Below are 72,089 nucleotides of genomic sequence, written 5' to 3'. Positions count from 1 at the left end.
TTCACATTCTCAAAGAAAAATGTGCACAACAAACACCTCTTAGAATAGCAAAAGTATAAATGTGGCATTACTTTAATGCAAATTTCATGTTGAAATGGATTATGTAGAGTTTTTAAACAAAATGAACACTAGTTTGACTAAAAGTAAGTTATTTCCTCAAATATTTAGAAAGGTAGTTAGGTGCACAAATTAATCAAAAGTATGCATAAAACTCGGAGAAAAATCAAAGGTTCGTTCAAAAATTTCTCTAAGGTTCGTATTCAATCAAACTTGCATGAAAGTTATAGCAATAATAGAAGGAGTCAAACTCTATTTAGAAAAGAAAAATCCGAGGTAAAAATTTCGTAAATACACTTCTATCAAAAGCAGGGTTCCGCGTATACTGATGAGCGGATAATTTATACGCTTTTTGGCATTGTTTTTATATAGTTTTTAGTAAGTTTAAGCTACTTTTAGGGATGTTTTCATTAGTTTTTATGTTAAATTCACATTTCTGGACTTTACTATGAGTTTGTGTGTTTTTCTGTGATTTCAGGTAAATTCTGACTGAAATTGAGGGATTTGAGCTAAACTCTGAAGAAGGCTGACAAAAGGACTGCTGATGCTGTTGGAATCTGACCTCCCTGCACTCGAAATGGATTTTCTGGAGCTACAGAACTCCAATTGGCGCGCTCTCAACGGCGTTGGAAAGTAGACATCCAGGGCTTTCCAGCAATATATAATAGTCCATACTTTATTCGAAGAATGACGACGTAACTTGGCGTTAAACGCCAAGTACACGCTGCTGTCTGGAGTTAAACGCCAGAAAAACGTCATGATCCGGAGTTGAACGCCCAAAACACGTCATAACCTGGAGTTTGACGCCAAGAAATGCCTTAGCTCGTGGAATGATCAAGCTCAGCCCAAGCATACACCAAGTGGGCCCCGGAAGTGGATTTATGCATCAATTACTTACTCATGTAAACCCTAGTAGCTAGTCTAGTATATATAGGACATTTATCTATTGTATTAGAAATCTTTGGTCTCATCTTTGATCTCAGTTTTGTTTTATTCTTCATCTTAGGAGATCATTGATCACGTTAGAGAGGGCTGGCCATTCGGCCATGCCTGAACTCTTTGCTTATGTATTTTCAACGGTGGAGTTTCTGCACACCATAGATTAAGGGTGTGGAGCTCTGCTGTACCTCAAGTATTAATGAAGTTCTATTTTCTTTTATTCAAATCTCTCTTGTTCTTATTCCAAGATATTCATTCGTACCCAAGAACATGATGAATGTGATGAGTCAAATTACCCTCATTATCATTCTCACTTATGAATGTGCGTGATTGACAACCATGTCCGTTCTACATGCAACAGAGCTTGAATGCGTATCTCTTAGATTCCCCAACAGAATCTTCGTGGTATAAGCTAGATAGATGGCGGCATTTATGAGGGTCCGGAAAGTCTCACCTTGTCTGTGGTATTCCGAGTAGGATCCTGGGAATCCGGAAAGTCCAACCTTGTCTGTGGTGTTCCGAGTAGGATTCCGGTAATGAATGATCGTGACGTGCTTCAAACTTTAACCTGCTGGGCGTTAGTGACAAACGCAAAAGAGGGATTCTATTCCAGTAGGAGCGGGAACCAACCGGTGATTAGCCGTACTGTGACAGAGTGCGTTAGCATAGTTTTCACTGCGAGGATGGGATGTAGCCATCAGCCATGGGTGATGCCTCCAGACTGGTTAGCTGTGCGAGTGACAGCCGCACAGGTTATTTCCCCGTGAGGAATGAAAGTAGCCACAGTTGATAGTGAACCCCTATACAAAGCTTGCCATGGAAAGGAGTAAGAAGGACTGAGTAGAAGGAGTAGGAGAGCAGGCGTCCAAGAGCTCTACAGCATCTCCATCCGCTTATCTGAAATTCCCACCAATGAATCTGCATAAGTGTTCTATCCCTTTTATTATTTCTTCTTTTTATTATTAATTATTCGAAAACCCATAAACCATTTTTAATCTGCCTAACTGAGATTTGCAAGGTGACCATAGCTTGCTTCATACCAACAATCTCTGTGGATTCGACCCTTACTCACGTAAGGTTTATTACTTGGACGACCCAGTACACTTGCTGGTTAGTTGAACGGAGTTGTGTCCACTCATGCCAATTTCTTAAATTCCATAATTTTACAATGATACCAAAAGGCACAAAATAGGGATCACAATTTCGTCCACCAAGTTTTTGGCGCCGTTGCCGGGGATTGTTCGAGTATGGACAACTGACGGTTCATCTTGTTGCTCAGATTAGGTACTTTTCTTTTCAAAAATCTTTTTCAAAAATTTTCTTTTATTTTTCGTTTTTACAAACCTTATTTTCGAAAAATTAATAAAAATACAAAAAAATCATAAAATCATAAAAATAAAAAAATATTTTGTGTTTCTTGTTTGAGTCTTGTGTTAATTTTTAAGTTTGGTGTCAATTGCATGCTTTTAAATTTTTCTTGCATTTTTCGAAAATCTCATGCATTCATAGTGTTCTTCATGATCTTCAAGTTGTTCTTGACAAGTCTTCTTGTTTGATCTTGATGATTTCTTGTTTTGTGTCTTTTGTTGTTTTTCATGTGCATTTTTGCATTCATATTTTTCATGCATTAAAGATTTCTAAGTTTGGTGTCTTGCATGTTTTCTTTGCATAAAAAATTTTTCAAAATTATGTTCTTGATGTTCATCATGATCTTCATAGTGTTCTTGGTGTTCATCTTGACATTCATAGCATTCTTGCATGCATCTTGTGTCTTGATCCAAAATTTTCATGTTTTGGGTCATTTTTGTGTTTTTCTTTAAAAATTTAAAATTCAAAAATATCTTTCCTTATTTCCCTCCAAATTTTCGAAATTTTGGGTTGACTTGGTCAAAAATTTTTAAAATTAGTTGTTTCTTACAAGTCAAAGTCAAAATTTCAAATTTAAAAATCTTATCTTTTCAATTCTTTTTCAAAAATCATATCTTTTTCATTTTTTATATAATTTTCGAAAATTTCAAAATTATTTTTCAAAATATTTTCAAAATCTTTTTCTTATCTTTTATCTAATTTTCGAAAATTAACTAACAAGTAATGTGATTGGTTCAAAAATTTGAAGTTTGTTACTTTCTTGTTAAGAAAGGTTCAATCTTTAAGTTCTAGAATCTTATCTTGTAGTTTCTTGTTAGTTAAGTAATTTTAAAATTTAAATCTTTTTCAAAATATCTTTTTTATTATATCTTTTTATCTTTTATCTTATCTTTTTCAAAAAAAAAAAATTTATCTTTTTCAAAATTTAATTTCAAAATATCTTATCTAACTTCTTATCTTCTTATCTTTTTCAAAATTGGATTTCAAATCTTTTTCAATCAACTAACTAACTTTTTGTTTGTTTCTTATCTTTTTCAAAACCACCTAACTACTTTTCCCTCTCTAATTTTCGAAAATTCTCCCTCTCTTTTTCAAAAAATTCTTTTTGTTTTAAATTTTAATTTTAATTATACTTTGTCTTTGATTTTCGAAAATTACTAACCCCTTTTTTTCAAAATTATTTTCGAAAATCCCTTCCCTCTCTTCTCTTCTTCTATTTAATTAATTAATTACTAACACTTCTCTTCACCTCTCTTCATCCACAAATCCGAATCTCCCTCTTCATTCTTCTACCCCTTTCTTCTTCTACTAACATAAGGGAATCTCTATACTGTGACATAGAGGATTCCTCTTTCTTTTCTTGTTTTCTTCTCTCTTTCTTATGAGCAGGAACAAGGATAAAGGCACTCTTGTTGAAGCTGATCCAGAACCTGAAAGGACTCTGAAGAAAAAATTAAGAGAAGCTAAATTACAACAATCCAGAAACAACCTTTCAGAAATTTTCGAACAGGAGAAGGACATGGCAGCCGAAAATAATAATAATAATAATGCAAGGAGAATGCTTGGTGACTTCACAAAGCCAACGTCCAAGTTTGATGGAAGAAGCATCTCCATTCCTGCCATTGGAGCCAATAACTTTGAGCTTAAGCCTCAACTAGTTGCTTTAATGCAACAAAACTGCAAGTTTTATGGACTTCCATCTGAAGATCCTTATCAGTTCTTAACTGAGTTCTTGCAGGTCTGTGATACTGTAAAGACGAATGGAATTAATCCTGAAGTCTACAGACTTATGCTTTTCCCTTTTGCTGTAAGAGACAGAGCTAGAATATGGTTGGATTCACAACCTAAGGATAGCCTGGACTCCTGGGATAAGCTGGTCACTGCCTTCTTAGATAAATTCTTTCCTCCTCAAAAGCTGAGCAAGCTGAGAGTGGATGTTCAAACCTTCAAACAAAAAGATGGTGAATCCCTCTATGAAGCTTGGGAAAGATACAAGCAGCTGACCAAGAGATGTCCATCTGACATGTTTTCAGAATGGACCCTATTAGATATATTCTATTATGGTCTCTCTGAATTTTCGAAAATGTCACTGGACCATTCTGCAGGTGGATCTATTCACCTGAAGAAAACGCCTGAAGAGGCTCAAGAACTCATTGACATGGTTGCTAACAACCAGTTCATGTATACCTCTGAGAGGAATTCTGTGAATAATGGGATATCTCAGAAGAAAGGAGTTCTTGAAATTGATGCTCTGAATGCCATATTGGCTCAGAACAAAATGTTGACTCAACAGGTCAACATAATCTCTCAAAATCTGAATGGATTGCAACATGCATCCAACAATACTAGAGAGGCAGCTTCTGAAGAAGCTTATGATCCTGAGAACCCTGCCATGGCAGAGGTTAATTATTTGGGTGAACCTTATGGAAACACTTATAACCCATCATGGAGAAATCACCCAAATTTCTCCTGGAAGGATCAACAAAAGCCTCAACAAGGCTTTAACAATGGTGGACGCAATAGGCTGAATAATAGTAAGCCATATCCATCATCTTCTCAGCAACAGACAGAGAACTCTGAACAAAATAATTCTAATTTAGCTAATATAGTCTCTGATCTGTCAAAGGCCACATTCAGTTTCATGAATGAAACCAGATCCTCCATTAGAAATTTGGAGGCACAAGTAGGCCAGCTGAGTAAGAAAGTTATTGAAACTCCTCCCAGTACTCTCCCAAGCAATACAGAAGAAAATCCAAAAGGAGAATGCAAAGCCATTGACTTAGTCAACATGGCCGAATGCACTATGGAGGAGGAGGACGAAAATCCCAGTGAGGAAGACCTCCTGGGACGTCCTCCAAGCAAGAAGGAGCTTCCTATTAAGGATCCTGAGGAATCTGAGGCTCATACAGAGACCATAGAGATTCCATTAAATCTCCTTCTGCCATTCATGAGCTCTGACTATTATTCATCCTCTGAAGAGGATGAAGATGTGACTGGTGAGCAAGTTGCTCAATATCTAGGAGCTATCATGAAACTGAATGCCAAGCTATTTGGTAATGAGACTTGGGACAGTGAACCCCCCTTGCTCATTAGTGATCTGGATACTTGGATTCAGGAAACTCTACCTCAAAAGGGACAAGATCCTGGCAAGTTCGTAATACCTTGCACCATTGGCACTCTGAGCTTTGAAAAAGCTCTATGTGATCTTGGGTCAGAAATAAACCTTATGCCACTCTCTGTAATGGAGAAGCTAGGGATCATTGAGGTACAACCTGCCTTGTTCTCATTACAATTGGCAGATAAATCCATAAGACAAGCTTATGGAATGGTAGAGGACATGCTAGTGAAAGTTGAAGACTTTTACATCCCTGCTGACTTCATAATCCTAGATACTAGGAAGGAAAATGATGAATGCATCATCCTAGGAAGACCTTTCCTAGCCACAGCAGAAGCTGTGATAGATGTCAACAGAGGAGAGTTAGTCCTTCAATTGAATGGAGAATACCTTGTGTTTCAAGCACATGGAAATCCCTCTGTGACAAAAGAGAGCAAGCATGAAGAGCTTCTCTCAGTTCAGAGTCAAGAAGAGCCCACACAGTCAAACTCTAAGTTTGGTGTTGTGAGGCCACAACCAAACTCTAAGTTTGGTGTTCAAACTCCATATCCAAACTCTAAGTTTGGTGTGGAGACAACATTGACTTGATCACTCTGTGGCTCCATGAGAGCCACTGTCAAGCTATTGACATTAAAAAAGCGCTTGTTGGGAGGCAACCCAATTTTATTTATCTAATTTTATTTTATTTTGTTTTGGTGTTATTTTTGTGTTGAATTAGGTACATGATCATGAGGAGTCACGAAAAAAAATCAAAAAAATTAAAAACAGAGTCAAAAACAGAAGAAAAAAATTTTCACCCTGGAGGACGCACGGGCCGGCGTTCAACGCCCAGCAGATGCATCTGGCTGGCGTTCAACGCCAGAACAGAGCATCTTTCTGGCGCTGAACGCCCAAAACAAGCTACATCCTGGCGTTTAACGCCAGGATGCGCACACAGAGGACAATCTGGCGCTGAACGCCAGAAACAAGCTTGAAACTGGCGTTCAACGCCAGAAACAAGCATCACATGGGCGTTTAACGCCCAGAACATGCACCAATGGGCGTTTGAACGCCAGAATGGTGCATGAAGGCAATTTACACGCCTATAGGGTGAAGGAATGGTATTTCTTTTCACCACAGGATCTGTGGACCCCACAGGATCCCCACCTCAGGATCTGTGGACCCCACAGGATCCCCACCTACCCTATTCTCACCTTCCCTCTTAATCCTATTTTTGTGATTTGAATATCCATGTCACAATTCCCTATACCCTTCACCAATCACCTCAATTCCTCTTCCCAATTACCCCATGCACCATTCACATCAACCTCCTCTTCCCCATAAACCCCACCTACCCCCACTACATTCAAATTCAATTTCCCACCCTTTCCCACCCAAAATGGCCGAAACCTAACCCTCCCCCCTCCCTATAAATACTTCTCCTTTCTTCTTCATTTTCACACAACACTACCCATTCTTCTCTCATATAGCCGAACCCACTTCTCTCCCTCTCTTCCAATTTCTCTTCTTCTTCTTCTTCTACTCTTTTTTTCTTTTTGCTCGAGGACGAGCAAATTTTAAGTTTGGTGTGGTAAAAAGCCTAGCTTTTTATTTTTCATTCACCATCAATGGCACCCAAGACCGGAGTTTCCTCAAGAAAAGGAAAAGGGAAGGCAAAAGCTTCCACTTCCGAATCATGGGAAAAGGAGAGATTCATCTCCAAGAGCCACCAAGACCACTTCTATGATGTTGTGGCAAAGAAAAGGGTGATCCCTGAGGTCCCCTTCAAGCTCAAAAAGAATGAGTATCCGGAAATCCGACATGAGATCCAAAGAAGAGGGTGGGAAGTCATAACCAACCCCATGCAACAAGTCGGAATATTGATGGTTCAAGAGTTCTATGCTAATGCATGGATCACAAGGAACCATGATCAAAGTATGAACCCGAATCCGAAGAACTACCTCACAATGGTTCGGGGGAAATACTTAGATTTCAGTCCGGAAAATGTGAGATTGGCGTTTCATCTACCCATGATGCAAGGTGATGAACGCCCCTACACAAGGAGGGTCAACTTCAACCAAAGGTTGGACCAAGTCCTAATGGACATTTGTGTGGAAGGCGCCCAATGGAGAGTAGACTCCAAAGGCAAACCAGTCCAACTAAGAAGACTGGACCTCAAGCCTGTAGCTAGAGGATGGTTGGAATTCATCCAAAGATCCATCATCCCTACAAGCAACCGATCCGAAGTTACTGTGGATCGGGCCATCATGATTCATAGCATCATGATTGGAGAGGAAGTAGAGGTTCATGAAGTCATCTCTAATGAACTCTACAAAATAGCTGACAAGCCTTCATACTTGGCACGGCTAGCCTTCCCCCACCTCATATGCCATTTATGCTACTCAGCTGGAGTTATCATAAATGGAGATGTCTCCATTGAAGAAGACAAGTCCATCACCAAGAAAAGGATGGAGCAAACAAGGGAAGTTCCTCACGGCCCCCAAGGAGAACATGAGGAAGTTCATCATCAACAAATGCCTCATGGAATGCACTTTCCTCCCAACAACTATTGGGAGCAACTCAGTACCTCCTTAGAAGACTTGAGCCATAATATGGAACAACTAAGGGTGGAACATCATGAACACGCCCTCACTCTCCAAGAAATAAGGGAAGATCAAAGAGCAATGAGGGAGGAGCAACAAAGGCAAGGAAGGGACATAGAAGAGTTGAAGAACATCATTGGTCCTTCAAGAAGAAGACGCCACTAAGAGGTGGATTCATTCCTTGTTCTTTATTTTCTTTCTGTTTTCTGTTTTTAAGTATTATGTTTGTCTATGTTTTTGTGTTTCTACTTCATGATCATTAGTGTGTAAACCATGCCTTAAAGCTATGAATAAAATCCATTAGTCCTTCACCTCTCTTAAAAGAAAAAATATTTTAATTCAAAAGAACAAGAAGTACATGAATTTTCGAAATTATTATTGAATTTAATTTAATTATATTGATGTGGTGGCAATACTTTTTGTTTTCTGAATGAATGCTTGAACAGTGCATATTTTTTATCTTGTTGTTTATGAGTGTTAAAATTGTTGGCTCTTGAAAGAATGATGAACAAAGAGAAATGTTATTGATGAACTGAAAAATTCATGAATTGATTCTTGAAGCAAGAGAAAGCAGTGAAAAAGTAAGCTTGCGAAAAAAAAAAGTGGCGAAAAAAAAAATAGAAAAAAAAGAAGGAGCAATAGAAAAAGCCAATAGCCCTTAAAACCAAAAGGCAAAGGTAAAAAGGATCCAAGGCTTTGAGCATCAATGGATAGGAGGGCCCAAGGAAATTAAATCCAGGCCTAAGCGGCTAAATCAAGCTGTCCCTAACCATGTGCTTGTGTCATGAAGGTCCACGTGAAAAGCTTGAGACTAAGTGGTTAAAGTCGTGATCCAAGGCAAAAGAGTGTGCTTAAGAGCTCTGGACACCACTAACTGGGGACTTTAGCAAAGCTGAGTCACAATCTGAAAAGGTTCACCCAGTTATGTGTCTGTGGCATTTGTGTATCCGGTGGTAATACTGGAAGACAAAGTGCTTAGGGCCAAGGCCAAGACTCATAAAGTAGCTGTGTTCAAGAATCAACATGCTTAACTAGGAAAGTCAATAACACTATCCGAAATTCTAAGTTCCTAGAGATACCAATCACTCTAAACTACAAAGGAAAAAGTGAGATGCCAAAACTGTTCAGAAGCAAAAAGCTACAAGTCCCGCTCATCTAATTAAATTAATATTCATTGATATTTTGGACTTTATAGTATATTCTCTTCTTTTTATCCTAATTGATTTTCAGTTGCTTGGGGACAAGCAACAATTTAAGTTTGGTGTTGTGATGAGCGGATAATTTATACGCTTTTTGGCATTGTTTTTATATAGTTTTTAGAGTTTAAGCTACTTTTAGGGATGTTTTCATTAGTTTTTATGTTAAATTCACATTTCTGGACTTTACTATGAGTTTGTGTGTTTTTCTGTGATTTCAGGTAAATTCTGACTGAAATTGAGGGATTTGAGCTAAACTCTGAAGAAGGCTGACAAAAGGACTGCTGATGCTGTTGGAATCTGACCTCCCTGCACTCGAAATGGATTTTCTGGAGCTACAGAACTCCAATTGGCGCGCTCTCAACGGCGTTGGAAAGTAGACATCCAGGGCTTTCCAGCAATATATAATAGTCCATACTTTATTCGAAGAATGACGACGTAACTTGGCGTTAAACGCCAAGTACACGCTGCTGTCTGGAGTTAAACGCCAGAAAAACGTCATGATCCGGAGTTGAACGCCCAAAACACGTCATAACCTGGAGTTTGACGCCAAGAAATGCCTTAGCTCGTGGAATGATCAAGATCAGCCCAAGCATACACCAAGTGGGCCCCGGAAGTGGATTTATGCATCAATTACTTACTCATGTAAACCCTAGTAGCTAGTCTAGTATATATAGGACATTTATCTATTGTATTAGACATCTTTGGTCTCATCTTTGATCTCAGTTTTGTTTTATTCTTCATCTTAGGAGATCATTGATCACGTTAGAGAGGGCTGGCCATTCGGCCATGCCTGAACTCTTTGCTTATGTATTTTCAACGGTGGAGTTTCTGCACACCATAGATTAAGGGTGTGGAGCTCTGCTGTACCTCAAGTATTAATGAAGTTCTATTTTCTTTTATTCAAATCTCTCTTGTTCTTATTCCAAGATATTCATTCGTACCCAAGAACATGATGAATGTGATGAGTCAAATTACCCTCATTATCATTCTCACTTATGAATGTGCGTGATTGACAACCATGTCCGTTCTACATGCAACAGAGCTTGAATGCGTATCTCTTAGATTCCCCAACAGAATCTTCGTGGTATAAGCTAGATAGATGGCGGCATTTATGAGGGTCCGGAAAGTCTCACCTTGTCTGTGGTATTCCGAGTAGGATCCTGGGAATCCGGAAAGTCCAACCTTGTCTGTGGTGTTCCGAGTAGGATTCCGGTAATGAATGATCGTGACGTGCTTCAAACTTTAACCTGCTGGGCGTTAGTGACAAACGCAAAAGAGGGATTCTATTCCAGTAGGAGCGGGAACCAACCGGTGATTAGCCGTACTGTGACAGAGTGCGTTAGCATAGTTTTCACTGCGAGGATGGGATGTAGCCATCAGCCATGGGTGATGCCTTCAGACTGGTTAGCTGTGCGAGTGACAGCCGCACAGGTTATTTCCCCGTGAGGAATGAAAGTAGCCACAGTTGATAGTGAACCCCTATACAAAGCTTGCCATGGAAAGGAGTAAGAAGGACTGAGTAGAAGGAGTAGGAGAGCAGGCGTCCAAGAGCTCTACAGCATCTCCATCCGCTTATCTGAAATTCCCACCAATGAATCTGCATAAGTGTTCTATCCCTTTTATTATTTCTTCTTTTTATTATTAATTATTCGAAAACCCATAAACCATTTTTAATCTGCCTAACTGAGATTTGCAAGGTGACCATAGCTTGCTTCATACCAACAATCTCTGTGGATTCGACCCTTACTCACGTAAGGTTTATTACTTGGACGACCCAGTACACTTGCTGGTTAGTTGAACAGAGTTGTGTCCACTCATGCCAATTTCTTAAATTCCATAATTTTACAATGATACCAAAAGGCACAAAATAGGGATCACAATTTCGTCCACCATATACACGATAAGGTTTTTAGAATTTCACGTAAAGAAGTGTACGCTAAGTCAAAACAACCTTATCAAAATTTAATAAATGGTTTTCAGTTACAATCAAGCAATAAAAACTGAGTTTGAAACTTCTTAAAAAAAATTTAAAACTTCTTCAAAATAGTTTAAAACAAAATTCTAAAAGTATACTTGAAATTACCACCTTCACAAGAATATCCAAGAGATTAAGGTGCACTTAAAAGGAAATCAGCCCATATGAGAAAGGATCTTTAAATCAAAGGAATTCAAACAAAATTCACTAGGCTTGGAATATCAAACAAGTTTTCAAATGATCCAAAGGAATAAAAAATGCGCAAGGAAAGACAATTGAATCAATAGAAAATTCTCAAGAAAGAACCTTTGACTAAAGAAAGACAATTAAGAGGGTAAACAGTGCATTAGATGGAAATAAAGTCAAGCTGACTCGGATGAGTGTGAGATTCATAAGAGAAGGAAAATTAAGACTAACGGTGACATTCACAAAAGTAAGAGAGTAATTAAATACAGAGTCAAATATGACATTCATAGAAGTGAAAGGCTCAAAAAGGAATTGGTCCGTTCTTGAAAGGGAAGATATGAATCCAACAATTTCAAAAGAGCAAAGAATGCTTAATTAACGTGTTATGCTAAACCAAATTCAAATTAAAAATAGACCAGGTGAAGTTTATTAAACGAAAATCAATTAGAAAGAGACAAAAATCTTCCTTGTATCTAAATACATAATCAAGCAAAAATATTCATAAAAAATTGTAATATAGTTGTTAGAAAATCAAGTTGTATACATATATTTTTGAATAAGTATATTTTCATAAACCAGTAAAAGAACTGGCGAGGTATTAAGAGTAAATAGTTTCTAAACTGCATAAAGAAATTTCAAAGTCCCATTTAGGGAAGGTTATTCCGAATCAAAAACGATTTTATAAAGGCTTTAAGAATAATGGATGTAGATATAGTCAAGTAAGAGAAATGTTAAATCACAATTTCTTTAAAAAGAACTTGGAATAGGAGATTAAAGGAATACACTGCCTCAACAAGACCAAAGTTGTACCAAAGAATATATAGATCAAGAAAATAGTTTAAACAAAGGAAGGCAAACACACCAAGGACGTTAGGCAAACATATGCGGTTGGAATCAAAGGAGAAAGCATATGAGCAGAGGAAGAGGGTTGGAACAATCAAACTACTTTCCAAAAGAAAAATAGCAAACAAGAAATTCAAGGTAAACCATGAAAGAACACGTCACATGACTTCAGCACAAAACCAGACACATAGCCGAGTAACCTTGAAAATTAATTTCTAACGTTCCCAAAACCCGCGATTCGCATTATCTATAACTTGTATATTGTCTGTGATAACCCATTAGTGCTTTCATATACATAATTCACTAGTGTTAAGCAGGTCAAACTTAATACAAGGAATTATGAAATGCGAGACTAATGGCATTAATCAATAGACCGTCATGTACATAAAGCTCTAATTCTCATTACTAGAACAAGACCTATTACATGACAGACGCTCAGAGTATGCAATTGAAGCATAGTCGGTCCATTCCTCAAGCTCTACAGGAAGGACCGCTCTGATACCATAATGTAACACCCTAACTATCAGAATATCATGCTTCCGACTACGCCACTATGATAGCTCAGGTATTACGACGACTCTTAATTTATTTAATACTAAAATATGAGCCTGTCTAAAACTAAAACCGTATTTTTCAAAACATACATCTATACTTACAAAGAATACATATATATATATATATACATATTATTACTTTACAAGCGTTACATAATACAAGATCCTATCCCTCATACAAAATGTGAAAGGTCAAAGGCGAGGGAAAACATCACAAAAACAATACAAAAATATTGTGTAAACGCAAAAGTAAAACTCTTCCAAACTTCGTCGTCCATATCCTGAAAAAGAAAAGACCTGTAGGGGAGTGAGAACATTGTCCTCGCTGTTTCTCACTATGGGATTAGAGAATTGCTATAATAAGATACGTAGAAATAAAACTGTCTTTAAAGTACAGTGATTAATAGACGCTTTATGAATCTTTTTAAAACCAAATACTATGTTCCAAAAACCCGAAATCCTTTTTAAAAGAGAAATCCGTCAATTCTTCAAAAAAATCCAAAACTTCTTTAAAGGTTTTTCCTAGACAACATGAATGACCAAGCTTTTCTAAGCATAGGTTCATTAAGTCTATGCTGAACCAGCATAGTTTTTCATACTTTACTAAACCAGAAACACAAACCAAACACGGCCTCCAGCCCATCATATAATCAATCACGGCCCTAGGCCCAAACAAATCAACCAACAACCAACTCACCATAATCCAATAAATTTCAGTCACAAACACAAATAAAAAGATTCAAACACAAACAAGTAGTTAAGTCAAGTAGAGCAATTAGCAGTTAAACATGTTTATTCACATAGACAAACCAATTACAATATGCACACCCAAACAATGTCACAAAAATGCATATGATGAATGCCTGCCCTATGGCTAATGATATCATTTGTCGGTTATATAGCCAACCCGACACGTCCTGGTAGTTAACCATGGACTGAAACACCCATGCAGAGCCAGTGGGTTTGAGCTACAACCCCCTCACTACTACTCGCTTAACCCAAAACCAGTGGAATAACCACTACTGCGGCTACTACCCAAGCGGGTATTTGAAAGCTCATCCTGGAGCAAGCAGGACGAACCACCATCCTTGCTACTACCCAGGAATCTCAAACATATATTTATTCATTCCATCTCATTCATAACCATTCATAATCATTTTCACACTTTCTGAACAATCCACATCAAGTAAATCATCATTCATGCCATATATTACTTTTTCCTCAAATCACTTTTCTTTGAAAACAACAATCAAACTCATTTTTGTCTCGATTTCAAAATTATTCTCATATCTCAAGCTATGTCAAGCTTCCAAGCCACTTTTTCCTCAAACTCAATTCCCTTTTTTAAAAGAAATCTACTTTATGTAACATTTTCTCAAAACTTACAAAAATTTCCAAAATCATATCAAATGGAAGTTTTCTTTGAAAGACTTAAAATCCTCCTCTTTGAAACCATCCTTTTAACTATTTTTAAACAGAGTTATTAATTAATTATTCCGGCAAGGTCTCAAGTCTTTAAGGGAGAACAACCAAACCCCTTTTCTTAAATTTATTAAAATTCTTGAAAAATCATGTTTTCGTGGTTTGAATTAAATCAAGCAAAATCCAAATAAAACCAAATCATTTAGAATCGAAAATCCATTCATTTGAACCAAAATAATTTTAAATTTTATTCCTTAAAACCAATTCCTTAATTTTTCCAAAACATTACAAGCGGAGTCAGTCGATTAAAGTCCATTTACAAATTTACTGAAGCTCTTCCGAATGAAATCCTTAAGTCAAATTAAAAAATATAAACCCTTCTCACAATTAAAATAGCCTCAAAACATAAGTCTTCTCTAAATGGTTTGCACTCAAAATGTAATCCTTTTCTTAAGAAGCAAAGCTCCACCACAATTCTCTTTGCAATAATTCAATTCAAGACGTAATTCATCACTTTCTTAAATAGTTCAAATAAAATGATATAAATCTTAAGTCCAGATTTTCTGAATAACTTTTCAAATAAAGTCTTGGATTTTATAGAAATTTTGGTAGCACCTCCCCCTAAGACTTGGACCTTGCCACCCTTTCCGGGTTCCAACAAAAAATTCTGCAACCATTTCCAACTAGGACCTTGCCACCCTTTCCGGGTTCCAACCAAAAATTCTGCAACCATTTCCAACGGGTTCAAAACCAAACTTGTTTCCAATAAAACAAAATCCAAACATCCAAACTTTAAAAATCACATCAAACCAAACCAATTCAGAAATCTCCAATTTTAACAAATCAATTAATAATTCAATCAATACACAACCGTATTCATCCAAAACAAGCCAGGCGATTCATAAGACTTGCATAACCACTAAAAATACATTTTTGCACATCCATATCAATTTATAACAATTCCAATTACAAAATTAAGTTTTTAAAAAAGTCCCTACCTCCATTAGTCGCAAGTTGCATAATTAAACCCATTAAATCCTTATTCTCATGTTAATCAGCAGCAACCGCAGAAATTCTGACAACCACATATCTGTATAATTTAGAATTAACACGGAATGGATATTGAGCGATATTAGAACATAATTGATAATAAAGTATTGTGATAAACAAGAACATAACCGAATAATCTCACCACGATAAATAGAAGAGAATGACACAGTAGCAGCTTCCAAATTGACCGGACAACAGCTGTGATAGCGGCCGGAAGCTTTGATGGTTCAGCAGCAATCTTAATTTTGACATGCAATCACCAGAACCGAATCCCTAAGGTATCAACAACTCAGAATCTCTAACAACCTATATTGAAATACTAATTTTCAAAGATTTCGGAAATAAAAATGCTCACCAAGAAGGCAAAGGCTCGATGGCAGTTTCTGATAGTCAGAACGGCGGCAATTCACAACGATGACATGACTCCGCCAGCAACGGGATCCTCGGCGGTAGTGAACAGAACGGCGACAGCATGAACGACGCACAGGCAGTGGTGAGAGTGAGCTGGGAGCAACCTAACATAGTGGCTCTTCACCCTCTTCGTGTCGGGTTCTCCTTCTCCCAGTGACCCAGCTGTGGCGGTGACGAAGGAACGGCAACTGGACACGGCGGCCGGACTGGTTGTGGTCCTCTCTTCCCCACGCGTCTTCCTCTCCTCGTAGTTCTGTTGCTCAACAGCGGCTCAAGGATGGTTCAGCGTCGTGGTCTTCCTCCAAGGTCCGATGACGGCGACGCGTGGAGTAGCGACGACGCAGCTTCTCTTCCTTTCCCTCTCTCGGATCTCTTTCTGTTAACAGCAGCGGCGAGGGTGGCAGTGACACCCACCGCGCCACCTTCCCTTCTCCCTCCTCTCTTTCCTTCTTCGGTCCCCTTCCCTCTTCCCTTTTCTTTTATTTTTCTTTCTTCCTTTTGGGGGTGTGGGTATCTGTGTGTGTGAGGGTGAGCCGTGGGTGAAGGGTGGGGTGTGGGTGCTTTTTGTGTGTTAGAGAGTTAGGGTAAAAATTAGGTTTAGATAAAATTAGGATTAGGTCAGGGTTTTAATTTAGGTATTTTTTATTAAAAATAGGGATAGTAGTGTAATTTTATGAAATAAATAGAAGGTAAGATAATAGTAAACATTAAATTAAATATAACATATCCATCTTTAAAAATATCTTTTAATTAATACTCTTTAAATAATTTTAAGTTAAATACCAATTTAATAAAAATTGGAGATAAGTAAATTAATTCTTCTTTATTTATAAAATAAGGTTAAAAAATTATATATTAAAATTAAGACATACAAAATACTAATTATTTCTCAATTATAAGAACTCTAAATAATAAATAAGAGTTTACTCAACTTTTATATAAAAATCTCTAAAATAGTCTTAAATAAATATAATACATCATAAATAATTTATTGATAACTTTTAAAAATTAGGGGTCTTACAGAATAGATATTGGGTACGATTTAAATACTTGTAGAATTAATGATTACTCAATAAGGAATCCGTCAACTCTCGGTAAAGAGTTTTAGCTCTATGATTATAATGACTGAGATGAATAAAACCTTGGTAAAGGAAATTGAATGAATGAAGAAATGAGGTTCTTAGGTCATTCACTTTTCATTATAATAATGGTAACAAGTTAGAGTTTGACAGTTAAACCATGCTCTAAGGGTTAACCAAGAGCTGGAAAGATGGAAAGAATTATACGTTGTTCTTCTAAGGTTCTTAGTAAAAATATATTACTTCATACTATCGGGTCGTTGAGGAGTGTTGCTAGACGCCAACCTTGATTAGTAAATTTAGTATGACTAATTTACTATACGCTTAGTATTGAGCCTATTGGGTTACACACTAACGAGTGTTCTAATCTTTGCTATAGAATTATTTAATTATTAATTTGATTTGATCAAATAAATAATTATATTAATTCAAATAGAATATTATTATATTTTTTGCTAGTACCAAGAATATAATAATAATATGATAATTGAGAATATTAAATAAGATTTGAGAATAATTAGTTATTCTATTTCTAAATTTGAATTCTAAATTTGTATGAGATCTTACTGATTCTGTTTCAAATTGAGTTATGATATGATTCATAAATTTGAAGGATTTAGATTTAGAATTTTAAGATATAATTTAAATTTGAACTAAGATTCAAATTTAAAATCAATAACAAATCTCATACTATATATATGTATGCCAAGAGTAAAGGAAGGTGACGGAGATGAGAATAAAAAATAAGAGTTTTATTATTTTACCTCTACACACATAAATATATGTGAGCCTAATTCTTGGAGAAGAATTTTATGGTGTGCAAAAAGTTACAAAGAGGTTCTCAATTTAGATCAGATATCCATTGATCAAAGAGTTGATAGCAAAGGTTGGTCTCGATGTGGATACGCATAGCGATTTCATACCATCGAAGGAGAAAAAGATTTTTACTAGCGTACTCATGTATTTAGATCTGATTTACTATATATTTATTATTGGAATAAAGTTTAAGCACAAAATAGATCTTTAGGAGTATTTTCTTTTCTTCACCTGCGTGTTATGAACACATAGTAATCCCTCAGTGGTATCAGAGCTTTAGCATTTTGTGTTTAAATTTCATTCCCAATTTTTTTAAATTTATGAATTAATAGGATTAATTCAAAAAATATTTTTAAGCATGCAATGCAGTTATTTCCATTGGGATAATTTTTTAATAAATTAATAGTTAATTTATTTCAATGTTAATTATTTAATTGTGATTAAATTATTATTTTTTTAATATAAAAGTTATATTTATAATTAAATATTTTGTTTAATTTTATTTATTTATTAAATTTTAGTGTGATTTTGATCACAATAAAAAGAATAAGATGCACAATATCTTTTGTTTGTTTCTTATATATATAAGTGTATATATAAAGGTCAAATTTGATTTATGATAATTTTTAAGGCTAAACATTAGTACATAAAAAATCAAATTTTGATTTGATTGATGTGTTTTGAACCTATAAGTTTAAAAATTAGTTTTTTCTAATGTTCTTGATTATAAATAAAGGCCTAACAACCATGAATTTTATTTTTCAGATAATAACCAGTGTATACATTTGATGTATTAAGGATTTAATTTTATATTTTTACCTAGACTACTTGGGAGTATAAAATTTAATCTATAAATATTGGTAGAAATTCTCTAACAACTGAGATAAATCCTAAAAGTTAGGAGTTTACCAAAAAATAAATGTATCTCTTGTTTACAAGGAGCAAACCTGACAACCAGGAGACTTGTACTCAAAAACAGAATTTATTTATTCATATGATGATGTATAAGGAGAATTAATTTTATACTTAAACCTAGACAATCTAGGGGTATAAAATATAATTCGGTTAAATAATTGTCTGACAACCAGATAATTATTTAGGATTATAATTGTATGTGATACAATTTAATCATATTTATTTGGAATAGGTATGAGTAACAACTTGACAACCAAGATATTCATTCATGATTTTAAATAATTTTTAACAGAAATATAGATTTCTTAATTTACTTTCATTTTAAACATGTCCACCTTTTGTGTGGCATACTTGAAAGTAATATATTAAATACAATTTGAGAATTGTATTTTCAAAAGGTTATCATTGAGATGACAATTCTACTGAAATAATATTCTCCAATAAATTTGGTTATGGAATGGTTAGAAGTTGTGAAAAATTTAGAATATTGCTTTATTGCAATATGGGTTGTTTTGACAATCATGAGTTCCAATTTCAAAAATAACCTACTATTTATTATTAAATATCTTGAGAAGATATATGATGCCCAAAGCAAGATAATATAACTATCAAAGATTTTATTTAAACTAGTGGGAGTATTGGGCAATATATTTTGAATTAAATAACTTTAGAAGTTGGAATGTCATTAGGCAAATAACTTTTGCGAGAATTGTTCTTGCAAGCATTTTTGGAGATTTATTTTGTTACAAATAATTTATAATTGGCCTTAATATGATTAATGTTTGTAATCATTTTAGAAAAACTCAATATACGTATTAAGGATGCCAATCAAAATTGCTCTTACGGGTTGGTTTGACCAATAATAAAGATATTGAGTATTTTTATTAAAAAGTTTAAAGTAAAATCTCTAATATCTAATTAATATTCTATTGAATAGAGAATGAGATTCTCTCAATGCACAAATACTAAAACTCTATGTACTCCATCATGTTTAAAGAAACATGAAATTTGATTTAGTTGAGTATTATTGTTTGTTAAATATTTGGACTACATTTTAAAAATATTGCTAAATTAACAAATTTCTCATTAAATTAATTTTTTTACCCATATGAAATATGAAAAAGGCATAAGATGAAACTCAAGAACATTAGAGTTTGGAGATGTCTTATATGTGTTAAGAAATTACACAATAATAAATTGATGTTAGATCTGATAAATGAGATTTATTGGGTACTCTAAAGAAATAATGAGTATTATTTCTATCATCTTTTTTAAGACAAAGTGTTTGTGATGAGAGATTGAACTCTTTTTTTTTTTAGAAAAAAGGAATTTCCTCTCAAAGAAAGATAAGGTGAACAAATAAATCTTAATAAAGTCAAGACAATCGAAAATTTTAATTTATAAAATGTTAAGAGAAACTTTGTATTTACAAAGAAAAAGTGAGAGTACAATTACTTTTATTAAAATTGTTTACCACTCAATGAAGGATATAATTTCAGTATTCTAAAAGTATAAAAAATTTGATTGTCAAACTAAATTTTTGAAAAGTAGCCTATTTGTATAATGATACAATTCTATAAAGATAGATCTAATGGTTACTTAGATTTTTTATAATCATGTTCAATAAGGATTATCCTTAAAATAAAATTATGCACTATTGTAGTGGAAGATTTCATGTTTTGAGAAAACGTGATATTCATTAGGCAGTAGGCGTATTTTGCAAAAGGTCAAGCACATGTACTCAAAAAGTAAGGTGTTTAAGGTTAAAAGAGTTTTGATAAACATAAATGTGCATTGAAAAATTATACACGTGATTGATTGGTTCCCGTGCAAGTGGGAGATTATTGAGTTAATAGTATGTCCATGGATCTATCATGATTGGCTCTCGTACAAGTGAGAGACTGTTGGGAATAAGGAGTATGACCACAATCCAATCAATCATGTGTCAAATAATTTGTTATTGTTATTGTTATTATATTAAAATGTTAATATAATAAGGTCTCTTTTATTAAATTATATATATATATATAGAACTGGCTCAATTTGAGAATTTTTAATGGTTATAATTACCGCATATTTGTCAATAGGATATTCTCAAGATGAACATAGTAATAAAGTTTCTTTTGACCTGCGACTATCATAGTAATTAATAATGTATTTATTATACTTTGATATCGGACACCTAATACCCTAGGGTGCTAGTTGAATGGATATTGGGTATGATCTAAATATTTGTAGAATTAATGATTAGTCAATAAGGAATCCGTCAACTCTCGGTAAAGAGTTTGAGCTCTATGATTATAATGACTAAGATGAATAAAACCTTGGCCAAGGGGATTGAATGAATGAAGAAATGAGTTTCTTAGGTCATTCACAGTTCATTATAATAATGGTAACAAGTTAGAGTTTGACAATTAAACCATACTCTAAGGGTTAACCAAGAGCTGGAAAGATGGAATGAATTATACTTTATTCTTCTAAGGTTCTTAGTAAAAATATATTACTTCATACTTTCGGGTCATTGAGGAGTGTTGTTAAACGCCAAACTTGATTAGTAAATTTAATATGACTAATTTACTACCCGCTTAGTATTGAACTTATGGGGTCACACAATAACGAGTGTTCTAATATTTGCTATAGACTTATTTAATTATTAATTTGATTTGATCAAATAAATAATTATATCAATTCAAATGGAATATTATTATATTTTTTGCTAGCACCAAGAATAGAATAATAATATGATAATTGAGAATATTAAATGAGATTTGAGAATAATTAGTTATTTTATTTCAAAATTTAAATTCTAAATTTGGATGAGATCCTACTGATTCTGTTTCAAATTGAGTTATGATATGATTCATAAATTTGAAGGATTCAGATTTAAAATTTTAAGATATAATTTAAATTTGAATTAAGATTCAAATTTAAAATTAATAACAAATCTCATATTATATATATGTATGCCAAGCGTAAAGAAAGGAGACGGAGATAAGAATAACAAGAGTTTTATTCTTTTACTTTTACACACATAAATGTATGTGAGCCTAATTCTTAGAAGAATTTTATAGTGTGCAAAAAGTTGCAAAGAGATTCTCAATTTAGATCAGATATCCAGTGGTCAAAGAGTTGACAGCAAAGATTGGCCTCGGTGTGGATACGCATAGCGCCTTTGTACAATCGAAGAAAAAAAAGATTTTTACTAGCATACTCAAGTATTTAAATCTGATCTACTATATATTTATTATTAAAATAAAATTTAAATACAAAATAAATTTTTAAGATTACTTTCTTTTTTTATTACGTGTTATGAGTACACAGTAATCCTTCGATATGAATTTGTGATTTTATGTCATTAAACTTGCAAAATCAAGTAGAACGTGTATATGGAATTTATTTATGTTTTTAACATGAGATGACGTAAATAAAAACGGTCTAATCTAAGCACATGCAAACAAAGCAACACTATTGCTATATATTAAACGATACACACAATACAATTATTTTCTGTTGTATGTTATCTTTATCGCTTAATAACACACTTATCATAAACACGGTAATTTAAATTATGGTCTAATAATATAATTTGATGTCTCATTTTTACTTTTTTTAGTATTCATTGTCTGTGTGAGATCAAATTAAACCATTTGTATTAAAATTTTAAGTATTTCTGAGAGTATATCGGTTAACGATAATGTTAGAAAAATAAAAAAAACAGTCAAAAATTATTTTATTTAACATTTATATTATTACAATAATTAATAAATATTAAATAAAATAAATTATGATTATTTTTAGCTAATTTTTTTTAAATACCAAAGATTTTCGATTAGCTAAATAGTACAACAAAATATACTTTAATACAAAAATATAATAGATCATTATTTAAGTGGTATTTACAAATATAAACATGGAAAATATCATCATTTTTAGACTTCCATAAAGAAAAGAATGAATCTTTATAATAGATTTTTTTAGATTTTCATATAGGGTGAACATGGATCGGATTGGATATGGCCAAAATTTCGATCCGATCCGCACTAAAATCATCGGATCGGATCGAATCCAATATCTGCAATTTTTAAGGTTGGATCCGATCCAATCCGATCCGCACATTTGCGGATCGGATCGGATCGGATATATCCACAAAACATAAAAATATTTTTAAAAGCTTATTTTTATTAAAAAATGTCAATAAAATTCATTTTTTCTATTCTTTTAAATATAGTTACTCTTAAAATAATATTAAACATACTTTTCTTAAATAATAAATTAAAATAATATAATATATATGATAATTATTAGTTGAAATAAAACAAAAAAAGAGTATTTATTTATTAATTTTTTTATTTTTGCGGATACGTGGATATGCGGATTAGATATGCGGATAGCAACACAAAATCCGCAATCCGATCCGATCCGAAAGCCTTGCGGATCGGATCCATATCCGCAATTTTCAGATCGGATTCGGATAAACACCGCGAATATGCGGATCGGATCCGATCCATGAACACCCCTATTTTTATATACGAGATTCTTTCCTATTTAAAAATAACATTTGATTCGTGCCTAACACAGATCTTACACTAGTTAATATTACAAACATGTTGGCTTCACCTCAACTATAGTGATAAGAAAGATAGATAAAGGGAGTTTTCCTATTAAACCTCTAAGAAACCTGTTCTTAACAACCTAAATCACCGGAAGGATTTTTCCTATTAGACTTTCAAAGAATCTGTACTTGACAACCTAGATCAAAAGGACGAAAATTGAATTACTCAATTTTCTCCATGCTACAAGCGAAGCGAATCACTCACCTCACTTCTCACACAATAAAACCTGCATAAAGCACTAAGGAAGTTTTAATTTATCAAAAAGTTTTCCAAATTGTCTCACCAAAGGTGTTTAAATAGGTTTCTAACAAACTAACAAAAAGATAAGGTAAGATTTTAAAATTTAAATCAGATTTGATCTTAATGAATTAGATCAGATTTAATTTAAAATTTAACATTCCTAAAAATACTACTAAATAAATCAAAACTAAAACAAATCTTCTAACAAATTTTAACCGCAAAACAAACTAAAATAAAGGCTTATAAAATTTGAATTTTTTTATGATAAATTATGCCTTCCATTGAATTTAAAAAATATTATTGAGTTTTTTACTGTCTTGACTTAGCCTAATAAACTTTATGAGCTGTCGCTATTCCAACATCACTATTTTTGAGACGAACTCTTAATCTTCTTTATATCCAAAATTAACCTGGCATAATTTTGTTAGTATTCCAATATTTGAATACGATAAAGATTACTATTCTGAACACATCATATAGTTTTCCATGGTGCATAACTGCATATGTTAGTAAACAATCAGCCTAGACCCACCCAGCACACAGTGACGCCATCCCGAACCATTTAAACTTTAAAGTTTTAAAGCCAATAATCAAAGCCTGATAAATTAAACAATAAAACAATTAACTACGACACTTAAATCTTGTTAAATTACACAAAGCTCTGTATTAACTTTGGCTCTAATGACATTTCTCCCTCTCCCTATCTCAAAAGTCTAGGATTCAAACCTTAGAGAATGCAATTGAAAAAAAAATATGATAAAATATGTGAAGAGTATGTGGGTGTGTTGTGTACTTAGGATTGGGGTTGTACTCTACTGTTTCATTGTAGTAATGGTCACCTGCGGTATCACTATTCTCTCTTTATATTATTGCATGAGAGGTCGACATCTGTCTTCTACACATATAGAACGAATTTTCGTTCTACACAGTAGTAATGACCTCATTTCAGATACATAATTGTTTGATTGAAAAGATAGTAATTGACTAATGGATACAAAAATTTCATACTATCTATCTATAAAAGAACGACTCAAACAGGGAAAAAGGTATGTTGAAAACTCTACATAAGTAAAAAAATACAAGAAACTTAAGCATCCAAATATCTTTTATATGTATCCATGCGTCGTGTTTTTTATCAACTGAAATATATCTCATCCACCTTAGAAAGATTGAAGAGCTCAAACTAAGATTGGACAAGTTATACCACAAAAAGATCAACTAAATAAGAACATTTGGTGTCTATAGTGGAGTAAAAATTTTAAATTTTCTTTTTCTACTTTGCTCAGTGCTTGACAATTGATGCCAGGGCATTTTGGCCAGTTTCATTGACCATTTCTTTACTGTTTTTAGGTAATTTCATGCATTTTCTTAGTAAATAAGTTTGTTTTGGGCAAATATTCACTCAGACCATGATTCAAGCATACATTGTGCATTTTACATTATTTCATGAGAATTTTGCATGATTTTAATGACAAAATTGTATATTGCATTACCCATGACTTGGACTAGAACTTTGATGCACTCTATTGCTTGATTTCAGGACCAAAAGGAAGCAAGGAATGGGAGGTAACTTACAAAGTTAAGGAGAAAAGTAATTGCCAAAAACACTCTCAAAAGCCATCAACACCCACGTTAAAGAGTCACGTTAACTAAGTTAACGTGAACTCTAACGTGGAGAAGAGAAGTTGAGCCAACGTTAGTGACACTTAACATTGTCACTAACGTTGGCAATTACTCACAAATGGCCACGTTAGAAGCCACGTTAGGTTAACGTGGCCTCTAACGTTAAAGGGGGAAGAGAAGCCAACGTTAGTGACACTCAACATTGTCACTAACGTTGGCCTAAGGTGCAAAGAGCCACGTTAACTCTCACGTTAACTTGGTTAACGTGGGAGCTAACGTAAGAGATGGAGAGTTGTCGACAACGTTAGTGACACTCAATATTGTCACTAACGTTGGAGCAACCACACAACCCCCAAGAGCCACGTTAACCTTCACGTTAACTTGGTTAACATGGAAGCTAACGATGAGGAATGAAGAATGAGCCAACGTTAGTGACACTCAACATTGTCACTAACGTTGGGATGGCTAAGAATGGCCACGTTAGAAGCCACGTTAACCTAGTTAACGTGGACTCTAACGTGAGACCTAGGGGCACACTTGAACGTTAGTGACAATGTTGAGTGTCACTAACGTTCTCGAAGGATGGCAAAAGCCACGTTAACCTAGTTAACGTGAGCTTTAACCTGAATAAGAAGGGGCACATTTGAACGTTAGTGCAATGTTGAGTGTCACTAACGTTCTCGAAGGATAACAAGGCAACGTTAAAAGCCACGTTAACCCAGTTAACGTGGGCTTTAACGTGAGGCAAAGGGGTGCATGGCAACGTTAGTGACAATGTTAAGTGTCACTAACGTTCTCGAACTTGTATTTTCACTAACTGTTAAACACCCCTAACGTCTCGAGCTAAAGTCTCTGCCCACTTCACACTTTCTCTCTGCAAGTAAGCCAAGCCCAATTGAAGAAAGGAACTTCTTCAAAGATCCAGAGGCCCAAGACTTGGAGAGCTAACTAGAAGCTGAGAAGAGTAGTATATATAGGAGTAGTTTTGAAATAGAGAGGAGCTTTTTTGGGAGGAGCTAGGAGAGAGAACTACTCTTGTATTTTTACTTTCTCTGCACTTCTAACTTTATCATGTATTCTCCATCTTTGATTTTGATTTCTAGAGCTATGAACAACTAAACCCCTTTCATTGGGTTAGGGAGCTCTGTTGTAATTTGATGGATCAATACTAATTTTTTTCTTCTTCTTCTATCTTTTCTTTTGATTTTACTTGAAAGCTTTCGATCTTCATCCAATTGAATAGTTATCTTGGAAAAGAAGCTATTCAAACATGGATCTCTTCGGATCCTTGAAAGAGGAATGAAGAGATTAGCTAGAAATGCTTTCTCATGCTGGACCAAATTGAGTGTGGATGGGTATGTGACTATAACCCTCTAAGCATTTGATTTGGAAAGTGCATGTGGTATAATCAGTGACCACACTTCATCTCTTCTCATGAGCAATTGACTAAGGAATTGGCTATTGATCAAGATTTGAGAGATTGAATTGCAAGAAATTGTGATTCAATCACTTAAGATTGCCAAGGAGATCAATGAGTGCATTGATTGAGGAAGAGATGAAAATGAAATTGATCCGGAGAATGCAACATCTCCTAAGCCCAATGAACTCCCCATTTCTGATCTTACCCATTCTCTTTATTTTCTGCAATTTACTTTTATGAGCAATTCCCCCATTCCCATTTACAATTCTGCTATTTACTTTCAGTCATTTACTTTCCTGCCATTTTAATTTCTGCAATTATCAACTCTATTCATGGATTCGCTCAACTAGATCATTCCTCTAATTAAAGTTGTTTGATCAATCAATCCCTGTGGGATTCGACCTCACTCTATTGTGAGTTTTTACTTGACGACAAATTCGGTACACTTGCCGAATGGAAATTTGTTGAGAGACAAGTTTTACCCCGATCAAGTTTATGGTGCCGTTGTCGGGGATTGATTGTGCATCGACAATGATTACATTAGAGGATCACTAGATTGAGCATTTGTATTTTGTTTGATTTAATTTTTTGTTTGGTTAATTTGCTTTCCGTCTTAGTTTAATTCTTCCCCTCCCCTGTTTCTTAGTTTTTATTTGCTATTTACAATTCAGTTCACTAACCCACTAACTGTTTGATATATTGCATCACTGACACTAACAAGTAATTCTAACAAGATACTTTCTGCATTGCTTTTCTTGCTTGTACTCTGTTGGTTGTATGACAGGGAGAAGAAGCGGAGCTTCAACTTCCTTTGATTCTGAACCTGAGAGAACCTTCTTAAGATTAAGAAGGGAGGCAAAAGAAAAACGTGTAGTGGGTGCTGAAGAAGAAGAGGAACACTTGGAAGAATACTTTGAAACAACCATGGAAGACCATCGTGAGGAAGAGGTGCACAACCATGATGGAGGAGGTAGAGCAAATCCTGGTAGGGAAGATAGAAGAGTCTTGGGCTCTTACATTAACCCAAACCCAGGGAACTGCGGAAGTAGCATCCAAAAACCAACCATCCATGCCAACAACTTTGAACTAAAGCCACAGCCCATCACCCTCGTTCAGAACAATTGCTCGTTCGGAGGAGGTGTTCATGAAGACCCCAACCAACACTTAAACACATTCCTGAGAATATGTGACACAGTGAAGTCCAATGGCGTTCAACCTGACGCCTATAGACTATTATTGTTCCCATTCTCTCTCAGAGACAAGGCAACCAAGTGGTTGGAGTCTTTTCCAAAGGAGAGCTTGACAACTTGGGATGATGTCATGAACAAATTCTTAGCAAGATTTTACCCCCCTCAATGAGTCAATCGGCTGAGAGCTGAGGTCCAAACTTTCAGGCAACAAGATGGTGAGACTCTTTATGAAGCATGGGAGAGGTTTAAAGACCTAACAAGGAGATGTCAATCTGATATGTTCAATGAATGGATGCAGCTGCACATCTTCTATGAAGGACTGTCATATGAATCTAAGAAGGCCGTAGACCATTCATCCGGAGGTTCTTTGAACAAGAAGAAGACCATTGAGGAAGCCATAGATGTCATTAAAACTGTAGCTGAGAATGACTACTTATATGCTTCCGAAAGAGGGAACACTAGAGGAGTAATGGAGTTGAACAATGTAGATGCTCTGCTTGCTCAAAACAAGCTAATCACCAAGCAGCTAGCTGACCTCACCAAGAAGATGGAGAGAAGTCAAGTGGCAGCAATCACCACTTCAACTCAAGAGGGAGCAAGTGAAGAGGAAGAAGGCACTCAGGAGCAAGCCAACTACATTGGGAATTCACCTAGATACAACCATGATCCATACTCCAAGACCTACAACCTTGGATGGAGGAATCACCCAAACTTTGGGTGGGGTAATCAACAAGACCAAGGCCAAGATCAGAGACGCCACAACTCCAACAACGACACAGCTCCCCAACAATTCACACAGAGGACATACCCACAAAACCACATCAATACATCTCACCCTTCTACCTCTACCCCCAACATACCATCATTTGATGACAGAATCTCTAAGATTGAAACCTTACTTGAGAGCATATGCAAAGACATTCAAGACAATAAGGTGTTCAAAGAGGAGGTGAGAGCCAGTATGAAGAATCGGGGGGAAGCAATCAAGAAGCTGGAATTCCAAGTGGGATATTTGTTTGAGAAGATTCCCAGACCCACTGATAGCTTCCCAAGTGACACGGAGAAGAATCCGAGAGGTGAAGCAAAGAAAGTAAGATGGGAAGACTGCAGTATGGTCACTACAAATGACAAGGAAACCGAAGACAAGCCAAGCAAGCTGTCAGAACAACCTGAAAATACCTTAGTAGAGAAGGAGAAGAAAGACCAACAAGAACCAGAAATCTCACAACAGGAGCTGCTGAGACTATACGCACCATTTCCTCAACTGCTAAAGGGTGCTGTGGGAAAGAGAATGTACTCAAGGTTCTTAGACTCGTTTGCATCTTTGAATGTGAACATACCATTCATCAAGGTCATTCAGCAAATGCCAGCATTCATCAAGTATATGAAGGAACTACTTCCCAGGAAGAGCTCACTCAAAGGGTGCCAGACTATAGTGATGAACAAGGATTGCAGCACCCTCATTCAAACACAATTGCCTGCGAAAAGAAAAGACCCAGGGAGTTTTCATGTCCCTTGTGCTATAGGGGAAACAAATTTTGATAGAGCACTTTGCGATTTGGGAGCAAGCATCAACTTAATACCCCTATCCCTGGTAAAAAGGCTGCAGATCAATGAGATACTACCTACAGATGTAGTCATAAGGCTGGTTGACAAGACTCAAAAGCAAGCAGTAGGAGTGGTGGAAAATGTGTTGCTCAAAGTTGGAAAATACTTTCTCCCAACAGACTTTGTCATCCTGGACATGGAAGAGAGTCACCTGCACCCAATCATATTGGGGAGACCATTTCTAGCTACTGCTAGAGCACTCATAGATGTGGAGAAAGGGGAGCTAATATTAAGGATCCATGATGAACAACTGAGCTTCAGTGTTTTCAAACTCTCACTGGAAAAAGATGAAGAGGAAAAAGAACCGAGCAAAGGGCATCATGAGATACTAAAGGAAGAAGCAAGCACTGAAGCACAACCAGCTCATCCTGAGATTCACTGGGTTGATGGACAAGGCCAGCAGCAAGTGCCACAGGTCAAGGAAAAATTGGAGGAACCTAAGCCACCAGAAGTTTGTGAGGACATTAACAAAAGCTCATCAAAGAAGGAGGCCACCAGGAGTAAGAAAATAGCACCAGGGGCAAAGAAAAAGGTACCAAGGGGGTGGCGGAACAAGAAGATTCCTACGGAAGATTTCTCTCCAGGGGATAAAGTAATCTCAGCCTACTTCACAGATATCTCCCCTAATCTCCCCACTGTACCATCTCAGCTACCTAAGGTCTTCACCATCAACAGAGTTCTCTCCTTGGAGCATGTAGAGATCATTGATACAACCAACGGATACAAGTCCACTGCCAGAGGAGAAGACTTCAAGCATTACCAACCACCATAATAAGGGGGTAACATCAAGCTAGTGACGCTAAAGAAGCGCTTCATGGGAGGCAACCCATGTTTTACATGCTTTCAGAAGTTAGTGAATAAATCATTATTCATGAATTCCAACCATAACATGACAAACACGTGTGAAATTTTTATATGCAGAATATAGTGAAGAACAAGTTTGGTGTTCAAAGCATTCTTCTTTAAGCTTTGAACACAACCTTTCATCAAAGTGCTCCAAACTAAGTTTGGTGTCAACCTATGGTGCCACCAATCTGCATATGAAGATACACAGTTAGTCAGTTGGTGGAATTCAGGAATAAACAAATTCTTTTATTATTCAAGCTGTAGATGTTAAAGCATTTTTGTTTCTTTTATAAAAGTAGTTCTTACTTTTCTTATTTCATCTTTATAGGGAAAAGAAAAGAGCATTGAGAAGATTGATAGGACAAGTGAAAAGAAATGGTTCAGCACTTTATGAAGAGATACAACACACTCGTGACTCAAGGAAGAATGCATTGGAAAATGTTGCCATGCAACATGGAAGAAAGAGGAACCTTGATGACCGAACCAATAACCACAATAAAGTGGTGATCCTTGTCCATGAGCATGCATAACCCCAACCGTCCATCGAGCAACAAGTCCATCAATCCACACCATCCATTCACTTACAACTTCCCTACATAAGTAGCCCTTGTTCCGTACCCAGCCTTAACTCTCCTCACACAATCTTCATACATATTCATTTCGAAACGCAGCACTTCTTACCTACTTACAAACGTCCCCCCTCACTCTCTTCATTGCCATAAAACCCTAAACAACCAGAAGTATCCACAACCTTTCCATCTTCGCATAATAACTATCATTCATGGTGTCCTCAAGTGCCAAGAGAAGGAAGGGAAAGGAACCCATGGAGGAACACCCGTATGATGAGAAGAGGTTTAGAAGCTTGCATCATGCATTGGAATACGGGTGGATGGTTGGTAAGGAAGTCATCTATGAGTTGGGATTTCAAGTTAAGAAGAGTGAGTGCCCAGAAATCTCAGAGAAGGTAGAAAGGAGAAGATGGGAGCTCCTCACTGACCCGGTCACTAAGGTGAATGCAAACCTCATAAGAGAATTTTATGCAAATGCAGTCCGGTATGATAAACAAGATGAGTCGTATATAAGCTTTGTGAGAGGAAAGATGGTGGATTTTGGTCCCATGAGTGTAATGAGGGCATTGAAGCTACGGTTTATACCATTTGAAGAAGAAAGTTATCACTCAAGGATGGACAACAACCCCAACTATGACCAGATCCTGCGAGACCTTTGTGTACCCAGAGCTGACTGGGAAAGGGGCGCGGGAAATAAGCCAAAATTCATCAAGAGAACGGATCTCACTCCTAAAGCCAAAGGGTGGTTTGAGCTAATGTGGAGATCTATCCTCCCAGCTGCAAACAACTCGGAAGTGAATCTGGAGAGGGCAACAATGGTGCATTGCATACTCAAGGGAGGAGAAATCAAAGTTCATGAAATCATAGCTTAAGGCATTAGAAAGATGGCAGAGAAAAGTGACGCAAGAGGAACGTTAGGTTACCCCAGCACTATTTACCGACTATGCAAGAAAGCTGGGGTGGAGTTTGAGGATGAGGATCCTGTATGGATAAAGGAAGGCATTCTAATAACAGTTCGAATGATGAATGCTGCAGCATCCCCCATACCTCAAAAGAAGCAAAGAAAGAATACAGGCCCTTAAGGAGTGGAAGGACAAGCCCCAGAGGGGCAAGCACCACAAACCTTGGACATGCATCAACTTCAGGAAGCCCTTGATGGCTTGTCTAGACAGTACTTGGAAGGCCAAGGAGCACAGAAAGAGCTACAACTACAGATGATGAGGCAGCAAGAGGAAGCACTATCAAGATGGATAACTCAACAAGGAGAGTGGCAAAGGCAGATGATAGAACAACAACAAATTCAAGGGCAACAATGGGGAGAAACATTCAATAGGATGGAGCAAAGGCAAAATGAGCAACAAGAGTCCATCCAGAGGCTAATCAACATCCAAGCACATCAAGGGACACACATACATGAGATGCATCGAAGGCAGATAGAACACACAGAACTACTGGACGAGCAAAGGGCATTTGCAGAAAGTGTTTACATGAGCGAGACAAGACATCACATAAACACTCAAGCCAGGCTCGGGTACCTAGTAGGACAGCTGCCTATATTACACCCAGGAATCGCAAGGTATGAAGAAGTGAGGGATGAATTAGCACGAGAAGAGAGACAAAGGGTGGAAGAGAGCCATGAATCAGTGAGGAAGGCACTTGCGGATTGGAAGCAAGCAAGATTGGCACGGCTGCAAGGAAGTGCAAGAGGACACAAGGAGGACCAGCAACGAAAAGAGCAAGGACGGCCACAAAAGTAAAAGGTGGTGGAGTTCCTTCGTTACTCCATTTCTTTTTCTATGCTTTAAATAAGGAAGATCTTGTATGGAATAGAACATGCTTCCATGTTAGTTTGAACATTTTCAATTCTGCATCTTAATGCTCTTATTGCTCAGGTCCATGAACTCTGGCTTAAGTGTCACTGCTTCTTTCCCTTATTTACTTGTAAGCTTGTCTATTTGTATGAAGAAGAGAATGTCTATGTTTACAAAAGACAAGAAAGGAGTTCATAATGTGGAAGTGCATTCATGAATCTTTGGGAGTAGTCATAAGTTAGCTAAGTTGGTTCAACCACAAGGTTAGGATGACAACTATCTATCCTGAATGCTTTACTTTTGATATACCCATGGGACTAAGATAACAACAAGATCCTAATAAGAGAAAAAGGGAAAGAACAAGGGAAGGGAAAAACAAAAGAAAAAGAGTAAGCAATAAGGCTAGGCACCAATGGTTTGCCTTAAGACATGTGTCTGTAGTGCTCCTGTGTGAAGGATCTACTTGGATGAATAAGCTCTTTGGGGTGCTTCATCACCTGGTAACTTGGGTTAACTAACCCGGGATTATCAGCTGAAAATCCACTATCAAGAGTAACCCTCACCACAGAGCATTTAGTAACCCAAAGAGGTGCTGGACACCAAGGTCTGAAGGAAAGAAAATAAATAAACTATATGCCTGTGGTGTGTATGTATGGGGGAGAGACTTGAGTAAGTAAGTCCTTAGGGGTGCTTCAACACCTAGCACCTTGAACCAACTGGTTCGAGAGTGTTGGCTGAAAGCTTATCCTAAAGAGTTGCCCCCTTACAAAACACTTAGCCTAAAAACACAAATAAGCCCTTGAAATAACAACAAAAGGATCAATAAATAAAGGTCTCATGGGATATAACAAAGTGAGTAAATTAGGAGATGATAAAGGTCTGAAAGCTAGTAGTGGAATGAACCTAAGTTGCTATGCATGAAACCACCATAAAATCAGTAATATGACTTCCACAAGAATGACTCATTTCTCTGGAGATTCCATTCATCATTCTCTTGTTCCAGTACTTGCTTAGGGACAAGCAAGCTTTAAGTTTGGTGTTGTGATGCCAGGGCATTTTGGCCAGTTTCACTGACCATTTCTTTACTGTTTTTAGGTAATTTCATGCATTTTCTTAGGAAATAAGTTAGTTTTGGGCAAATATTCACTCAGACCTTGATTCAAGCATACATTGTGCATTTTACATTATTTCATGAGGATTTTGCATGATTTTAATGACAAAATTGTATATTGCATTACCCATGACTTGGACTAGAACTTTGATGCACTCTATTGCTTGATTTCAGGACCAAAAGGAAGCAAGGAATGGGAGGTAACTTGCAAAGTTAAGGAGAAAAGTAATTGCCAAAAACACTCTCAAAAGCCATCAACACCCACGTTAAAGAGTCACGTTAACTAAGTTAACGTGAACTCTAACGTGGAGAAGAGAAGTTGAGCCAACGTTAGTGACACTTAACATTGTCACTAACGTTGGCAATTGCTCACAAATGGCCACGTTAGAAGCCATGTTAACCTAGTTAACGTGGCCTCTAACGTTAAAGGGGGAAGAGAAGCCAACGTTAGTGACACTCAACATTGTCACTAACGTTGGCCTAAGGTGCAAAGAGCCACGTTAACTCTCACGTTAACTTGGTTAACGTGGGAGCTAACGTAAGAGATGGAGAGTTGTCGACAACGTTAGTGACACTCAACATTGTCACTAACGTTGGAGCAACCACACAACCCCCAAGAGCCACGTTAACCTTCACGTTAACTTGGTTAACGTGGAAGCTAACGATGAGGAATGAAGAATGAGCCAACGTTAGTGACACTCAACATTGTCACTAACGTTGGGATGGCTAAGAATGGCCACGTTAGAAGCCACGTTAACCTAGTTAACGTGGAATCTAACGTGAGACCTAGGGCACACTTGAACGTTAGTGACAATGTTGAGTGTCACTAACGTTCTCGAAGGATGGCAAAAGCCACGTTAGAAGCCACGTTAACCTAGTTAACGTGAGCTTTAACGTGAAGCAAGAAGGGGCACACTTGAACGTTAGTGACAATGTTGAGTGTCACTAACGTTCTCGAAGGATAACAAGGCAACGTTAAAAGCCACGTTAACCCAGTTAACGTGGGCTTTAACGTGAGGCAAAGGGGTGCATGGCAACGTTAGTGACAATGTTAAGTGTCACTAACGTTCTCGAACTTGTATTTTCACTAACTGTTAAACACCCCTAACGTCTTGAGCTAAAGTCTCTGCCCACTTCACACTTTCTCTCTGCAAGTAAGCCAAGCCCAATTGAAGAAAGGAACTGCTTCAAAGATCCAAAGGCCCAAGACTTGGAGAGCTAACTAGAAGTTGAGAAGAGTAGTATATATAGGAGTAGTTTTGAAATAGAGATGAGCTTTTTTGGGAGGAGCTAGGAGAGAGAACTACTCTTGTATTTTTACTTTCTCTGCACTTCTAGCTTTATCATGTATTCTCCATCTTTGATTTTGATTTCTAGAGTTATGAACAACTAAACCCCTTTCATTGGGTTAGGGAGCTCTGTTGTAATTTAATGGATCAATACTAATTTTCTTCTTCTTCTTCTATCTTTCCTTTTGATTTTACTTGAAAGCTTTCGATCTTCATCCAATTGGATAGTTATCTTGGAAAAGAAGCTATTCAAACATGGATCTCTTCGGATCCTTGAAAGAGGAATGAAGAGATTAGCTAGAAATGCTTTCTCATGCTGGACCAAATTGAGTGTGGATGGGTATGTGACTATAACCCTCTAAGCATTTGATTTGGAAAGTGCATGTGGTATAATCAGTGACCACACTTCATCTCTTCTCATGAGCAATTGACTAAGGAATTGGCTATTGATCAAGATTTGAGAGATTGAATTGCAAGAAATTGTGATTCAATCACTTAAGATTGCCAAGGAGATCAATGAGTGCATTGATTGAGGAAGAGATGAAAATGAAATTGATCCGGAGAATGCAACATCTCCTAAGCCCAATGAACTCCCCATTTCTGATCTTACCCATTCTCTTTATTTTCTGCAATTTACTTTTATGAGCAATTCCCCCATTCCCATTTACAATTCTGCTATTTACTTTCAGTCATTTACTTTCCTGCCATTTTAATTTCTGCAATTATCAACTCTATTCATGGATTCGCTCAACTAGATCATTCCTCAAATTAAAGTTGTTTGATCAATCAATCTCTGTGGGATTCGACCTCACTCTATTGTGAGTTTTTACTTGACGACAAATTCGGTACACTTGCCGACGAGACAAGTTTTACCCCGATAACAATGACAAGAACTTGGACGAGATACTATCGAATGATAACAAAGAAATAATGATGAAAGTGAAAAAAATTGACTAATCTCTATCAAAAAATGAAAAAAAGTTAAAACAAAATAAAACATTAAAAGTATAAACTATCCGCAAGGGTTAAACTATATTTTTCCAACTTTTAGGCATGATTATGCACTTTTAACCTTTTAATAAAACACACCCTGTGTGTCAATCGTTTTTTTTTCATCTGAATGCTTGATCAATAAATAATAGTCACATAAACACAGGCTGTCACTAACCATGCAAGCAAAAAATGAATCTCAAACTAATTAAAGCACAAGATTAAGTATTACAAACTTCAGCTCAAGAATAATGGATGTTTTCAAATAAGTCAGTACAAAAAGCTATCAAGTGCTGGTGTTCGCGACCATCGCTAACATGAATGCAAGTGCAAACCCTTGAGAAAAATGGAAAATTTCCAAAATCATTTTACTTCCACATCTGTACAACTGGCACCCGAAGAATCCGAAAATTGGCTTAACCTATTCATTCCAGGAAGTAGAGACTTCTCCTAAGCAGAAGCAACAATTTCCATAACTACAATTATTACAAGCAGTTAACATTTGAAGCATGAAAAGCATATATAGTGAATATTGGATTCTACTTCCTTCGTTTCAGGGGCCCGGTCTTGAATCCACTCTTAGTCGGCTTACCCCAAGGAGTTCGAGATCCTTTTCCCCACCGACCACTACTCTTGCTCTTACCCTCTCCTCCACCATGAGGATGGTCTACTGGATTCATGGCCACTCCTCGAACAACTGGTCTACGGCCAAGCCACCGGCTTTGTCCAGCCTTCCTAAGCTTCTTATCTCCGTGGCTTGGATTTGAGACAGTACCAACGGTGGCCCTGCAACGAGAATCAATCATTTTTTTAACACCCGAGGGGAGCTGGATAAGACAGTATTTTGATGTGGGTTCTTTCAGGATTTTTGCACAAGTTCCAGCAGCTCTAACCAGCTTGCCACCTTGCCCCGGGTTCAATTCAATATTGTGAATGATAGTTCCAATTCGCATAGAAGATAATGGCATACAACTCCCAATTCGAGAATTTATATCGGAATACATCATCTGATTCATCATGGCCTCTCGAGCATTATGAGCATTTGTTTCTGCAACAACATGCATGAAGAGTGAGGAACAATGAAACATCACAGAAATATGCCAACAGCATAAAAACTAGAGTCTCCATTCCAGTAGGACAAGAGTATCAAAATGTATACAACTCACTGCTGCCACAAGCAAAAATACTTGCAGGATTTTGGAAGATATTTAATATCTATTCCAGGAACACATAAATATCATGATTTATGAACATAAGAAAAGACAAAATCTTATATACTCGTTATCAAAATATCCGGAGCTTGATTTGTATATTTTTATATAAATGAGAAATTCTTAGATCCTCCAAGAGAAGCAAATGTAGTTCTTGCTCTATTCTATTGATCCTGTGACACACAGGTTATCTTTATTGTTAAAAATTAAATTTTCAAAATTAAGAAAAAAACACCAATAACACCCTCTCTCTTTCGGTTTCCAATATTGTTGAGATGTCAAACCATAAATGAAACAAAGCAAAAATTCTCATTTGATGTCGGAACACCTAAGAAATTCTCAAATAAAAAGTAATAAACAGAAGAGAGAGAATGTGAATTGGGTCACTTTCTTCGCCTACCTTGATTATAAGGATGAAAGTATGAAACTGAATCCCATAACCTCTTTTACATTCATCTTATATTGGCTATGATAAAATTGGTTGTGCAGATTAAACAATAACAATAACAACTCGCACAATATTATTCATCTCACTTGAAAAATACTTGGATTTGTCAACATGAATAAAGGCATAAACCCTAATCTTAAGTTAACATAGAGATCTTCCCCAGATCACCGGTTCTTTCTTTCAAGATAGTTAAAAATGCTTATAACATCAGATTCATAATGTTTACCCAAAATTAACGAATGTTACTTAACACAATTAATCCTAAATACATGGATATGAATATGCTTTTATTTCTACAAGGCTGAAAAAATAAATCAAATCTTATAAAATAAAATAAAAAAATTGAAAGGAAACACCAATATCTCAAATTTCACTGACTCTATTGAATAACGTGCATCATACTAAGACAAAGTTGTGATTTTGTTGAAATTATAGGGAAGAAAGGATTACCGGAAGAGAAACGGCGAAGAGAGTTGGTGAGATTGGCGACAAGAGAGGAAGCTAAGCGAGCTCTCCATAGTGAGACAGCCATGGCTCAGAAATCAGAATGCGTTGCTACGGCGTCAGTGATGAGAGTGTGAGGTATGAATGCAACTTCCTTTCTTTGGGCCTCAGGCCCAACTATGTCTACATATGGCCCAACTCGGTTATTTGTTTTTTTAATAAAAAAACTTTACTGCAAATCTATGTAGAAAAAATCTAAGGACTAGTGACTTTTGTATTTTGTGACCAACACTTAACTATCAAAAGAAAAGTGAGTAATTTCTCACCATTGAATATAATTTCACACCATTTTTAATTTGATAGTTACAAAATATAAAAGTTGCAAAAGTTGTTGCCCCTTAGCACTCTTCATCTAAATATTCACTATTTTTTTTATAATATCTCCCAACCTGCATGCTAATGATTAGTCCGTTGCAATTCGAAGCTTTATTTAAAGGTTTATTATTGGCCAATAAATTACTGCATACAGACAAGAAGCATTGATATCAATTGGGATAAATGGCTCAAACAAGGCATCCATGCTTGCTTCTCTTATACTTAACAAAAACTGTATTAAAAAAAATTTGAAAATGATTAAAAGTTTAAATTTATCCTTCTAATTATTTTTTAATTTTTAAATAAAAAATTTTGAATTTTAAAATTTTAATGTTTTCAAATAAATAACATATATTTGAAACTTTTTATTTTTTATATATTAAAATAATAATTAAGATGATGAATTAGGACTAAAAACAAACTGAATAAAATTATATAGATTGCGAAAAAAATATAAAAGACAAAATAGATATATATTTCATTTAAATATTGTTATTGTTATTATTGGGTAATGAAGCTCCAAGTATATCTTACCAACACTCTAGAATACTATAACCGATTTTTTTTTCTCATTCTAGCTAAAAATAGAAGAATTTGTTAATACACTACATCAAACCAAAAAGGCAAAACTATAACACACTACTATAAAGTATATAATTACTATAACGCGGCCGAAAAAGATTTCCATAATTAACTTTACACAGTTACCACGGTTAAAACGATTGTGAAACTAGTGAATAACAATGGAGAAAGACAGTACAAAAAGTATGCTACTTTAATTTTAGTATTACCATTAGCCAGTTCACAACAACAACCTCAGCTTGCAATATAAAAGTGATCCTAAATCAAATTAAAGCAACAAACAATGTGAATGTAATTAATTAATTAGAAGCTAACATTCTCTCTTCAATTGCTAGTGTAACACCTTTACTTTGTTGGATATGGATAAAGAGTCATCAAAACAATCTCTTCTAGGAGATTTAAAGCAAGTTCATCAAGCTGGATTTAATTTTGCTAAGGCTGGATGGAAGTTCATTGGTTTGTGCAAGAGAGGGTGGTATGAAATTCGAATGAAACTCCCCCTTTAATTAGTTCCAAATTAGAAATGTTTATATGTTTAATAGAATTCTTTGCGTTGAAGGGTATAAACATATACAGTGTTTAGGTTAATGTCCATTTTTCTGTTCACTAATGTAACGAAAACAGATGAGAATAATGCGTAAAGTTTATGTACGAATTGTACATTTTCAAGAGTTAATTTTTCTTGAGCTTGTCTCTTTAATTTTATTATTCGTCGATCATCGCTCTGTTTCTTTTACATATTGTTAAAATTAAAATTAGTCTGCTTCGTTTTTACATTTAATATATTGAGAGAGAAGATAAAATGCTGTGACAGACATATAAGTGGACAGATATGGAAAAAATGATTTTGAGGTTAAAGCATGGGTTCAGCGAATAATAAGAACTTCTTTCCCTTGTCATCTTTTCTTTTTATTATACTTAACTCTAATTTGAAATTTATGAAGGTATCCCTATTTGATTAACAATACCTTCTGATCCGTTAGAATAAAGCAAAACAAACAACAACAAACTTGGAACTGAACTAACGCATAAACCCTCCCCAAATCTCTTCTTAACTCAAGTCCAACAAATAAAGCATGCAACAGATAGAGACTCCACCCAGTCCAACAAATCCGCGTAACCACCCTCAACAAACCCCAATATATACAAATTACACACTCAAGTTATAGGTACGCTATTCACTCTAGTTTTTCCCCCTGAACTCTCTCATACTTACACTGACTTGAGCGTTGGAATCCCTTTTCAAGTACCCAACGCCGCCCCTCAGGAAGAAGACGACGTTCCACATCCATCACTCCAAAGGAAGCCAGTTTGAGCATTACCAGAACGTGCTATACTTCGGAGTCGATTTTCATACAGGAGCATTTGGCGCCCACCGTGGGGCCCGCTTTACTTAACCCCATTTTCTCTTTGCTCTGTGTATCTTTTATCTCCTCTGTCTTGCAGGACACAAACGATGGCAGACGAACAAAGCCACGCTCCCTCCGACACCAACCCGCAGGAGATGTTAGCAATCAATGAGGCCCTCATGGCCGAGAATCAAAGAATGACCGAGCTCCTGCGGTAGATGGAGCACGATCGTGCAAAGGGCAAACACAAAAATGCTGAACAGAAGGAGGACAATGACGAGCACTCCTCCGAAACCAAGCAAACCACTCCCAAAACAACAATGACCATAGTCAAAAGAACCAACCCCTTCACAAAATCAGTTATGAATTTCAAAATGCCCGAGAACCTCACCCTACCATCAACCCTAAAACCTTACCAGGGAATAGGAGACCCAAATGTCCATGTAACCAAATTTTATACCATGATGTTCATGAATAAAGAATCCGACCCCATCCTATGCCGAACCTTTCCAACCTTCTTAGACGGAGCCGCACTCATCTGGTTTTCCAACTTACCTGAAAGCTCCATTTCAAGTTTTGACGAGTTAGCCGACCAGTTCATCAACCACTTCGCTGCCTCAAAAATCTATGTCCACAACTCAGACTACCTGAGCACAATCAAACAGGGACCAAATGAAAGCCTGAAGGACTACATGACCAGATTCGCGGAAGCAACTAATGAGATACCCAACGTGAATCCCGAAGTCCATCTCCACGCTCTCAAGAGTGGCCTCCGTCCTGGGAAATTCCAAGAGTCCATCGTCATAGCAATGCCCAAAACCCTGGCCGAGTTCCGAGAAAAGGCAACAACCCAAATCGAGGTGGAAAAATTCCGAGCACTCAGGAGGGCGGAAAAACCCACCCCAAACAGAGAAGAAGACAGACGAAGCAGGCATCCAATCAGCAGGACAGACCAAAGGCCGTTCAGACTAACACCTAAGTTTGACACATACACTCCTTTTAACACAAAAAGAGAAAACATAGTAAAAGATATACTACACTCTAAACTCATCAAACCCCCAAGCAGAGCCGGTACCTACCAGGACCAGAGGCACGTGGACAAATCCAAATACTGTGCTTTCCATCAAAAGTACGGCCATACAACAGACGATTGCGTGATAGCAAAAGACGTACTCAAAAAATTAGCACGCCAAGGATTGCTAGACAAATACATCGACACACGAAGTCGAAGGAAAAACACTGAAGACCTCAACCACCAACAAAAAACGATCGACGACCCCCGAGACAAGGGGCGAAAGGTAGACAATGACAACAATCTACCCCACCGAATAATAAATTGTATTTCTGGTGGTTTTGCAGGTGGAGGATGCACGAACTCGGCACGAAAAAGGTCATACCGAGCCATGATGACCATGACAGAATCAACAATACCTCGGCCAACTAACTCGGACAAGCCTGGAATATCATTCAACCCCGAGGATTACAAGGCTGCTGACCGAAACCTAGACGACCCCGTAGTCATCACCGCACAAGTCGGAGAGCCCCTGGTAAAAAAGATCCTCATGGATCCGGGGAGCAGCGCCGACGTATTGTTCTACTCAACGTTCCAAAAGATGAACCTCAGTGACAAACTCCTGCAACCGTCATCCGGAGAATTGGTAGGTTTCTCAGGTGAGCGGGTCTCTATCCGAGGTTACATTTGGTTAAAAACTACTTTTGGGGATTATCCCAACAGCAAAACTTTAGAAATACAATACTTGGTAGTGGATTGCAAAAGTTCCTATAACATTATTTTAGGCAGACCATCGTTGAACGCATTCAACGCTGTTGTTTCCACTGTATATTTGTGTGTCAAGTTTATTTCACAGGACAACAAAGTAGTGACAATCCATAGAGACCAGAAGGAGGCCAGCCAATGCTATAACGCCAGTTTAAAAAACGAACAACCAAAACACCTCGACCAGCAATACGTCCAAGCAGTGTATAACTCGGATCAGTTACCTCCTCTGGCAGTCTTAGACCCAAGAACAAATAACCAGGAACAGCCTATGCCCCTTGACGACCTCACCAAGGTGCAGTTGTTAAACAACAAAGGTAGATATACATACCTCGGAAACGCACTAAAAGAAGCGGAACGAACTCAACTGGTGGAGCTATTAAAACAAAACGTCGATCTATTCGCCTGGACTCTAGCAGATATGCCTGGGATAGACCCAAATGTTATCTGCCACAAACTGGCGATCGACCCGTCAATCCGGCCTATAGCCCAGAAGAAGAGACACTTAGGAACCGACAAAAAGACAGCCTCCTTGGAAGAGACCCAGAAGTTACTATCCGCCGGGTTCATCAAGGAACTCAGGTACTCAACATGGTTGGCCAATGTCGTGATGGTTAAAAAGAATAATGGCAAATGGAGGATGTATGTCGAATACACAGACCTCAACAAAGCTTGCCCAAAGGATGCATACCCCCTCCCGTGCATCGACAAACTCGTTGACAACTCCTCTGGTTTCCAATGCTTAAGCTTCATGGACGCCTACTCGAGTTACAACCAAATCCTAATGCATGAGGGAGACCAAGATAAGACTGCCTTTATCACCGATAATGGTAACTTTTGTTACAAAGTCATGCCATTCGGACTCAAAAATGCAGGCGCCACTTACCAACGCCTCATGGACAATATCTTCTCAAAACAAATCGGGCGCAACATAGAGGTTTATGTCGACGATATGGTAGCAAAGTCAACACGAACATCAAACCATGTCGAAGACTTAACAGAGATTTTCCAGCAACTCCGAAAGTACAATATGAAGCTCAACCCGGAAAAATGCGCTTTCGGAGTACAAAGCGGGAAATTCCTCGGCTTTATGCTCACACACCGAGGTATTGAGGCGAACCCAGAAAAATGTCAAGCCATCCTCAACATGCGAAGTCCGAGGACAATCAAGGAAGTACAATAGCTAACCGGCCGACTTGCGGCACTAGCAAGGTTCCTACCCTGTATAGCGCAACGATCGCATCACTTCTTCAAAAAACTGAGAAAACAGGAACAATTTCACTGGTCCGAAGAATGTGAAACAGCATTCACAGAGCTCAAAACCCTACTCACAACTCCTCCGATCCTCCGAACACCAGAAACAGGTAAACCGTTATATTTGTATTTATCAATCACTAAACATGCTATCAGTTCAGTACTAGTGACAGAAACAGACAAACAACAACACCCGGTATACTTCGTCAGCAAAACACTTCAAGGTGCCGAGGCCCGCTACCCAAAGCTGGAGAAATTAGCCTTCGCTCCCGTCGTGACAGCCAGACGGCTACGGCACTACTTTCAAAGCCACACCATTATAATTAGGACAGAACAACCCTTAAGGCAGGTACTGACGAAGCCCAAGCTGGCAGGTCGATTAATCAAGTGGTCCATTGAACTATTAGAATACGACATCCAATACCAATCCAGAGGCGCCATCAAATCACAAATGTTAGCCGACTTCGTCGCCAAACTGACACAAGAAGACCGAGCTCCTAAAGAAGACCCATGGACGCTATACGTTGACGGAGCCTCAAACAGCAAAGGCTCCGGCGCAGGAATACTCCTAGAAAGCGGCCAAGGAATACAACTCGAACAATCACTACATTTTACTTTCCACGCAAGTAACAACCAGGCAAAATATGAAGCTTTAATAGCAGGACTACGCCTCGCACAAACCATGAGAATAACACAAATAAACATCAAATGCGACTGACTCTTGGTGGTGCAACAAGTAATAGGTAAGTTTCAGGTAAGAGATCCCCTCCTTGAAAAATACAATGCAATGGTTAACAACCTTATCAGAAACTTCGAAAAATTCAATATTCTTCATATACCAAGGGAACAAAACGACAGAGCAGATCTCCTCTCCAAATTGGCAACAACAAGAAGGCAATACAACAGCCCCATGTTGTCACAACTAACCCTGGATGAACCCAGCGTCACCCTAACAATTGCAAGTGTTTCACAGGAAGACGACTGGAGATCACCAATAATAAATTACCTGAAAACAGAAACAGTGCCCGACAACATTCAAGACGCAAAGAAATTCAAAAGACAGACGAGCTTTTACACCATAGCAGGGACCGAGCTATACAAGAGAGGGTTCATGAGACCCCTCCTATGATGCTTAAGTACAGTCGAAGCAAACTTGGCCATGGACGAGGTCCACGAAGGAGTCTGTGGCACCCACATTGGCGGCCGAAGCATAGCCGCCAAGATTCTCCGAGCCGGTTATTATTGGCCGATGTTAAAGCAAGATTGCATGCGCAAAGTGACCCACTGTGATCAATGCCAACGCCATGCGCCAGTCATTCACAACCCAGCCGAGCAGTTACACACTTCTGAGGTATGCTGGCTGTTCAACAAGGGGGGCTGGACATCCTCGGACCATTCCCTCCAGCTCCAGGCCAGGTCAAATTTTTAATCGTTGCTATAGATTACTTTACCAAATGGATAGAGGCTATACCATTAGCAAAAATCACTTCTGAAAAAATGATTTCTTTCGTACGGAAAAACATACTGTGTCGTTTTGGTATACCTCAATCCATCATCACTGATAATGGAAGATAATTTATAGATCAACGATTCACAAACTTTTTACAAAATTTCAAAATAAACCAACAATTTACCTCAGTTGAACATCCACAAACTAACAGTCTGGCAGAGGCCGCCAATAAGATAATTTTGCAGGGCCTTACAAAAAAACTGGAAGACTCAAAAGGCGAATGGGCCGAGCTCATCCCGGAAGTGATTTGGAGCTACAACACCACAGAACAGTCTTCAACAAAAGAAACCCCGTTCATATTAGTGTACGGGAGCGACGCCATGATACCAATCGAAGTATCCCTACAAAGTAACAGAACCGCAAACACAAACGAAGCTGACAACATAGAAAGAAGGAAAACCGAGCTTGACCTAATGCAGGAAGACCATAACAAATCCACACTACAACAGCTAGCAACAAAATGGGCTATAGCTCGGAAATACAACAAGAAAATCAAACCAAGGACATTTTCAGAAGGCGACCTCATACTCAGAAAGGTCGAAGACATACGAAAGTCGCACGGACATGGCAAATTAAGTGCCAATTGGGAAGGACCATTCAAAGTATAGAAAGTCGTCGGCAAGGGGGCTTACAAGATACAAAAACTCGACGGAACCATCCTACCAAATACATGGAACATCTCATCCCTGAAGTTATACTTCAGCTAATGTATAAGTCGGACACGGTGATGCACTCTTTTTCTTACTACCAGTTTTTTCCCTAAGGAGGGTTTTGCTGGAGAGGTTTTAATGAGGCACACCACCCCGCATTTTCCAAACAAACTAATACTATGGATCTATCTCTATTTACACTACTTCATCCAAAACCTAACAAGACAAACATCACCCTTTTCAGTATCCAGGCAAACCTTATCAGAAATAAATACGAAGTGTCGTCGTTCAACAACCCTACAATTCGATTCATAAAAACAATAAACACGGTGTATCTTAAACTCTACACAACTTCGCAAATAATAAGCAAAATACTTACTCAAGACATACAAAAAGAACAATATCCAAACCTCTACTTGAGGAAACAATTTTCAATCAACACATTCAAAAAAAAAAAAAAGTCGGCCTTCAAAAAGGCAACACTGACCTGATACAAAAGCTAAACATATACAAGTCAAACTTTTTTCTATGAAGCAGGATTCTCCCCTTGACCCTCGACCTCGTCACCATCCTCAACCAATTCACCTCCAACAATGATCTTACAGGGGTCCATTTTCGACAGATCACCATCGGGCAACAAGAACTTCGCCTGCTCAACAGCCCTATCAAACCCAGCTGCAAACATTTCTAGACCATGATTTTCCTTATCATCCTCAGCCTGCTTCTTTTCAATCCCAAGCTCAATGATCCTAGCTTCAAGAACAGCCTTTTCCTCACCAGACTTCTTCAATGACGTCTCAGCCTCTTTAAGTTTTTCTCCTAACTGGTCCACCAAATCTAATGCATCTCGGAGCTTACCACTCTTCTCCACATTCTCGCGCATAAGTTGATCCATCGCCGCTTTATCAAAGACAGCCCTGGAGCACTTCAACTCCTCAGTCCGACCAACACACATCAAGCGTGCCCCAATAACCTAAAGAAAAACAGAAAAATAAATACCAGCAAAACAAATATAACACACAAAGAAAGACTATCAATTATACCTGCAAATACTAGGCAATCCCAACTTCACCCACTTCGTGAATAAGCTTAACATCGGAAGGATTCTGTACATACTCGTCCGCCATCACGGTGAAAGGAAAATGCTCGCTCCATAGGGATGTCAAATCATCATCACCCCTATAGCTATGCAACACTTTCTGGTTCTCTGTGAATTTCTTCACCTGGTCCAGGTTAACCTCGCACTCTAATCCCTTCTCGGCCGCATTCTTACTTTTCTTTACCTCCCCTCTTTTCCTTTTAAAGTTAACCTTCTTGGGGGAAGGTTGATCGACCTCAGCACCTTTCTTAGCCATAGCTTGACTAGTCGAGCCTTGCTTTTCAACATTCTTCGTTCGGAAGAATGCTCGCAAACTGGACGAGGTCACCTTTGGAGCTTTCTCAACTACAAAAACACAAGGAGAATACGTCATTATCCAAAACCAATAAACAACACACAAAACGATCAAAAGCAGTTACCTATATATCCAACAAGGGCATCGTTATCACCCTCTAAGTCAAGAAGCTCAACAACAGACAGCAAGCTGGATGATGAGATATGATTCACCAGAAACTCCACCAGCATTTCATTCCTATACTCCATATTGTCCATACCAAGTATTTGCCTGGGCCTCGGAACCCAGAACAGAGGAAACCTATCCAAAAGACACTCGTCAACAAACCACGGATACTCACTTTCTACAACACCTACCTTCAAAAATATTGACTTGAAACCCTTATATGAGGACCTATACAAACTAAAGATAGCGCGACCAGGAGCACTAGCTAAATTCAACAAACACCCCCGTCTAACCCCCTTACACTGAAACAAAGCAAAGAAAACCTCCAACGACGGTTCAACCTCCAAACAACTCATCAAAATCTGGAAAGCCCTAACGAACGCCCAAGAATTAGGATGTAACTGTGACGGGGCACATTTCAATTGCATCAACACACCACACTCAAACTCGGAAAAAAGAAATTTAACACCCAAGTCAACAAAAATACAACTATAAATGAAAAAGAACTCAAATCCCTCTCCACAATGGAAAACACGATCACCAGCAGTACACGGAAGAAACCTAAGCTTCACACCACTACCCTCTCTAACCCATGAAGAAACGGAACCTAATTGAGCAACACTAAGTTCATCATCAAATACAGAAGCGTAACCCTTCACCGATTCAGCAACCCATGAAAAAGGATTAACTGGATCCCAAACCCACACGTCTTCAACAAGTTTCACCTCTGCCTTCACCACTGACCCTATCTCTACCTTCTTCCCTTTTTTCCATTTTCGAACAACAATATAGAAGAGAAGACAAAGCAAAGCGACAAGACAAAACAAATAAGGGAAAAGCACAACTAACCTTTGCTCATCTTCCGCGAATAAGAGAGAAGAAAAAGCGAAAAACCTCATGCAAATGGATAAAAAACCAAACAGTTAACCCACTATCCCTACCACAAGTGTTAACCTCCCAGGACAAACCCTAGCCGTCCAACGTGCAGAGTATCAAATTCAATCAACGGCCTGATCTTAACACCCTTTCCAAAACCCAAAGTGCATTAAATACAGTTTTCCTTTCCAAAATATCACTCTCTCTCCTACAACGCACTCCGCGCGAAAATTCAAATCAAAACAACTTCAAACAGAGGCAGTGAACAAGTTAAGCTTGGGGCTCCGAGTTATAGCTCGTCACAAAAACCAAAATTCCCGCGAAATTCAGTTCTGAGTTATAACCCACAAGTATAAGCTTAACCAGTTCATAAGATCAAGAAACAGGTCAACCTTGGGGGCTATGATCCGTTAGAATAAAGCAAAACAAACAACAACAAACTCGGAACTGAACTAACGCATAAACCCTCCCCAAATCTCTCCTTAACTCAAGTCCAACAAATAAAGCATGCAACAGATAGAGACTCCACCCAGTCCAACAAATCCGCGTAACCACCCTCAACAAACCCCAATATATACAAATTACACACTCAAGTTGTAGGTACGCTATTCACTCTAGTTTTTCCCCCTGAACTCTCTCATACTTACACTGACTTGAGCGTTGGAGTCCCTTTTTAGGTACCCAACGCCGCCCCTCAGGAAGAAGATGACGTTCCACATCCATCACTCCAAAGGAAGCCAGTATGTGCATTACCAGAACGTGCTATACTTCGGAGTCGATTTTCATACAGGAACACCTTTTAAACAAAAATACTAGCTAGAAGCCAACAATTTTAATAAAAATATAGAAAATTAATTAATACCGATTTAAATGTAAAATAAATATATAAAAGGGTTAATCACTTATATTTATATTTTTTCGGAATAAGAAAATCAGTTTGCTATAAGTTATTCCTCTTTAGAGTTGGATAGAGTCATAGAGATGATAATGATGAGGCAAGGCAGGAGGGGTAATTAAATACACAAATTCCGTTCTAAATATCCACGCATTGTCTTATTCTCGGTTCTATTATCTATTGAGTGAGTCACTCCAATAAAAACGTTTAAAAATTTTTTTTTAAGATATCTTTTAATAATTAAAATTTAACACATAAAATCGATTAAATTGTATTATTTTTGTCAAAATTAAGTCAGACAAATTAATTTAACTAAAAACTGGTAAATCAAATTTTGAATCGATCTAAATTAATATTATTTTTTATAAAAAATGACTACAATACTCTTGTTATAGAAAATGACTAAAATACTCTTATTATATTATTAATTTTGAGAATCCTAAATTTTAGCATTTTTATTCTCTGTCGTCATACGATTAAGATTTAGAATTTTTAAAATTAATATATATTTAAAATATGAATATTTTAGTTATTTTTTATTATAAGAATATTATAATCATTTTTTATAAAAAATATTAATTTATACCGGTTCAAAATTAAATTTATTAATTTTTTAGCTAAACTGATTTATCCAGTGTCTAATTAAAAAAAACATCTTTAAAAAAATATTTTTAACATCTTTATCTAAGTGACTCCCTATATTTACTCTCATACTAAAATGATTATTACTCATATTCACCTTATACCCAAACAGGAATAAGCTAGTCTTACCCAAATTTATCCCACATACCCAATCAAGCATTGAAAAACTCGTGCTATTCAGTTAGGGTAAGACAGGTTGACACAGGTCAGTCCGAATTGTCATCCCTACATACAAACCACAAATGAAGAGAATGCACGAGATGACAATGGACAATTTTATTGACGTTAACTCATTCTTGACTGTGGTAGGCTTATTGACCTCGACTTTACCACACTACGGTAGCACAACTTGGAGCCCTGCTTTGCGTGTGAGATGGAGGTTGGCATAGTCAAAGTGATTCTTTTCTTTGAGGTGGTCTCCTTCGGTTTCCTTTTGTTTTTGTTGCTGCTAACACAGGTCTCAAACTTGCCCTCAGGCTTATAAAAATGGAGAGGTCATCAGTTATGCTTGTCATGCGTTCATTAACCTCAAGGTGCTTTACATAGTTATGCTCCTTTCTGCCATCACCACCATTTTGGACTGCCTCTTTTTCATTTTTTTAATTGTCGGCATCATCGAAATACGTGTTGCATTGGAACGATTTCTTGTGGCAGCAAGTTTTATGGCCATTGTGTTGGAATAAATTATTTTATTAATTTAGATCATCCATATTATTGAATCACCAAAAATATTATAATGCGAAAGCGTACCTTTACTCATAGAAATCAGGAATTAGAGATCGATGGAATGATTGTCTCAATCTTGTGGTTCTGTCGATCTTTCTCAACCAAAGTCTTCTGTATCCCTAATATGGCTGAATTGTGACTCTTCTGATGGAAAAAGAGCAACAAAGACGACTTTTGTATGTTGGGGAGCGAAACACTAAAGTCACTATTTATATTTGAGCATGGCATCCATTAAACCCTAAAACCCAAATAAAATAGTATCTAAAGTCTAAAAGATAATATATCTAAAATCCAAAAGATAATATCTGGTTTTATTCTCATTTAATTCCAAATCAAAAGTAATTATGATTTATTCAATTTAGCATTTATAACAATAAATAAAATCATCATTATATAAGTCATTTAATTTGAAATAGCATAATTTGTGATTATGATTAATATATATATATATATATATATATATATATATATATATATATATATATATATATATTGCCCACAAACAAATTAGAAAATTAAAATAATTTCCTAACAATCTCCCACTTGGGCTATACATATATTCTTTCTTGACATAATCGCATCTTATAAACTTTATGCGCGCATCTGAATGCTATTTCTCTTATTACTTTAATAATCTGGTCTGTCTCATACATTAGATATGAAATTATCGCAGCTTTTATCACATTAATGTCACGACTAAACCACGATGATCACCATAATAATGTATTTAACAACATAGATCAAATTTGGATGAGTAATAAAATTACATGCCAAGTGATCTCATGTATGTCTATTTCTAACTAGTCCAACTTTAAAACTTTTTTGAGATCAAACACAAAACAAATATTATAAAATGAATATTTCACATAACATGAAATAAACCATTAACTTAATTTTGCAGAAAATAATTCAATATCTATCATAGGAGATATACCATAAAATAAACTCCCATTAAATCAAGGCATCACAAATATTGACACCCATCCGAGTAGTGTGCTCATAAAAGACTTTAGGGATCAATCTCTTGGTTAATGTGTTTGCTAACATATACTCTGTTCCTATATGTTCTATGAAAATCTGTTTTTCTTAACCTTTTTCCTTGACAACTAAGAACTTGATGTCTATATCTTCAATTTTGTCAAGCTCTTAGGCTGCGTTTGTTTTTGGAGACAGGACAGAACATGACACTGAGACAGAGACAATATGATGGAGACACTAAAAATTATTCTTTATGCATTGTGTTTGGATATGATATACAAGACACTAATGTAATATCTAGTATTATGTTTGGATACACATGGACAAGACTAAAATATTATATAAAATGACTAAAATAGCCATGTGATTCCAAATTTTCTACATCAAGTACAAACTAATTTAATAAAGAATGAGAGTACGTATGAATACAGACAAAACTTGAAAAAAATGTTTGAAGATGCCAAAAATTTTAATAAAAAAAATATATATATAATAGTATTTATATTAAAATAAAATTTATAAATATAATTATTTTATTTTTAAATTTATTATTAATATCTAGGAATACATATAGTTAAGATTAACAAAAAAATAAATGAGTTTGATTAATAAAAAATTTTGTTTAGGTTAATAAGCTAATTTAAAAAAGAATCCGTTTTTACATGAAAAAAATTAGTTTTTGCACATAAAAATATACTCTTATTTAGAAAACTAATTTTGTTATTTAAAAAATATTTTTTTGTAAATTATATAAAATCAATTACAACTTATAATTTTTTTTTAGTATTTTAAAAGATCAATTTTACTTTTGATAATATTTATTTTTTAAAAGTTTTAAGATTAATTATTTTATTACAAATCAAATAATATAATACAAGGTTAAAATTGTATTGAAGTAAAAACAATAAGAAGGATAGAATTATCCACTCCAATACAAAATTCTACAAAAAAAGAGAAAGTACCTGAAAAAGAAAGAGATAGAGAAAGAGAAGAAAGAAGAAAGTACCTCTCTGAGAACAATGCAATAGGAAAAATAAAAAGGGGGTAATAGTGGAATAATAAAAAATATCTATGGATAAAAAAGAAAACAAAATTTATAAAAAAGGTCCATGTCCACCCTTCCAAATCCTGTGTCCATCATTGTCCTTCGTAAAAGAGTGGACACAAAAGTATAAAAAACTATCTCAGAGATAATATGTTCAGTGTCCATGTCTTTGCTACCAAACACTTTTTAAACATGTGTTGTCCATGTCTCTGTGTCCTGCCTCCGAAAACAAATGCTACCTTATTATTGTTAGAGTATAGTAATGTTGACTTATTGTCACAAAATATCTTTATTGGCCTTTCAATATCATCTACTATATGAAACTCAGTGACAAAGTTTTGCAACCATATGCCGTGAAATCGGAATCAGAGTACCCAATAATCTCCAAATTTTTTTTATCTCCGATAAATAAGCATCTAATCATTTGTTTTCTTCAGATAATGCATTATGCGTTTTAACAGCTATCCAATGATCCATGTCCGGATTGCTCAAGTATCTACCCAACACTCCCACTATAAATGATATATCGGGATGTGCGCAGACTTGAGCATACATTAGGCTCCCTAATCCTTATGCATAAGGTTTATCATGCATTGCTGTCTTCTCAAGATCATTTTTTTGGGCATTGCTTGAGTCTAAACTTGTTTTCTTTAGCTATGGGTGTGTCCATTAGTCTACAACTTTTCATGGTATATCTACTTAAAATCTTTTCGATATAGTTCTTTTGTGATAATCCAAGAATACCTTGAGAGCGATCTCTTAGTATCTCGATTCCTAATACAAAAGAGGCATTACTAAGATCTTTTATTTCAAATTTGTTTGATAGAAATTTCTTAGTTTCATGCAACAAGCCTATATCGATACTAACAAGTAGAATGTCATCAACATATAAGACCAAAAAGATGTATTTACTCCCACTAAACTTGCAGTATACACACTCATCTATGATATTTACCTCAAAACTATATGAGGTAATGACTTGATGAAACTTGTGATACCATTGATAGGAAACTTGTTTGAAACCATAGATAGATTTTTTTCTTTCTCTGTTGGATCTCTTTAATGACACTTCATGGGGTTGTTGAGCTTGTTGTATGGATTGAGATTGAGGAGGATTCTCATTATTTTCTTGTACTGTAGCAATATCTTGAGCAACAATGATATTCTCATTGTTCTCTTGTACTGTAACTGAATCTATAATAGGATTCTTATTGTGCTCTTGTACTATAACTGTATCTTGAACAATAATAGGTACAAAGACCATATCATTATCAGTTACAGAATCCTTATAAAAAACAACATTCCTAATATTTTCTTCCCCTCTAAACTCAACATCCTCAAGAAATCTCACATTTTTTGTTTCAAAAATAGACCTTGATGCAGGATTGTAAAACTTGTACCCCCATAAACCCTCAGCATAACCAACAAAGTAGCAACTAATGGTTCTTGAGTCCAATTTTCTTTCATGCGGCCTATATGGTTGTGTCTCAGTTGGACATCCCCAAATGTGCAAATACTTTATACTGGGTTTTTTCCCAGTCCAAATTTCATAAGGGATTTTGTTAACTGCTTTGCTTGGCACCCTATTAAGGATGTACACTGCGGTCCTTAAGACTTATCCCCAGAGTAATTCAGATAAGGAAAAATGACTAATCATACTTCTCACCATGTCCTTAAGAGTTTGGTTCCTTCGCTCTGCAACACCATTCATACTAGGTTTGCCTAGCATGGTGTATTGCGGAACAATACCACACTTCTCTAGGAAAAGAGCAAAAGGTCTAGGACGTTGCTCACCTGAACCGTCATATCTTCCGTAGTATTCACCACCACGATCAGATTTGACAGCTTTAATTTTCTTTCCAAGTTGAAGTTTAACTTCATTTTTGAAAGATTTAAAAACATCCAAGGCTTGGGACTTTTCATGAATTAAATATAGATACCTATAACGAGAGTAATCATCTATGAACATAATAAAGTACCATTGTCCATTCCAAGAGATAGTAGGGAATGGGCCACATATATCGGTATGTATCAATTCTAAGACATCTTTAGCTCTCTTGGCACTTAATTTTCTTTCGTTTGTCCTTTTTCCCTTTATGCACTCAATGCAGACTTCAAAGCCTGCCAAATTTAGGGGTCCAAGAATTCCATCCGACATGAGCCTTTGAATTCTCTGTTTAAAGATGTGACCTAGACGTTTGTGCCATAATGATGCCGAATTCTCATTTAGTTTTTGTTTTGTACTTGTTTGCAGTATTTTATTATTATAGGAATTCAAATCAAGCCTATATAGATTATCCACCAAATGACCAGAGCAAATATTATTTGACTTATAAAAGAGATTGACTTTATTGTTTCCGAACGAACAAAAATAACCTGATTTGTCCAAACAAAAAATAGAAACTAAATTCTGTCTAAATGATGGTACATAAAATGTCTCTAATAAATCTAAGTAAAATCCACTCGTGGAACATAATCTAAAGGTTCCTATAACTTTGACTGCAACTATATTATCATCTGCCACATAAATGTATCTTTTAGCATCACTTGGCGGTCGGCTCCACACGCAATCCCTGCATAGTAACACTTACATGAGTAGTAGTAGCAGAATCTACCCACCAAGTATCAACAGGTGCATAACTTAAACTAGCCTCAGAACAAACGAAAGTAAGAATTATACCCTTCTTTACACGCCAAGTGGCATATTTGGTACGATCCTTCTTTATGTGTCCCACCTTCTTATAGAAGAAACAAGTTGACACTTGATCTTGTTTCTTAACCTTTTATGCTGAGAAGGCACACCCGTAACCGTAGTAGTATCACGCTTTTTTTTATACTGAGAAGATGAAGTCATGTGAGCACTTTCAGTATTATCTTGTTGTAGCCTCTCTTCTTCTTGCACACAATGAGATATAAGCTCATTTAAAGACCAAGTTTCCTTCAGAGTGTTATAACTCACTTTGAATTGCCCAAAGTGTGCAGGAAGAGAGATCAAAATAAATTGCATGAGTAAATCTTCAAACAACTCTAATTTTAGTGTTTTCAATTTTGAAGTAAGATGAGACATTTTCATAATGTACTCCCTTATGTTCCTTTTACCTTTATACCTCATGGAGACAAGTTTGCTCAAAAGGCTACTTGCCTCCACCTTTTCATTCTTAACAAAGAATTTTTCAACATCTTTTAGAAACTGTTTGGCATATTTATCCTCAGTAATTGAGCCCTGAAACATCTCAGGAATTAAGTGTTTCATGATTATAATGCTCATTCGATTGGATCTCTTCCACTTCTCTATTTTAACCTCATTAAGATTTTTTGGAGTGGAAGTTAGTTTCTCTTCTAGAAGAGCTATATCTAAATCTATACAACCGAGGACAATCTCCATGGTATCCTTCCAAACTTTAAAATTTGAACCATTCAACATAAGAATACTGCTAATTGGGTGCAGAAACATTGGTAGTTGAAGCCATAATTTCTTTATTAGAACAAAAAAGGAACATACAGTAAATATTAGTTAAATAATAGGAAAAAAAATCCATATTGAGATATCTAGAACAACATTAATTTTCAATATTTGGATAGAAAATTAACTATAAGTAATACTCTCATTGCAGTAATAAAATATTGTCAAAATTTCTGTCACACATTAATCCTTTCTTTGGACCGACTGAATGCGCACATGAAAACTTAAACTTCGCAACCTATTTATTACCGCATATATTTTCTATTAATTGGCTAAACAATAACCTTCTTTTGGGCCAATTATTGATTTTATAATTAATAGAAAATAAATAAAAGTGTGCAATATTTATTATTTGGCCAAACAATAAATTTTCTTTGGGCCGATTATTGTCTGCATAAATAATAAGCATTACTTTATTCTTAATTAGTTACCCAAACATGTATTTATCATCAATATGTGTATGTAATTTGGCCAAATATACACCTTCCTTTGGGCTGACTAATATTCGCATGAATTACATATCACCATATTTCTAATGTTTTAAATAAATCAATTTTCATAAAAGAGGCTACTTTGGGAGCATAATGTTCAATCAATTTATTCTAAAACCAAATCTTTATAAAATAGGTGGGTATAATAATCCAAATTATTACTAGTTTCCTTATGTAACAATTAAAAAAATATTTAAATCACAAAAGAAATTAAATTTTAATGGTGTCTTTTCAAACCTTAAAAAAAAGACATAATTATAACTGTTCAACAATTCATATGGCAAAAATTTTTTTGAATCATTAAGATTAGAATCAATCATTATGATTCAATTCATGTAAAACAAAAAAAAACAACGAATTTGCCAGAAGAATGAATCTATATAAAATGGTATAAAAAAGATAAACAAACGAAAACCTTCTTTTTCTTAAAAAAAAAACTAGATTCATATTCACAGGTTAAATCATGGTGCATACAAAAAATTTTTATAATAAGTATGTTCTTCATGTACTATTTGTGTATTCTTTATATACTCTTTATGTACTCTTTCAGTTTTATTAATACGTGCTACACAATCCAAAAGCAGCACATATTTGAATCTAATTTCACAAATTCAAATTAAGATTCAATTCAAATAAAAAAATTATAATTTCTTAATGATTTAATCATAGATGACTCTGATACCACTTGTTGAAATAAATTATTTTATTAACCCGGATCATCCATATTAAATCACCAAAAATATCATAATACGGACGCGTACCTTTACTCATAGAAATAAGGAATGAGAGATCAGAAATTGATGAAAGGATTATCTCAATTTTGTGGTTCTTTCGATCTTCCTCAACCAAAGTCTTCTGTATCCCTAATAGAGCTGAATTGTGACTCTTCTGATGGGAAAAGAGCGATAAAGACGGCTTTGGTATGTTGGGGACCGAAATCCTGAAGGCACTATTTATATTTGAGCATGGCACCCATTAAACCCTAAAGCCCAAATAAAATAGTATCTAAAGTCCAAAAGATAATATATCTAAAATCCAAAACATAATTATCTAAAGAACAAAAGATAATATCTGGTTTTATTCTCATTTAATTATAAATAAAAAGTAATTATGACTTATTCAATTTAGTATTTCTAACAATAAATGAAATCTATCACCATTATATAAGTCACTTAATTTAAAATAACATAATTTATGATTATGATTAATATATATATATGCCCACAAACAAATTAGAAAATTAAAATAATTTCCTAACACATTGTTGTTTTAGTCTTGCTTTCCTTTTTAGTTTATATATCTACTCTCATATATACTTTTAGTCGTTGATTGACTTCTTTGTTAAAGTAATTTTCACTAAGTTTAAAGTTAGTGTAATTTAAATTTTAAAGTATTGTTTTTGTCCTTAATATTTAGAATAAGTCTTAAAATTATCCCTAATATTTAAATCATTTTATTTAAGTCTCTAACATTTAAAATTGTCTCAATATTATCATGCTGTTAAGGATCTGTTAATAGAATTGATGGCGGGACAAAATTGAAATGATTTTAAAACGTTAAAGAATTAAATATGATGAAAACATTGGGGACAAAAATGATATATTACTCTTAGAAGAATTATCTAATAAAATTTATTTTAAAAATAAATTTTAATTCTATCATTCAATAATATCAAATTTTTAGGTAGATAATAATTTAATTATTTTTTAATTGTATCTAATTAAATTACTCTTAATGACCTTACTTTCATTCTAAATAAATTTGTTTTTTTATTTTATTCTTAATTATATTACTTTTACTCTAAGTAAATTTATTTTTGATTAAGAGCAAAACTAAAAGATAAATTAAATAATTATCTATTATAAAAAATTAAAATTATTGAAGATAAAATTAAATTTGATTAAAAAATAAAAATAAAGTTTAATAAAATTAAACATTAAAGAAGTTCGGTATATTAGAAACGAAAAGATATAATACTTTGTTATATTTGTACATGCTCTTTTTTTTTTCTTTTTCGAAAGTTTATATACTAGTCATTCTACATGAGTAAAAATCTTGAATTCATAATGCAATTCAATATCATTTTACTTGATTTGGTAATTCTTCTTAGAGTAATATATCATTTTTGTCCCCAACTTTTTCATCATAATTATTTAAGTCCCTAACGTTTTAAAATTGTCTCAACTTTAGCCCACTGTTAATTTTGTTAACAGATCACTAATAGCAGGACAATATTGAGATGATTTTGAAATGGTAAGGACTTAAATAGGATGATTTAAATGTTAGGGACAATTTTAAGATTTACTCCAAATATTAAAGACAAAAATGATACTTTACTCTTAATTAATTTTTAATGTTTGAAGTTAGTCTTTGCTTATAAGTTGTAACATCATCAATGTTTTCTTTTGGTAATAGTTGATCAAATTAACAAGTATATTTGTCAAATAGCCTACTTAATTAAGTTGCATCATAGAGAATGTTAGCAGTAATTACTAATGTTCTGAAAATTAGTTCGAATCGGTCGGTCGAATTGGTTGAATTGTGAACCACTACAAAAAATGAATCAAACAAATGTTATAACCGCCAATTTCAAAAATCGGAATTGAACTATCGAATCGGCCAGGAATCAGTCGGTCGAACCGAACCATGACCTAGCCAATTTTTTGGATAAGGAACCAAACGTCGTCGTTTCATTACACTAACTAGCCTTAACCAGAATCGAATCCAGATCCAGAACACGCCTCTGCCTTAGTGCCTCCCTCACACTCAGTCCAGGGCTCCTCTCATCGAGCTCCTGGTCATCCGTCTAGCCATCGCCTGCTATTGCCGCCATCGGAACTTCGAATAGCCACCGACTGCTCCCTCACTTCTCCTCCATTGTGCAGCAGCCATTGCAACCTTCCTTCCCTTCCATCGTGCAGCCACCGTGTGAACGTGGAAGCCTCCGTCGCGCAGCCATGCCGCTGCTGACACTAGCTCTGTTCCACCACATCCACTATCCCGTTTGAAGGTGCGCCTTGTCTCGGTGTCTCCCTCTTGCGTGCTCTGTTGAAGGCTTCTTCTATCTTCTAGATATTTTTTTTAACTATAATTGAATAATTTTTCGATCCTGTGATGTTCTGTGAGCTGTAATTTGTGATTTTTTATTTTTCTGTGAACTGTGAACTGAAGTTACTAAGCTAAATTGTGAACTTTGTTGAATAATTATGAATAATTAATGTTAGTTAAGATGTAAACTTTGTTGTTGTTACTTCACTTACTTGTTACCATCGCCGGCGCTAGCTCTGTTCCACGGTCAGCGTTGTTCATCCTCTTGCTCAGGATTTGCTCTGCTCTGTTCTAGGCTTATAGATTTCTTTGTTCTTGAAATTTAATTTTATTTCTGGTTAGGATTGGTGATTTGAATCTTTTACTTGGAAATTATTTTTTGGTGTTTTGATTTTCAAGTTGCTTGCTGCTTCAATTTGAGGGGATTGTGAATTTCGGTTTATGCTGTGATTGAAGGTTCTTTGGTTTGAGTATTCTTCACTTTTCTAGAAACTTTGCTTTAATTCGTTGAGATCAAATTATTGTTTTCAACCATGGTGATTTTTAGATATTCTTTTTGGTTGCTTTGTTTTAAATGTTTCTATTGGTGTTGTTGTGATTTAAATGTTCTTTTAATTCTTTTTTTTTTTCGAATGTCCAGTTAATGCTTGATTGATTGGCTTTGCTCACTGATTATATTTGATGATAAATTTTAAATTGATAACTTTATTACTACTTTATTGCCTGTTTTTATAGTTAAATTTTATTAAAGTTTCTTGAATTTGCACTGCCTATGTTACTGATTCAAAGTTTCTTGAGTTTTGTTCATTGTTTGGTTGCAATGTCCCTGCTCTCGATCTCCGCCAACTTGCTGCCCCTCCTCTGTGTGGATTCTTTTTGTTTCAACTGTTGTGTTTTTGTTTCAGGTCTTGTTGTGTTTATTGTGCAATACTATCGTTTTTTGTCTTTGCTACATTAAGGCAATATTCTCTATCTTTAACTTGTGCGTTGTAATTCAATCCAACTATTTTTAATGGAAGTGTAATTATGTTAATTGTCAACAAATTTGTGGCAAGTTTTTGTATATTTTGATGATTAATTACATTTAGTTGATGATATTTTATGCAGGGTTTTAAATTTAAAAGATAATTTAGGATATTTATTTATAATTTATTTATTATTTTATTATGGAACAATTTTTCTCATTGAACCACGGTTAAACTGGTTGGACCGATAAATCAGTGACTAAAGTGGTTTAATGACCAGTTTGATTTTCAAAACATTGGTAATTACTTAGTGAAAAAAATTAGTTAGTATTAGTTTAAATACTAGACAAATAAAAAGTCTTATTCACCTAACATTTGTTTTTGTTAATCTATCTTCATTTTGTAACCCTATCACACTACTAGGGCTGCACATGGATCAGATATAGGCTAAAATTCTATCCGATCCGCACTGCTCCCGTCGGATCGGATCAGATATGATATCCACATTTTTTAGATCGGATCGAATATCGGGCATATTCGCATAATTTAGAAATTTGTTTTAAGGCCCTGTTTAGTTGTTTTTACAAAAAGATGTCCAGAAAATCCATTTTTTCACCTGTTTAAACTTATTTACTCATAAAATATTATCAAAAAAGGTTCTCTTGAATAACAAAAAAATAATAATAACACAAGATCTAAGTTTAATTATTTTAAGTTGGAGTAAAACATAAAAAATTAAAAACAAGATAACATAAAATTCATGACAATACTTGGTGAAATAACACACTAAATCAGCAATTCAACATACTAAAACAGCAACTCAGCAATTCTATTCATATTAAATCATACTAAAACAACAACTCAGCATACTAAAACACACTAAAAGAGCAACTCAGCAAGTTCCAATTGACATTATATAAGCAACCATACATTCCAATTAAGAAATAGCAAGTGAGAAAAATTAGCAAAACATGTTAGAATAATAAATTATTATATACCAATACAAGCACTATTGAATATCTAAGATGGTTGATGAGGTTGCAATCCACTTTGAACTTTAGGATCTCTGATATTAATAACTCCAAAAAATTCTATTCAATTCAACAATAACAAAATATGTCATGGTATGTCAATGCTCTAAAACAAAAAATAAAAAATGAATAATAAAATATAAATGAACCAATTCATTATATACGTGAATCAACAGCAGCATCTCCTTATCAAGCTCAACCAATATCTTAGCTAGCTTCAACTAATTTTAAGTGCAAATTAAAGTTTCTATAGTGGTGGGACTCAAACAACTGCGATAAGGGTCAAGGACACAACCTCCCGTGCTAAAAAATGACTCAGATGCCACAGTAGAAATAGGAATGGCTAATATATCTCTAGCCATGCAAGAGAGAACACGATACCTCAAAGTCTTTCCTCTCCACCACCTCAATATATCAAATCCACTAAAATCTTCTGCCACTTCATCTTCCAAATACCTATCCATTTCATTTTTCTTCAGCTTACTTAGTTTTATCCTCTGAGTTTGCTTCCACTTGCACATAGGATCTTCAACTGTAATACTATCATTCTCACTCATCTGTACACTAGGATTTGGCGTAGTATCCGAAGAAATGCTAGCATCTTGAGGGTCTTCAGGGGGTCATGGATTCTATATGCTATATTGTCCAAATAATTTAGTAATGATATCCTTCAATTTTCTAAAGATCCTTGAAAATTTCTCACTTTGACCATACATCTCAAACAAAGTAAACTGAATATATTCCAATTTATACCACCGATCAAGAAAAACAACAACGAGTAATAGATAGTTCAGAGATGGCTTGTTCACTGAAGTCAAAAGAGTAGAAGTATAAGAATGATCAGAATCATCCCAATACTTATCAAATTTAGCCTTCATCGTTGATGCCATTCCATTCAATACTAAATCATCACTCGTAATCCATTTATTCAAAGTGCATAATATCTTACACAATACATGGAAAAAGCATTTGAAGTGACATTCAAAGAACTAGAGAATGAAAGCATTGCATGATAGAAAATTTGTAAAAAACATATAAAGATACAAGCTCTACTCCAATCTTCATCACTAGGAGATCCCCAATCATCTTCAAGGTATCTTTTAAAATGAGCATCTTCCCTAGCAACACGAGCAAATGCCTTTTCAAAATTTTCGGCCACTTCCAACATCATATAAGTAGAAATCCATCTCGTCGGCACATCAAGAATAATCATTTGTCAACTCGTAATGTTTCTCTCATGTGCACACCTCCTAAAGGTTGCTAGCCTAGACAAAGATGACTTCACAAACTTACAAGAAGTTCTAATCCTAGCAATAGATGACTGTAGATCTTTCAAACCATCACAAACAATCAAATTCAAGAGATGGGTAGCACATCTCAAATGGACGAATTCCCCACCCAACATAGTATAACCATTCCATTCTCGCATTATTTTAACCAAAGTATTCACAGCAACAAAGTTTGCACTAGCATTATTCACAGTTACAATACAAAGTTTTCGAATGCCTCAATCTTTTAAACATTTCTCTAAAGCTTTTCCTATGGTAACACCAGTATGATAAGCAATCAAATTAAAAGACATGACCTTCTTATTCAATGCCTATCCATCATCAATATAATATGCTGTTACACATATATAGTTCATGTTTTAAACAGACATCCAAGTATCAGTAGTTAAAGAAACCATCGATGATTCAGGTCCAAAAGGGACTTAAGTTTGGTTTTTCCTCTACATACCATTTCATACAATCCCTAGCAACTTTCATACAACCCGGAATCTTAAATTGAGGTTGCATTTCACCACAAAAGCCCATAAAACCAGTATTTTTCACAAACCTAAATAAAAGCTCATCAATTATCACCATCTTACAAAGTGCAAGCCTACACCGATCTTGATTAAAATTTACTACCTTTAATGTTGGTGGTTCCTCTAAATTAGAATTTGTGAATACAAGAGTTTTTTGTTTTTTATCAACATGATTTTCTGGGTTCATCGCACAAGTTCCAATATGTTTTTTTAGGTTAGAGGTCCTATCCCTACGACTATGACATTGTAACCATTTAAAATGATGTTTACATTGAGCTTTCAGTTTCCTCATCATTTTTTAAGTGATCCCAAACAATAGAAGGGGGTCTATTAGACTCTCTTTTACCTAACTGGCAAGATTGTGTTCCTGTTGCCAAAGAAGGAGCATCACTTGAAGCTGGATTGGTATTTGTTTTCCTTCCCTTTGTTGATTCTTCTGGAGTAGTCCTCATCATTTTTTTAAGTGATCCCAAACAATAGAAGGGGGTCTATTAGACTCTCTTTTACCTAACTGGCCAGATTGTGCTGCTGTCGCCAAAGAAGGAGCATCACTTGAAGCTGGATTGGTATTTGTTTCCCCTCCCCTTGTTGATTCTTTTGGTGTAGATCTAGCGACACTTGGTGGAGTATGAATGCTCCTAACTTCAGATCCACTTGCGTTGTTAGTAGGCACTTGCTTATCAGCCATTCTAATTTTTCAACAGATGAACAATCCTATAATTAAATAAACCATATCACTATATCAGTTTACAGACCCTCAGTGCCATATGACTGTAATTAAATAAACCATTCTAATTTCCAAACAAATAAACCATATAAACCCTCAGTGCCATATCTGTTTACAATTGAATAAACCATTCAAATTTACAGAGTTTATTACACAATAACAGTATAACAATGCCTCTGAAGCCTTTGTTATATCCAACTGAAAACTTGAATTTTGAACAAATCAGAGCAGGTCACTCAGCAAATACTACAGCCTACAAGTGATTTTGGTGAAACTATCACTAGCGATGCTACACTAGAAAATAGCTTATCTGGTAGAAATTGACTACAATGTCAAGTAGTTGATTTCTCATTCTTGTAAAATAATCTTTCAAAACCAATTTATGTTATCATGTTATGTAAAGAAAAATACTTGACAATTGAAAATGAAATCAAATAGACCAATAGTTTAAAACATGTTTTTAGATTTCCAAAAGCTAATATCATGTAATTGTATTTTTTCAAAAAGAAACAAAAATGATTGGCAGTAATATAAATTGTGAGAAAATGGCAAGACAATTTTCCTTTGGCAAAAAAAGAAATAAAATTGAAGAATGCATATATATATATATATATATATATATATATATACATACATGTTTGATCTCTTTTTAACAAGAAAAAAGCAGTATGTCAACTTAATATACAGAAGGGAAGATATGCAAAATGAAGATAATTTTCAAAGAAATATACATTTGTGCTTCACAAGAATGGCATATATTTGAAAATGTGTCATGTAAATAAAAGGGTAAATTAAAATTAAATTACCTATAACACCTGATGAGTTGAAGAGCGAAGATGATGGAGATGAAGGAGGCCTGGTTTGACAGATTGACAAAGCCGCTTGGGGAGACAACCACCATTGATGGAAGAGAAGACTACGCCGCTAGAGGAGACGACCTCACTGCTGGAGGAGGTGACTGCATCACTGGAGGAGACCACCAATCGTGAGCGCTGCGCAAGTGAAGAACGCGACCACCGTCTACCGCGTCGATGGAGAAGGCGACGATCGTGTAGCTGGAACCTGGAGGAAATGATGGACTTAGGAGATGGTGGTGGACAGTGAACACCAGTAATGGACAACGAACGCCGGTAATAGAGCGAGGTAGAGCTTGTCAGAGCGGAGAGGGAGAGCCAGAGTTTGACAGGCTGAAAGGAGAGTTCAGAGAGTGAGAGAGAAGCGCTGTAACATTAGGGATTTAGGGTTAGGTCACATTACATTAGAGTTTATTTGAAACTAGGCTATTTATATGATGTGTGGATATGCGGATATGCGGATCGGATCTGTGGGTATCACTGCCAAATCCGCTATCCGATCCTACCATAGTACAGATTGGATCTGATCTGATTCGATGGCTCTGCGGATCGAATAATATTTGCAAAATTTGGATCGGATACAGATAATTACCATGGATATGCGAATATTATCCGATCCATGTGTGCCCTACACACTATTGAAATCAATTATATTCTTTACTAGCAAAAATGAACGAATTCACAACAAAGAGAGAAGATTTGTGGATGGTATGCATGCATGCACAATGCACCCACACGCAAATTAAAGATCAACGTAATTAATTAAGTATGCAATTATTTGAATTCACAATTATTGTTTTTCACATTACAAGCATATTTGCTGTTACAGTTTAATTATTAGGTATTTTTTAAAAGTGGTCCTTTATTCAGTTTTTTATTGCAATAATTAAAAAAAAACAAACACATCTAAATAGATTTAGTATCTTTTTAAAATTAAATATACGTCCAAAATATAAACAAAATAAAACTAAAATTTAAAATTTCTATTTCAATTTTAAAATTTTTAATTACTAACAGATTATAATTTAAATGCACATCTAAAAATCAAATTAAGTAAAATTCTAAATTTCAATTTTAAAATTTAAAAATAAATCTTAAAGCTTCTAATTATTAACTTACACTACACAAAACCCTAAAGAAATAAGATTTCAGCCGTCATTCTCAGCTAAAATCAGAGGTGCTTGCCATCCATGGACTTCTTCCGCGGCACCTCAACATCCTCAGCATTTGCATCGCCGTTACTCTGCGCCGCCTTCCTCTTCAGCGCTCATCCTTGTCGCCGCATTCCTCCTTGTCATCACCATTACTCTGCGCCGCTGCGTCATCCCCAACGTCGTTCTTCCTCGTCGCTGTTCCTCTGTGCTGCCGTTGTTTGCATCGCTCATCCTCCGCGCCGCCTTCCTTCTCGGCGCTCATTCCTTAGCTTCGCTTCGTCCTACTGCTTGTCGTCGTCGTTCATTCGCATCAGCGTCGCCAATCCTTCCGCACCGAAAACGTACCTCAGGTATTTAAATGTGTCTATATTCATATTGTTTTTCTTTATACATTCCTTGGCACCAATACTTTTCCTATCATTTTGTACAATATTCTATTTTTTTATTAAAAATGGAATAAAATTTCCTGAAAAGGTTTCCATATATATTGTAATGTTAATTTATTTTTGCATGTGCAAATTCTATGTTTTAAATGTGTTTATGTTGTTAATTGAATTTTGGATGTGTTTATGAAAGAGTAAACACCCAACCCGGTTCTTGTCCATTTTCACGAAAGACAAAGCGATCCCTATTAAAAAAAAGACACTTCAACCCTCAACCTTTTTAGTTTGGGACAATATGATCCCTCTGTTAAAAAAATTATTTAAATAGTAATAAAAATTGGTTTTATGGGAGTTTTATTTGTATTTTGTGGGGGTTTTAAACCTCCACAAACTATTAATAAGTTTGTTTTTGAAAAATTCCTTCACCAATGGTGGTTAAGTGAAGAAAAACTATCAATGAAAATGATGCCATAAAAAAATAGTAATTGTAGTACAAATACTTTTTTAAAAGAAAAAAATAACATCGAATAAGAAATGAAAAAAGAGAACTTTAATGTTGATAATATTGGTATTAGTGATTGATGACGGTAGAGGAGATAATGATAATGATAAATCAATAAAAATAATAGAAGTAGGAGCCACAATAATGAGGATGAAGAAGGTAGTGGTAGTAGTGGTAGTAATTAGCTATATTATTGAAAATAATTTTGTGAAGGTTTAAAATCCCCACAAAATATAAATAAAACCCCCACAAACCAATTTTTATTATTATTTAAATAATTTTTTTAACAGAGGGATCGTATTGTCCCAAAATAAAAAGGTTGAGGGTCGAAGTATCCATTTTTTTGGACAGGAATCGCTTTGTCCTTCGTGAAAATGGATAAGGACCGGATTGGGTGTTTACTCGTTTATGAAATAATAATAGCATTCTAGTTTGTGTCCTTAATCAATTTAGGTAGTCATTGAGATACTGATTCTTGTTTATTGTTGTTCTAATATAAGAGTTTCAAACCTTCGGCTTAAAAAAATGTGGAAATTTACCATGACAAAAAATCTGCATGTCTATTTAGTTTGTAATAGTAATATAATTTGGATGTGCTAAACTCTAATGTTGTATATGTTTGTGTTGTCTAATTAATTGTAGATGTGTTTGTGTATCTGTATAAATTTGAAAGTATTATACTTGTTATTTGTTATTTTAGATATGTCTTGAGCTCATTTACGAATTGACATTTAATATCTAATTTGTTTGTGTATCTTTCAGTGGTTTTGATGCTCTTTTATTTAGTTCCTCGAGTGTAAAAAACTAGACTAAAGTAATGTCACTAAACAAAATGAATTTAGCAACAACATAATGCTACTCTTGCCTTTTTTTTTTAAATGAAATGCTGCATGACACACTTTTACACAAAACTGAGTATTTATACGAATTCACTATTGTTTGCAGGGGAATGTTATGTAACTTTTAGTACTGCTTGGTTGTTCTATTCTGATACTTGTGTTGATGATTTGTTCATTTTCTTTGTTGATTTTTCCTGATTATCAGTTATTTGGTGTGCAAAATTTGTGATTTGGGTTATGTAAACGTATAATTTTAGATGTGTAATCTTATAAATTTGGATTTGTAATCTTATCATAGGTATATGCATTTTAGATATATTGATGAAATAATTAGCATGGATTATTATCATTTGGGATGTGTTTATGTTGTTCCCTCAATTTTAGAAACATTTTCAGACAATTTTATGTTTAACCTTATGATGTGAACACTAAACTTTGTCTTTTTTACATGACTTTTGGATGTGTTAATGAAATACCTAGAAATCCTTTTTAATAATTTTGGATGTGAATTTGAGTATAGTTTTTGTCTTGTATCGAATGTGCAGTCTAGAATCACAATGCCAATTAAAAATATACTTCAATTGGCCCAAAGAAAGAAAAAATCAACAGCTAGTAAGGCTTCTGTTGACAAACTTGATGAATCTAATGATAACAATAACAAAAAAAAGTTGGAAGGCTGAAAAAATCAGAAGGTCCTAAAAAGATAATTTGTTTCACACTTTAAGAATTTTCGGAGTTAGCAAGTGACATACACAATTTAACATAAACTAATTAGTGTGTCAATTTTTTAGAAAATACTTAATACGCGCTGCCATCTAACTGCCATCGCGAATATGATGGAGCATCCAAAAGACAAAGACCCGATCAAATACCAAGAGGTTGAGAAAATAGGTTTTGGATGTCTGAGACACATCCTAAGGTGGTCGATGAACCAAGATTTGATAGTTGCCCTAACGCGGTCATATAACATGGATCAAATGCATATGGAGGTTAAGACTGGACACATACCGATTAATGCATGTTTGATAAGTCAAGCATTGGGACTCCCTGCAGAAGGTAATACGTAAAATATATAATTAATATAAAATACAAAAATGTTTTCTTCTATTGTGTCTAATAAACTTATTGCTAGTTAGTATTTTTTGGATGTAGTAATACTTTTCTCAACCCCGTGCTTCCATTTAACAGGTGATAGATTCCCTAAATTAGATTCGAAAAAGCATTATTAACTCATAGACACCTTTGATGGCAGAACCCAAAAAGAAGTTAAGAATCATGTAACATGCTCCGTTACAACCGAGCTAGAAAATGAGGAGTTATGGCGCTACTTTATAATATTTGTCATGGAAGCCTTTCTGTTTGCTATTATTGATATAGAATTAAATTAATAGTAATAATATTTTTTAATATATATAAGTTATAATTTATTGATATAGAATTATATATTATGTTCCTATTATTTGAGCCAACTCATGAGCTCGAAGCCAGTTCGTGAGCTTTTGTTGAATCGAGTTATGAGACAAGCTTAATTTTCGTGAGCCAAGTTTGAACTTGGTCTAACTCGACTCACTTCCAGCCCTGATCACCGGCGATGTTGGCGGCGTGTAGATCGGCGACGACTCCTCCCTCCAATAGCGGTGACAGGACACAAATGACTTCCTTCTCGATGGCACAGTGGCGGCGACACTGGCGAGGCGAACTGGACGGCGACAGCAGCATGGCTCCTCACGCACGGGAGTTTGGTGGCAGCTCTATGGGATGGTGATGACGGCTGGGCAGCAGCAGTAGTGGAGTATCATCCCTTCTCTTCTTCCTCCTTCCCTTCTTCTCTCCCCATTCTCTCTTCTCCCTATCTTTTTTTTTTTCGTTTTCGTGTGTATGTGTGCAAGAGAAGAGTGACGACGGTAAGGGTTTGTGAAGGTGGAGAGTATGTATTAGCATTAGTGTTAGGTTAGGGTAAAATTAGAGTTATGGTAGTTTAATAATTTTAATAAAATTAGGGGATAATAGAATAATTGAAAACCAAATTTAATCAAACAATAACTATATATAAAAATATCATTTATTCATCAACTTACAATTTATTTTCAAATAGTATTCTAATTCAATAACTAGAGATAATCAAATTAATTTCCTTTAACTTATAAAATAAAATTAAAAATCTAATTATTTAAATTAAAGCATATAAAATTCTCATTATTTTAAATCACTAACGTTTTAAATCAATAATAAAAAAGTACTCAATTAATATAAAAATATCTGAAAATATATTCTCGAATAAATAAAATAAATCATAAATAATTTATTATTTAATTTCTAGAAATCTGAGATCTTACCAGAGTCGTTCTTTGTCAGTGGCCTCCACTCCTTCGCGTTGGCGACTTCCTCTGCCTCTGCTTCTGCCATTAGCCCTGCTGAATCTCAGAAATCGTCAACTTGAGGGAGGAGGTGCAGAAACTAATACAGGAGTTTTACCAACAAGTGGAGCAATTTGAGAAGAGGTATCAAGACCTTCTTGTACGCGTTGTCGTCAGCTCGGACCTGACAGAGAAGCTGGAGCAACTTGATCGGTTGCAACAGCAAATGGAGGAGTACAGCCAGTAGATGCGCGTTGGAGGCAATGGCGCAGCTGGTTCCAGCGGCGGCGCAGCTACTTCTAGCGGCAATGCTGTGGGTGGGGCACCGACGACAACACCTACTTCGCGGCTTCAGCATTGGACCACCACGCCACCACCGACGACGACAAAGATTAACGGAACCTATAGGGGGTTAGGATTTTATGCATTTTTGTTTGTCTACTTCATTATATTCTACATATGTGACATTTTATTGTATTGAAACTCTTTATTTTTTAATAAAATAATTTTTTGATTTCTGCTAACTTTAAATTTCTGCCAATAATTTTGTTAACAAGAGTTTATTAATTATGGTTTAATTGTGCCAAAAAATAGAAAATATTACCATCAGATAGATTTAATGGTAACTTGGTGCCTAAACACATGAAATGGCGCCAAAGTAACCGTCCGATATATCCGACGGTAACTATCAACACAATCTCGTCAAATCCATTGAATAAAACGACGAAAAATTTGTCGATAATTAGTGTCGGACAAAAAAAATTTGCTGCAAATAGTTTCCAGTGACGTTTATACCATCAACTCAAGGACGATGTTGATGGTAACTTTTTTACCGGCATATTTATTTAATCTAACGATAAATCCAACAATACTCAATGCATTTCTTGTAATGTGAACAAAATAAATTTTCAAAACTTTCAAATATTAACTCACTTAATTGTTTTGTATGTATATTAATTGTGGGTAAAAAGATATATATTTATATTTTGCATGAACCAAATAAAAGCCTCAAGTCACGTTCTATATATAATGGTAGAATTTAGATTCTCTAAATTTTAAATTTTATTTTAGAGGGTAAAGTGTGATATTTTACTATTTATTTTATAAATTGGTCGAAAAAAAATATGAAAGAGAAACCATTTAAGGGTAAAGTGTGATTTTTCACTATTTATTTTATATATTATTTAAAATTTTATTTTATCCTCTAAAATGAAAATTCAAAATTTAGAGAATCTAAATTTAAAATAGCGTGACTTTTCTCAATGTTTCAACAGGTACAAACATAATACTCACAGGATAATATATTATTTCAATGCCAAAGATCATATAAATGGCTATTTGAATGAAATAGTTCAAACAAACTTTTAATAAACCGTTCTATTTAATATTAATAAAATTAAAATTAATATTAATTTATTAAATTTATAAATATCCTTTAGTTAATCCATCTTGTAAACATCTTTTAAAAAGAAATTGGATTTACGTGCATATGAAAAGTTTACTCGCCTAAATAGATACCAATATTTTTGCACACTGCATCTTATACGACTGTTATTTATTTATAATTTTTCACTTTTTTTTATCTTGAGATTCAGTAGGTGTTTAATCTAAATGTGCAAATACCAAATTTGAAATAAGAGTAAATCAATATAAAAGTGTTTGTGGATTCTCTTAATTGTGCTACTTCTTGTGGATTCGAAGAGTTACACTTTATACTCATCTAAGAGGCTAAGAAATATTTTCTAAAAAATTGTGTATGAATACTTCACCTTGAAGGATTTAGTGCATACGTTATTAGAGGATGCACCTTTTTAAAATGGTGAGTACTCAACAGTCAATACGCCTCTTACTAGTGCCAACCTTTACCTAGCTTGATCATTGTTAATGACCGCAAGGAAAGTAATGACTACATAACATATTATCTATATAGTTCTGGTAGGCATGGCTTACTCCGTTACACAAGACAGTGAACTGATCAAACAGTAAAAATCTTTCTCACTTTCTTCATGTTCCTACGACAAACAGGGCAAGTACCAGCAGCCTCGGCGATCCTGCATAGAAACATTGGAGTAACATGTATTAACACATGCAAAAGAAATAATAAGAATAATGTATCTCTGGAACTATATAATCTTCAGAGAAATTAAAGATTGTTAATGCATGGGCTTGCAAATAGAATCCGACCCATCTTTGATATTCATGTCAAAAACTATTTTTAATAACTGGAAACCACTTTTAACTAGCACATGCCCATGAAATGCCCTCTTTAAGAAAAAATACTTGTTCCATCTTTCTTCTAAGAGGGGAAGTCTTGGAAATATGAGAG

At 35.4% G+C, this 72,089-nt stretch overlaps 3 protein-coding genes across 3 annotated transcripts in view; 1 reads left to right on the top strand and 2 right to left on the bottom strand.

The window, feature by feature from the left end:
• Positions 1-36,014: 36,014 nt before the first annotated feature.
• LOC112797031 (large ribosomal subunit protein uL2my, C-terminal part) lies at positions 36,015-38,085 on the bottom strand. The gene is made up of 2 exons (XM_025839774.3): positions 37,931-38,085; positions 36,015-36,869 (listed from the first exon to the last, which is right to left on the bottom strand). Exons 1-2 carry the CDS (start codon positions 38,010-38,012, stop codon positions 36,361-36,363), a joined length of 591 nt encoding a protein of 196 aa, XP_025695559.1. The 5' UTR covers positions 38,013-38,085; the 3' UTR covers positions 36,015-36,360.
• A 2,363-nt stretch (positions 38,086-40,448) lies between these two features.
• LOC140184184 (uncharacterized) lies at positions 40,449-43,979 on the top strand. The gene is made up of 2 exons (XM_072234485.1): positions 40,449-43,113; positions 43,423-43,979. Exons 1-2 carry the CDS (start codon positions 40,449-40,451, stop codon positions 43,977-43,979), a joined length of 3,222 nt encoding a protein of 1,073 aa, XP_072090586.1.
• Positions 43,980-71,390: 27,411 nt separating this feature from the next.
• Positions 71,391-72,089, bottom strand: part of LOC112797030 (E3 ubiquitin-protein ligase APD2-like) — a 5,651-nt gene continuing 4,952 nt past the window's right edge. The window contains exon 10 of the mRNA XM_025839772.3: positions 71,391-71,814. Within this exon, the coding sequence (XP_025695557.1) occupies positions 71,739-71,814 (76 nt within the window). The 3' untranslated portion in view covers positions 71,391-71,738. The remainder of the gene's footprint in view (positions 71,815-72,089) is intronic.

Source organism: Arachis hypogaea, chromosome 4 (assembly GCF_003086295.3).
Source record: "Arachis hypogaea cultivar Tifrunner chromosome 4, arahy.Tifrunner.gnm2.J5K5, whole genome shotgun sequence".
Taxonomy (NCBI): Eukaryota; Viridiplantae; Streptophyta; class Magnoliopsida; order Fabales; family Fabaceae; genus Arachis; species Arachis hypogaea.
Note: the sequence above shows the minus strand (reverse complement) of the source record. Positions and strands in the feature narration are given on the sequence as shown.

Coding starts and splice junctions, on each gene's coding strand:
- LOC112797031 (XM_025839774.3), bottom strand. CDS start 38,012: ATGGCTGTCTCACTATGGAGAGCTCGCTTAGCTTCCTCTCTTGTCGCC. Junction 36,870..37,930: donor TCTTCGCCGTTTCTCTTCCG/GTAATCCTTTCT, acceptor ATGTTGTTGCAG/AAACAAATGCTCATAATGCT.
- LOC140184184 (XM_072234485.1), top strand. CDS start 40,449: ATGGAGCACGATCGTGCAAAGGGCAAACACAAAAATGCTGAACAGAAG. Junction 43,114..43,422: donor CTTTATGCTCACACACCGAG/GTATTGAGGCGA, acceptor CTATCAGTTCAG/TACTAGTGACAGAAACAGAC.